Genomic DNA, 52,861 nt, shown 5'->3' on the forward strand with positions numbered 1-52,861 from the left:
CAGGAAATGCATAAAAAACATAATATTAAATAAAATTAAGGATTAGATGAATTCATGGTCTCCCAGTGGCTCTTATCCACAATAATTCAATGGAATCAAATAGATTATAATCCAAAGGGAGGCAACAGCACAATACAGTTATTGAGAACTACCGGTATATATTATTTATCATGGCTAGGAGGAGTAGCTTGACTTCAGTTGTTCATGCTCTCCTCCTTTCTGGCCTACTGTAATGAGCTCCCCTTGAAGATCAGAAATCTGAAGCTAGTGCAGAATTATTATATATTGCATTTATTTATTACATATTTATTCTGCCCTTCATCTGAAGATCTCGGGGCCGTTCACGGCATAAAAGTACAAAACAAAAACACAAAATACAGTATAAAAACAAGAACAAAACAAACCCCTAAGCCGCACCTCCCAAAAACACATTTAAAAGGACATAGAATGTCAATCAGCCAAAGGTCTGGTTGAAGAACGGCGTTTTCTGCCTGGCCCCTAAAAGTATATAATGAAGGTGCCAGTTGAGCTTCCCGGGGGAGAGCATTCCTCAAGTCTCTGGGAACCAAGCCATATGAGGAACGGTTGAAGGAGCTGGGTATGTTTACCCTGGAGGAGACAGAGGAGATATGATAGCCATCTTCAAATAACTAAAAGGCTTTGTACAAATAATAAATTGTTGTTGGGCAGATGGAGCCTAAGTTTCATGAATTCTTTGTTTGCATTGTTTTTGTGTGTGAACTGCCTTGGGTTTTTAACAGAAACGCAAAGTGGACATTCCTTTCTTTTCCACTTCATTTCATTTCTCTTCCCAACCCTCACTTCTGCTTAAGTGCTTAAAGGCCACTTATATCCACGAAAGCTTTAAACTTGAATTAAAAGGAAACCAGGAGAAACATACACACATGCCAGAAGAAGCCAAGAATTTAATATAATGGTTTATTGTAACAAATGGCAACTTAGATTAGAGCATTTAAACAAAACTGAAAGGCTATGTTACTACTGTCTGTAAAGCAGACATTCATCAACCTGGTGCAAAACATGGGTTTTATAGTATAGTTGCCATCGGTACAACTGGTGGTCAAGGATGGTGGGTTTTGTACTCCAAGAAACCTGGAAAGGCTGGCAGAGAGTAATGTGAAGGAAGAGGGTGACAATACTTGCCAGCACGGTCATAGGATCCCCAAACATCCATTCAACTAAGTGCTCCTCAGAGTAGACCCACTGAGAATAATGAACCCAAATTAGTAATCTTCGTTAACTACACAGCCCATTGTTAAGCTATGGACCTCCCTGCCTCAGGAGGCAGTGATGGCCCTAGCTTGGATGGCTTCAAGAGATAGCTAAGAGAGGACAAAGGGGCTATCTCCTTATGGGATAGTTTCCAGGTATATTACTTTTCTAACTTAAGTCTGCTTTCTGGGATCCAATTGTGAACAGAATGTGTGAGTAAACTCTTTTTATACTTTTATAGAAGACTGTGTCATGTCTTATCTTTTTATGAGGGACTAAATGGGGAATTATCAACGAAACTTATTTTAGAGGCTTTAGCGAGCCTGAGCAAACTCATCCGCTGTGCAAGTTTAAAAAGGGGAATGTTACTCTGCTAAACTGTATAAATTGTTAACACAAGTTGGAAAGGATATAATCAAACAATATAGCCTCTCCTGCATCCCTGAACATTCCCACACTTGCTTCCAACACTTCTACATGAAATTCCCGTGCAGATTCTCCGATGTGGTGTTAGGCCTGTTCTGGCCAAAGCTCTTTCCACACCTCGAGCATCCGTGCCGTTTCTCCTGTGTGGCTCCTCTCGTGGGCATGGAGGCTCGAGTTCTGACTGAACCTTTTCCCACATATCAAGCACTTGTAGGGCTTCTCCCCTGTGTGGACCCTCTGGTGCCTAGCAAGGTCCCCATTCCTCCGGAAGCAGTTCCCGCACTCCAAGCACTGAAATGGCTTCTCCCCCGTGTGGCTTCTCTGATGTGAAATGAGGTTCGTGCTGTTGACGTAGTTCTTCCCGCACTCGGCGCATTTAAAGGGCTGCTCCCCTGTGTGCAGTCTCTGATGGTTCCTAAGGTTCCACTTGTGGCGGAAATTTATGCCGCACTCGGAGCAGGTGTAGGGTTTTTCCCCGGTGTGGATCCTTTGGTGCCGTGTGAGGTCCGTGTTCTTGATGAAGCTCTTTCCACACTCGGAGCATTTGAACGGTTTTTCTCCCGTGTGGATTTTCTGATGGGAATGGAGGTTGATTTTCTGAGTGAAGCTTTTTCCGCACTCAGAGCATTGAAACGGCTTCTCCCCTATGTGGATTCTCTGGTGGGTCCTGAGGCTCGAATGCCCACTGAAGTTCTTCCCACACTCCAAGCAGTGAAATGCTTTCCCCTCTAGGAGGACTCTCTTACGGGTCTTGAGTTCTGAACGGTGGCTTAAGCCCTTTCCGTACTCAGAGCACTGAAGTGGTTTCTCCAGTGTTTGCGTTCTCCGTTGAACATTAAAACTTGGTTTCAAACCAAAGGTCTTCTTACACATGGGATGCCTATTCCTTTCTTTTCCTTCCACCATTTTGTCTTGGGTTGGGATTTCCTGGACGTCACAGGGTTGATAAACCACAGAACTTTTCCTTCCCTTCTGTTTTGCTTCCGTTTTCCGCCTCCACTCTTTCCTCTCTCTTCTTCTGTCTCTTTTCAGTGACGCGCCACATGGTTCTTGCTCAGTCTCACTCTTCCACGTGAGTCTATCACATGCTGGAAAAGAGAGGTGGGGCAATGTAGTAAGGCCACAAGAGAGTAAGGGAATTAGTTTGGAGCTTTAAGACAACAGACAGTCCTTTTTATAATCCACTACATTGTGGTGAGGATAATAATAATAATAATAATAATAATAATAATAATAATAATAAAATTATTATTTATTTATACCCCACCAATATTCCCCAGCCACTCTGGGTGGCTCTCAAGGAATATTAAAAAGATGATAAAACATCAAACATTTAAAACTTCCCTAAACAGGGCTGCCATCAAATGTCTTCTAAAAGTCAGATAGTTGTTTATTTCCTTGACATCCAGGGCGTTCTACATGGTAAGTGCCACTACCGAGAAGGCCTTCTGCGTAGTTCCCTGTGACCTCACTTCTTGCAGGGAGGGAACCGCCAGAAGTCCCTTGGAGCTGGACCTCAGTGTCTGGGCTGAACGATGGGGGTGGAGACGCTCCTTCAGGTATACTGGGCTGAGGCCGTTTAGGGCTTTAAAGGTCAGCACCAGCACTTTAAATTGTGCTCGGAAACGTATTATTTGTTTCCTAATGTTTACAGTCTGCTTCTGACCCCGGAGGTGAAAAAGGAGGAAAGCTTACACAGAGAGGACACGTTCCAAAAGTTCTCCTCCATGACTTCCCTGTGCAGGTCTCTCTGATGCGGATCCAGCACTGCCAGCTCCTCCTCATTGAAATACACAGCCACGTCCTCAAAGGTCACCAGGCCCTAGAAGACATAGGGTTCAAACAGGCAACAAGTCATGCTTCTTCCCCTTCTACTTACTGCAAGTAAGGCAGTAAAAGTGGGGCAGCCAAGCAGGCGTTTCTCTGTAGGACGATTTAAGCCGCCAGACCCCAACTTCCATCAGCTCCAGCTAGCATGGCCAATAGTCAGGGATGATGGGATTTGGGAGTCCAGCTGGAGGGCCGCCAGATCCCCCCCTCAGATCAATCCGATTTCCTAAATTTATATCCCAGACTTCTTCCCCAAACAGCCCAGGGCAGGAAGCAGCAAATGATAAAGCAGTAAAAACGTCTTAGAAACTGGGAAGGCTTTCAGCTTGAAAGGCTTGCTGGAAGTCTTGAAATTCTGCCATCATGGAGGAAATTACACGTTGACATAAGATTTAGACAAAGCTCGGAGCCACCGGGTGCTTTTTATCTGATTTGGACTGACTCTCCCCAATCTGGGCCCTGTGATCGCCCTCTGAGGCCCTTCTCCGTGCGCCCCCTCTCCACAAGGGGTCCAGAAGGTGGCAACACAGGAGCGGGCCTTTTCCGTGGTGGCTCCCTCTCTGGACACAACTTGTTTCCTTTCACAGTTTGAGCTTTGATACTTAGCCCAAATACAAATGTATTACAAGCAGCCCTCCCCCCCCCCCCCCCCCGTTTACATGGGGGGTTACATTCTGAGGCACCGTGCATAGTGGCGAAATTTCATTTAATTGAAACCCATTGGAAAAGCCTCAAACACCTCATTCTGCTCTTTCAGTGACATCTTTATGATGTTTATCACTTCCAGGTTGGCGCAATGCACGTATACACAGCCATGCACATACATGCCATTTTATTTTTATTATATGTTTTGCTTTTTTAAAAATTTGTTTAATCATTTTTTCGATACAAACATCAACCGCAAGACACATACAACAAAAACCATAATAACAATAATAACACAATTTGACAATTCAGATTTGAATACACTGATATACCGCCTTTTTAAACATTATTTTCCCACCTCTCTCTCCTCCCCCTACTTCCCACAACTATCCCCCTTATTGTTTAAATATTCGTTCCAGATTTCTTCATATTTATCCATTCTTATTTTGCGTCAACATGCAATTCGTTCGTATATAACTAATCGACCATATTATCAATCCATGTGCTCGATGGAATCTTTTTGCGGCTCTTCCAATTCATCAAAACAAGTTTTTTTGCTTCTAATATATATGTTTATGTTTTGCTCTTTATATGCTGTCAAATGCTGTTTTGCATGTTTCTTGTACAAATAAAAGTGAAGAAAAGTAAATAAAAATTACCAAAAGAGAGAGAGAGAGAGAGAGAGAAAAGAAAGTCTTTAAGGAAGCTGCATTATACTGAGTCTACACTGACCGGCAGAGGCTCTCCAGGGTTTCCGGAGTCTCCCAGCTCTACGTGGAGATGCTGGGAACTGAACCCAAGAACCTGTGCATACAAAACAGATGTTCTGCACCAGAGCTATGGCACTCACAATCTCCTCAGTGAGCAAATTGACAGAAGCAAAGGTGATGGTTCAGGCCCAGGAAGATGAGGATAGAACCTGTTCACACTCCTCACTGAAGCATAAAGGTGGAATGGGCATTGAAGGTCAGTGAAGGATCTGGGATGATCAACGCCTTACCTTGTCTGGTTGCATGGAATCCATTCCCATTCCATCCTGAAGAACAGGCGGCCCCGAACTGATGGCTGCTGTTATTTCACTGCCTGGAATGGCAGGAAGATATTGGATTATTTATACCCTCTGTCTGTTGTTATGTATTTAGATTATTTACATCTGGCTTTTTCTCTGGCCAAGTCACACTAAGTTAGAACTTCAGAAGAGGTTTGCTTCTCAATATCAGCTTCTCTGAAGTAAGAATCACAGAGGGCTTATGCCTTTACACCCTGCTGATGGAAGGATCTGGCTGGCCACTGAAGGAAGCAGGGTGCTAGATGACAGCAGCGAGCCAGCAGTAAATCACCCCAAGCAAGCTAGAGTTACCGTATTTTTCGCTCTATAGGATGCACTTTTCCCCCTCCAAAAATTAAGGGGAAATGTGTGTGCATCCTATGGAGCGAATGCAGGCTCCTTGGCTTCAGCGATAGCAACGCGAAGCCTCCGAAGCGCAGAGGGAGCGCTCCCTCTACGTTCCGGAGGCTACACGTTGCTTTCGCTGAAGCCTGGAGAGCGAGTGGGGTCGGTGCACACTGACCCCTCTCGCTCTCCAGGCTTCAGGGATAGCCGCCTGAAGCCTTTGGAGCACAGCAGGAATTCGCGCTGCGCTCCGAAGGCTTCAGGTTCCTTTTGCTGAAGCCAGGAGAGCAAGACTCTCCTGGCTTCAGCAGAGAGGGAGAGCTGCGCAGCGCTCCTTCAGCCAAGCGGGAGGAGAAATGGAAGGGGCTCCGTTTCTCCTGCCGCTTCGCTGAAGGGGCGCTGAGCAGAGAGGGGGAGAGTTTTTTTTTCTTGTTCTCCCCCTCTAAAACAAGGTGCGTCCTATGGTAGGATGCGTCCTATAGAGTGAAAAATACGGTAACTCTTTATTAGCAAAACGGAAGTGTCAGGCCTAATGAGAACTCAGGTCTTCTCCCCATGAAGCAGTTGCCAAGACTAGAGGTCCCCACCTCCCTACAGCTGGCTGTGTTTCCTCCTCTCCTTCCCAAGCAATCAAAGACTATGCCGGTGTGGCTGTCTTTGCTCCTCCCGCTTCATGCCTCTCTTGGTTCAGGGAGACCAGGAGGGAGGTGAGCTGGTCTCAGCAGGAGGGGGAGACACCCATGCCTCTTCACCAGTCTGTCCCATCTTGGCCTCTTGGCCTCCCTCCTCTCCTGCTTCAGCTTCTGCCTGTGATTCTGGGCTTCTCTCTGTCACATGCTCTCCCCACTCACTAAACCCTGTTACCTCTTCAGCTTCCGACACCTCCTCCTCCCTGTCTTCTCCCTCTGACTACTCATCGTTGTCCTACCACCAATCCCCAAGCTGTGAGCCTTCTTCCCTTGGGGGTTCCCCAGCTGGTTCCGCCATCATTCCTCTGCATCTGACCATTCCCTGACCACACGATGGACCTTTGGCTTGATCAAAACTTATGTTCTGATGCACACATATGAGATTGAAGCCTTAGAGCATCAAACCACTTCCTCCAGAAGCAAGTGGGGAAGGCAGCATCTGGCAGTCCCACCTGACATCATCAACTGGTTTTGGCAAATATCTGCCAGCCCAGGGCTTCCTGGGAAGAGAAGCCAGCTGGACTGGAAGAGGAAGACTCAAGGTGGTGATCTTAGATTTAATGCTTGCATTCTGCTTTTCCAACAACAAATGTTGAGTTGAAAGCATCTCATGATAACAATAGCGTTGAAAATTAACAAACATTATGGTCACTGTAATATTAAAGTCACACCTATATAAAGCACAAACAAGTTTATCAAAACAGTTCAATACAAACTCATCTTAATTCAGAATATCAGAAATAACTACTGAGCCCTCTGCCAGTAGATAAGAATGCAAAAAGAAAACGAAAAAAGGTTCCAATAATTTATTAGAAGTTGGACACTGATTTTTATCAAACATTAAATAGAAGGAACTTTACCTAGAGAGGTCATGATCCCACATTTCTTCATGACGTCCCTGTGCAGGGTCCTTTGGTTTGAATCCAGCAGCGCCCACTTCTCCCCAGTGAAGTAAACAGCCACCTCCTCAAATACCAAAAGATCCTGAAAGAGAAAGAAACATTTCACCCTGCACAGTTATTGCTGCTATTCTCCCCCCTTCAAGTGCAATCAGACAAAACAATTAAGGGTGAGGTTGGCGGGTATCTCCTTATAGAATTTAAACCTTCATGAGGGCCACTGGGAAAACAAGGAGCTAGATCTAAGTTAGGGAACGAGGAAGACTGACAGAGAAGCGTTCTGCCCGTCACATCGGAAACCTCTACTCAAGACACCCCTTATTGTGGGGTACCTTCTATCACTTGAGGCAGAAATTCTGCAGAAACTATTATCAGTGAGGCCGGTGTCACTACACCAGAGTGAGGCCTGACCACAGAACTGGTAAGAACTGTTACAAAGTGCAATGTGTAATATGTAGGGCTGCCTCTGAAAACTTCAGCTAGTGCAGAATTCAGGGGCCATGTTGCTCACTGGAGCAAGATGGTTTGAGCATATTACCCCCATCCTGGTCTGACTGCACTGGCTAGCAATTAGTTTCAAGGTGCTGGTTTTGACCTATAAAGCCTTAAACAGCTCAGGACCTCAATACCTCAAGGACCGCCTCTTTCCATATGCACCTGAGATCATCTTCTGAGGCCCTCCTTCCTGTGCCTCCACCTTGAGATATCCGGAGGGTGGCAACACGAGAACAGGACCTATTCTGTAGTGGCTCCCCATCTGTGAAATGCTCTCCCCAGGGAAGTTCGCCTGGCGCCTTCATTATACACCTTTAGGTGCCAGGCAAAAAGGTTCCTTTTTAACCAGGCCTTTGGCTGACCTGATTGACATCCTATACCCTTTTAAAATGTGGCTCTTTTTGGGGGGTGTGGTGTGGGTTACTGCTTTCATTTTTATTTTATATATTGTGATCTTTCCTGTGAGCCACCCTGAGACCTCAGGGTATAGGGCGGTGTATAAATTAATTAATTAATTAATTAATTAATTAATTAATTAAATTAATAGAAGAAACCCAGCGCTGACTGTTAGTGTGAAAGACAACTCCAGATAAGGCATAAGGAGGGCTCTGAACTGAGAGCAAAAAAATTGGGTTGAGTGTTTTCAAGGACTGCAGTTGGATGAAGAGATGGTGGGGCGCTGAGGTGGCAGAAAGTGGTTGGCTAGAGAAGAAACAGCCTTGATGATGCACATTTGCTAATGGATATGCTCTCACAGACGCTTTCGTCTGGTAATGCATTACTGAATGAAGTCAAACTAATTGGGGGGTTTGGTGTGAAACTTTGAACCCCCATCCTCCACCAAGGGAATTTTCTCCCACAGACTTCTGGGAAGGTCACTGAATGCATATTCGGATGCTGAGCCAGGACCGACTCCACTTCTCTGCAAACCAGCTTCACAGGCTCCAACCCACAAGAAGGCGTGCCCACTTTCTTGCCAATCCTTGGACTTCAGCTGCTGCCCGCCCCGCTCATCAAAAGGAAGACCCACTGGACACGACACCTGCTGGATCAACACCTTAGCTAGTGCAGAAATACCCGTCTTGTACCTGCTATACTTTGCAAGCCACACCTTGCACCAATCTGATTGATGCAGCAAAGGCTTTGCCAGAAACAGAATTGGGAGCTTGAGTTGGTCTGGCAATGAGGGCCAGGATCCTGTCCCCACTTGGCTACCCAGTGATCATAGAATCATAGAATCATAGAGTTGGAAGAGACCACAAGGGCCATTGAGTCCAACCCCCTGCCAAGCAGGAAACACCATCAGAGCACTCCTGACATATGGTTGTCAAGCCTCTGCTTAAAGACCTCCAAAGAAGGAGACTCCACCACACACCTTGGCAGCAAATTCCACTGTCGAACAGCTCTTAGTGTCAGGAAGTTCTTCCTAATGTTTAGGCGGAATCTTCTTTCTTGTAGTTTGGAACCATTGCTCCGTGTCCGCTTCTCTGGAGCAGCAGAAAACAACCTTTCTCCCTCCTCTATGTGACATCCTTTTATATATTTGAACATGGCTATCATATCACCCCTTAACCTCCTCTTCTCCAGGCTAAACATGCCCAGCTCCCTTAGCCGTTCTTCATAAGGCATCGTTTCCAGGCCTTTGACCATTTTGGTTGCCCTCCTCTGGACACGTTCCAGTTTGTCAGTGTCCTTCTTGAACTGTGGTGCCCAGAACTGGACACAGTACTCCAGGTGAGGTTTGACCAGAGCAGAATACAGTGGCACTATTACTTCTCTTGATCTAATAATAATAATAATAATAATAATTTATTATTTATACCCCGCCCATCTGGCTGGGTTTCCCCAGCCACTCTGGGCGGCTTCCAACAGAGATAAAAAATACACTAAAATATCACATATTAAAAACTTCCCTGAACAGGGCTGCCTTCAGATGTTTTCTGAATGTCAGGTAGTTGTCCATCGCCTTGACATCCAATGGGAGGGCATTCCACAGGGCGGGCGCCACCACCGAGAAGGCCCTCTGCCTGGTTCCCTGCAACTTGGCCTCTCGCAGTGAGGGAACCGCCAGAAGGCCCTTGGAGCTGGACCTCAGTGTCCGGGCAGACCGATGGGGGAGGAGACGCTCCTTCAGATATACTGGACCGAGGCCATTTAGGGCTTTAAAGGTCAGCACCAACACTTTGAATTGTGCTCGGAAACGTACTGGGAGCCAATGTAGGTCTTTCAAGACCGGTGTTATATGGTCTCGGCGGCCGCTCCCAGTCACCAGTCTAGCTGCCGCATTCTGGATTAGTTGTAGTTTCCGGGTCACCTTCAAAGGTAGCCCCACGTAGAGCGCATTGCAGTAGTCCAAGCGGGAGATAACCAGAGCATGTACCACTCTGGCGAGACAGTCTGCAGGCTGATAGGGTCTCAGCCTACGTACCAGATGGAGCTGGTAAACAGCTGCCCTGGATACAGATTTGACCTGTGCCTCCATGGACAGCTGTGAGTCCAAAATGACTCCCAGGCTGCGCACCTGGTCCTTCAGGGGCACAGTTACCCCATTCAGGACCAGGGAATCCTCCACACCTGCCCGCCTCCTGTCCCCCAAAAACAGTACTTCTGTCTTGTCAGGATTCAACCTCAATCTGTTAGCCGCCATCCATCCTCCAACCGCTTCCAGACACTCACACAGGACCTTTACCGCCTTCACTGGTTCTGATTTAAAAGAGAGGTAGAGCTGGGTATCATCTGCATACTGATGAACACCCAGCCCAAACCTCCTGATGATCCCTCCCAGCGGCTGCATGTAGATGTTGAAAAGCATGGGGGAGAGGACAGTGTTATTCTAAAGCAGCAATGCAGCAGCAAGCAAAGGCTATAGCAGCCAAGTCTGCTGCTTGTGGCTGGAAAGCCAAACAGGAAGTATGTGACTGTTGCCATGGAAACAAAGGGGCAGTCCATTCTGTACTGAGCACCGGATGTTAGCTCAGTGTGTGTGTCATATGACCTGTACAGGATGTACATGGGTGGAGTTTGGAGTTACTCTCTGTTTGTTGAAGAGAGCGGACATGTTTTCTCTGTACTGAAGTGAAAGACAGGAATAAAAGCAATGTAGATTCATTTCTGTCTGTGTCTGATTCCCCTCCCTGGGGATATGCAGGGAGGAGAAGGAGGAGAAGCAATTGGTGTGTTTTTCTCACAGCCTGAGGAAAATCGCCGGAACGGACCTCGTGTGTTTCGCTGCCGGGAGTCGCCGGAGGGAGGTCAAAAGAATTCAGCCGGTGCCTGGGGAGATAGGCACATACCTCTGACCGACCCTGAATTCTGACATTGGTAGCAGAGGATGGTTGCTACGATCCATGGGAGTCTGCATCAAGGAGACTGTATTCATCCCTCTCCATGGAAGCCTGAGATGGAAGCTGATTCTCTGCAGCTAGAAGCTGACCAGAAGAAGCTGAAAGCCAAGCTACGGAGCCCAGGTATGAGATTTTCGGGCTTAAGAGTGTGAATGCAGATTGATTCATTCTCTGCTTCATGGGAGCAACGTTTGGGAAAAACAGCTCCAAGAGAGAAGAGTCTGCATTCCAAACATTCCTGTGGTTTTTCCTGTCCAAGGAAAGGAATGTGGTTGCTTAGCAACGCAGGCCAGTTTCAAGATAAGGGCTGGAAGTCAGGCTATGCCCAGAGAGGCACAAACAGCTCGTGTTTTGACTAGGTCCTTACAAAGGAACTGTGAAAGGGGACTTTCCAAGCGGCCAGTGTTATTGCTGCCAGGTGCACAGAGTGTAAACAAGCCAGCTATTGGATTTTAGAGGCTTGTGTTTGAGAGTCAATGCAAGGACTCAAAATGAATGCCAAGAAGGGGGAAGGCCTGCCTTCTCCACCCCTTTTGACCAGTGACAATTATGCATCTTGGTCTATTAAGATGAAGGCCTTGCTGCAGAATCAGAGACTGTTTGGGGTGATTGAAAACCCCATCCCTGCAGCACCAACGCGTCCTTGGGAGTCACAGGATGTGAAGGCCAGAACCGCTATAATTCTGTGCGTGTCAGACTCTCAGCTTATTCATATACAAGATTTACCGCACGCGAAAGATGTTTGGGACACGCTGAGAAGGACACATCAGAGAGATGCAGGTTCTTCAGCGTTGCTGTATTTTGAAAAGCTGACTAACCTGAGGCTTGCGCCTGATGGAGATGTTCAAGCGCACCTGACGGAAATGAAATTTCTGCGTCAGCAGATGGTGGAACGCAATTTCCATCTGGATGAGGAAGTGTTTTGCTTCATGGTGATAAACAGCCTGAATCGGACTTACAAAACGGTTGCCAGTCAGCTGGGGTCTCTCCCAGCGCAAGATCTAACGTCGGACAGGGTCTTTGCCGTGGTTCTGAACGAACATGACAGACTTGCCGCCCTGGAAGTCAAGGACAGGGGGAGGGAAGAACGGAGTTCAGACACCCCCACTGCTGTAGCTACTGGAGGAGACGCTGTAGCTTTGAACGTTGTCCGATGCCACAATTGTGGACAGACTGGGCATCTTCAGCGGAACTGCAGGAAGCCACGTCAGAACAAAGGAGCCAAGGGAAGCTCCACGAAGTCTGAGGCGTCAGGCAGAAGTCGTGCCAAGTCACAGGCGAAGCCTGCAAAGGCTTTGATGTCCCTAAAAGCCACACCACAAGTGGGGAATTCCTTCGTTTTAGACACGGGAGCGACGGTTCATATGACCCATCGTAGGGATTTGTTTTCGTCGTTTAAGAAGCAAAGCTTCGTTGTACAACAAGCCAACGGTCAAGAGCTGGAAGCCACCGGAATTGGGACTGTGTATCTTAAGAGTCTGAACTTGACTATAAACGATGTTTATTTGGTTCCAGAGTTGAAGTACAATCTGCTCAGCGTTTCGCAGATTGCCAAGAAGGGACTAAAACTGTCCTATGATGATCAACACTGCGAGATCTACAAAGATGGAGAGTTGTATCTTTCTGCCAAAGAGAAAGATGGACTGTATTTGCTGACTTTTGATCAAAGTGATTACATGGAATGTAATTCTTGTGATTCTAACATGATTTCTTTTGCAGGTGTAGCTGAAAAGAGCGCCAAGCAGGTCACCTCGAGGGTCGACAGGGCATTTCAGCGGGTGTATGCTGATGTGATTGGTCCTCTAGCACCATCTAGAGGCAATGCAAAGTATTACCTAATATGTGTTGATTCTTTTACAGGTTTTGTCTGGATTTATCTTTTGGAGAGACCGAGAGAAGCCTTAGAAAGGTTTAAAGAGTTTAGTGACAAGGTTAAAAATATGCATGATGCTGACATAGATTGTCTTTGCACAGATGAGAAGCCAATTTTTCTCTTACAGGATTTCCAGAGGTTCCTGAAGAAGAAAGGGATAAGACACAAAATTGCAGCTTCCGAAGAAGCTTGGAACAGATGTGTCTGTGTTAGGGTGAACAAAGAATTGCAAAAGGGAATGGAAGCGCAATTGCTTAGTTCACATCTGCCACATGAGTACTGGGCTGAGTCACTAATGTCATATTGTTACACGTGGTTGAGAAAGTTTTCAAAAGAGTTGGGAAGTTCTCCTTTTGAGAAACTGTTCCACAGAAAACCTTCTGTTGCCCATTTCAAGGTTTTTGGGTCTCATGTGAGGACAGAAGCTCCGGGTGGAGTAAAGAATGCCAGAGGCATTTTTGTGGGTTATGAAAAGGGTCTCTACAGAGTAATTTTGTCTGAATCTAGTCAGGTGATTCTCACAAAGTTTCTAGAGAGTGCTCCTGAAAAGGAGAGAGTGATTGTTCACACATTTCCCACAGGAGATGATGATGATTCTGATGATGATGATGATGAGTTTGATCTTATTGAGTTCAGTAGTACTGATGATGACAGCGATAGCTCAGACAGCTCAGTTGTCACAGTCATTGAGAAGAAATCTCACACAATGACTAGACCCTCAGAAGAGGAGGATGAACCACTGATTAAGCTTAGTACTGGTTCTTCAGAGAGTTCAGAGGCTGAACCAGAAAGCAAGGGAGAGCAGCACCTCTTACATAGGTCTGAAAGAGCAACGAAGGGTGTACCACCCAAGAGGTATTCAAAAGAGTTTGCCAACCAAGCTATTGCATGTGTTGCTGTTGTAAACGACCAAGGTCAAATTGAAGCTGTGTCTGAGTCAGAGACAAAGGCACAACAGAGAGTTGCTAACCAAGGTAATGCAGAAGCACTCATTCCTTGGAAGTCACACAACCAGAGAGGTACATTGGTAAAACCAGTGGCGGGTAGTTCCAAGGGTGGAACTGAAACAACAGGGGAGTGTTATAAGTATAACAACTGTTTGTTTTCTTCTCTGGATGACGCTTTGCTCGCAGCACGCATTGATACTTTAGGGGGAGTATGTTATTCTAAAGCAGCAATGCAGCAGCAAGCAAAGGCTATAGCAGCCAAGTCTGCTGCTTGTGGCTGGAAAGCCAAACAGGAAGTATGTGACTGTTGCCATGGAAACAAAGGGGCAGTCCATTCTGTACTGAGCACCGGATGTTAGCTCAGTGTGTGTGTCATATGACCTGTACAGGATGTACATGGGTGGAGTTTGGAGTTACTCTCTGTTTGTTGAAGAGAGCGGACATGTTTTCTCTGTACTGAAGTGAAAGACAGGAATAAAAGCAATGTAGATTCATTTCTGTCTGTGTCTGATTCCCCTCCCTGGGGATATGCAGGGAGGAGAAGGAGGAGAAGCAATTGGTGTGTTTTTCTCACAGCCTGAGGAAAATCGCCGGAACGGACCTCGTGTGTTTCGCTGCCGGGAGTCGCCGGAGGGAGGTCAAAAGAATTCAGCCGGTGCCTGGGGAGATAGGCACATACCTCTGACCGACCCTGAATTCTGACAGACAGAACCCTGAGGCACCCCACAAGTGAGAGCCCAGGGGTCTGAACACTCATCCCCCACCACCATTAAAAATAAAAATCTAGATGCAATACTCCTATTGATGCAGCCCAGAATTGCATTGGCTTTTTTAGCTGCCGCGTCACACTGTTGGCTCATGTCAAGTTTGTGGATCATTCCCCACCGCCTGTTTACCTGATACAGTTTTACTGAGGCGGCGTCCGCCCCACCACAAGGAAGAGAAGGTATTTTCAGCATCCATGGAGTCTCCTCTGCCTCAGGGAGATCAGCGTCTGCTTCCTGCTCATGAAACTAGAATATGCAGGGAGTAAAGAATGAAATGGATGAGAAAAAGGATATACATGGAATACATGTTAGGAGATGCCCTAATGTAACATGTCACTCAATAAAACTTCTTCAGACACAGAATACCTGGGTAAACATAGATAGATGATAGATAGATAGATAGATAGATAGAGATAGAGATATACAGTGGTACCTCAGGTTAAGTACAGTGGTGCCTCGCAAGACGAAATTAATCCATTCCGTGAGGCTCTTCGTATAGCGGTTTCTTCGTCTTGCGAAGCAAGCCCATTGACAGCTTAGCGGATTAGCGCTATTAGCGGTTTAGCGGCTTTTAGCGGATCAGCTGATAAGCGGCTTATCAGCGGATCAGCTGATAAGTGGCTTAGGGTTTAGGAAAAGGGGGGAAAAAGGGGGAAAACCCCGCAGGAACTCCCAAGACATTTTCGTCTTGCGAAGCAAGCCCATAGGGAAATTCGTTTTGCGAAGCGCCTCCAAAACGGAAAACCCTTTCGTCTAGCGGGTTTTCTGTCTTGCAAGGCGTTCGTCTTGCGGGGCACCACTGTACTTAATTCGTTCTGGAGGTCCGTTCTTAACCTGAAACTGTTCTTAACTTAAAGCACCACTTTAGCTAATGGGGCCTCCCGCTGCCGCCGCCACGCAATTTCTGTTCTCATCCTGAAGCAAAGTTCTTAACCCAAGGTACTATTTCTGGGTTATTGGACTCTGTAACCAGAAGCGTATGTAACCTGAAGCGTATGTAACCCGAGGGACCACTGTATATGGGATTTTTAAACATTTATATTCTAAATACCTAAACAATAGAAGAAAAGGGATAATGGATGACCAGCACATCAGTTGTAATATAGCAGTTAAAGTTTAACAAGTAAGTTATTTTTGCCGCAGCCTCTAATATCCAAAACAATAAAAATGTTTTAGTTTATTTTATGAGAATACAGCCATCAGCACAAAACTATGAAAATGAAACTCTCTCACCTGCTGCTCTGCCTGCTTCTTCTCCTCTGCCCGACTCAAGAGGAAACCTTCTGCCAGGGCCACCGCTTGGGAACTGGTTTCCGCTCCACATTCCCTGACCCAGCTCTCCATCTCCGGGGGAAGGACAGCCAGGAATTGCTCCAGGATCACCAGGTCCAGGATCTGAGCCTTGGTGTGTCGCTCTGGCTTCAGCCACTGATGGCAGAGATGGTGGAGTCGGCTGCAAACCTCTCGGGGTCCCTCGGCCTTCTGGTAGCAGAAGCGCCTAAAACGCTGGCTTGGAGCATCTGAACAGAGGATGCTGCTTTCCTGACCCAGGATCTTCTTCACGCTGCCTTTCCAGAATTTCCGACTGCTCTCAGCCTGGGAGGCTTGTGGGCTTCTTCCTGTATCCTCCAACATGGTCTCTGGAATCTGGGAACCAGCGCTGACAGGGTTGCCACCTGTCCTGTATAATGCAGGATTGTCCTGTATTTCAGTGTGAAATGCTACGTATAATTTACAGATACAGTTGAAGGGAAGTTTTTAATGTTTGATGTTTTACTGTGTTTTTAATATTCTGTTGGGAGCCGCCCACAGTGGCTGGGGAAACCCAGCCAGATGGGCGGGGCATAAATAATAAAATTATTATTACTACTATTATTTTGTCCAGAATTTCAGGTCTTCTGCCTGCCTGCTGAGTTAGGGCTCCTCTCCCAAAACACAGATATTTGGAAGGGTGTGCGGAAGGCCGTGTATTGTTGTTACTGTTATTATTGTTATTATTATTATTTGAATTTATATACCACCCAGTGGCGTAGCGTGGGTTGTCAGCACCTGGGGCAAGGCAAGTAATTTGCGCCCCCTAACCCATGGATTTGCGCCCCCTAACCCGTGGATTTGCACCCCCTAACCCTAACCCCCGGGACGCAGGTGGCGCTGTGGGTTAAAGCCTCAGCGCCTAGGACTTGCCGATCGAAAGGTCGGCGGTTCGAATCCCTGCGGCGGGGTGTGCTCCCGCTGCTCGGTCCCAGCGCCTGCCAACCTAGCAGTTCGAAAGCACCTCCGGGTGCAAGTAGATAAATAGGGACCGCTTACTGGCGGGAAGGTAAACGGCGTTTCCGTGTGCGGCTCTGGCTCGCCAGAGCAGCGATGTCACGCTGGCCACGTGACCCGGAAGTGTCTCCGGACAGCGCTGGCCCCTGGCCTCTTAAGTGAGATGGGCGCACAACCCCAGAGTCTGTCAAGACTGGCCCGTACGGGCAGGGGTACCTTTACCTTTTTTAACCCATGGATTTGCGCCCCCTAACCCGTGGATTTGCACCCCCTAACCCTAACCCCCAGATGTTGCGCCCGGTGCGGCCGGCCCCCCCTGCACCCCCAACGCTATGCCACTGATACCACCCTATACCTGGGGGTCTCAGGCCAGTTCACAGACTAAAATCAAGATATAAAACCACAAAATACGTAGTAAAAATAAGCTCTGGGCGGCCAAGCACAGACAGATTTACACATTAATAAGCGTGGGAGAGGCAAATTGCAGAGGGGTCACCCTGGGAGGCTGCAACAGATTGCAATGGGTTGCTGTGATTCAGCACCAGGTGAGAAAATCAATCGCCCCCAGGCAAAGGGGGCCGCCCTAAGCTCTGGCACCTGGGCTCAGGCAATGGAGCGGGGTCTCTGGGGCTCCTTAAGCTCAGGGGAGAAAATGGCCCTGATGAAAAAAAGAATCTTAAGGTTGACGGGCAGGTCCAGATGCCTGAGGGGCCCTTCAAAGCGTCGCAGAGAAATCTCCCCCCGTTGCCATGGTTACCTGCGGGTCCTGGCGGGCCCGGCTTCCTTCCGCCCGGCCTCATCCGGGTCCCTTTCCCCGCCTCACTTCCGCCTCCCCGCGTCGCCTCGGCCGGCTCCGCCCCTTAGCAACCGGGCCTGCTGCCGGCTGCTTAGCAACCGGGCGCCCCCCTAGCAACCGCGACCTGGTTCAGGGACGCTCGGGTTAAATAAATATTCATATGGATTTTTAGCTGCATTCCTTTTCACCTCTTCTTTTATTCCTCACATTGTATTCTATCGCGACCCCAATGCTAATCGTCGTTCTGTTAAAAGTCATGCAGCACCTAGCACACTGTGTTAACAATTGCTACAACGGGCAGTGGGGAGGGGGGGGCGGAATTAATGAAATGGTCTGTCTGTACCACCAGCAGTCTCAAACTACACCTGTGCACCTCTGGTTCTGCTCGCCTCAATATTATTTGTTAGTCTGCTCGCCTCAATATTAATTGTTAGTCTTCTCAATAGAATCCCATAGCAGTGGCACTGTATGTAAGGTTAAAGGTAAAGGACCCCTGGATGGTTAAGTCCAGTCAAATGCAACTATGGGGTGCAGCCCTCATCTCACTTCGGGCTGAGGAAGCCGGCGTTAGTCTGCAGACAGCTTTCCATGTTATGTTGAGGCATCTAATCATAAGCCTGAATTTTTATTAAAGCTTATATGTTTAATCAGGGCTTGTATTTTAAAAATGAGCTTAAAGATCTTCAAATGTTTTATGCCAGGCAGAAGACCAGCTGCCTAAGAACCTTGGCAATGTTTTTCTCCTAGACAAGGGGCCCCCCTGATTTATAGCAGAAAACAATTCTCAAAGTCGTAAAAAGGGAATTACAGGCTGAGAGCCAAGGTTACACTGACCCTACAAATTAAGGGTGGATAAATAGTAAAATGAGCCATATCTTCTTCCTAAGGTTAAAAAGGTCAAGAGCAGTGAAAAAGCAACTGGTCTGGCTGGCAGAAACAGCATTTTTGGGAAGTCTTTTCTAAAGCTGTTTCTTTCTTAAACTAAGATCCTTTTAAGATTTCTTTTCCTTTTAAAAGGTTATTTATGTATTAAATATATTAGTTTAAATATAATTATGCAAAGGATTTAAGAAATGCTAGATTCTTATTTCATATAGTTGGAAGAGATCACAGGGGCCATCAGCCACCAGCCCCCCCTTGCCGGACAGGAGACGCCATCGACCACTCCTGATATATGGTTGTCAGGCCTTTTGTTTAGAAACCTTCAAATGAAGGAGATCTCTCAATGTTGATGTGAACTCAAAATCCTTGACATATGCTTAAGATAAAAATTCAAGATTAACCATCTGTTTTGGAAGGCAATAGGGCAAGGAGGGCAAGAGGTGAGCTGGTAATTAAGATTCCTTGTTGAGACACATGTAAGATATATTACTACTTATTTGTCATTTATAGATAGAAGAATATATAGCTTTTTGATTCCCATAAAAGGGCAAGAAGGAAATGGGTGTATCTTTTGTGATTGGTTCTAGCAAATAGCCAATAGGAATTTCAACCAGGCTGATTGGACAGAGGCAGCCACAGGAGGAGCAAGGGGGCTGGATTAAGGAAATATAAGTGCTGGCCAGAATGGCAGGAGGCCAGGCCAGAGCTTGGTAACCATATACCACTGTGCCTCATATTTATTTGTCTGACAAATAAATTACTATTTTAATTTCTCTATTGCTGCGTTGAATATTTCATTCCAGCTAAGCGTTAACCACAAGCAGGGTGCTACAATGTAGCTAGCATGACTAAACTGCTTCTGGTGCAACGGGACACCATGACGAGTGCCAGAGTGCATGGAAATGCCATTTACCTTCCCATCACAGTGGTACCTGTTTATCTACTCGTACTGCTAGGTTTTTGCACTGCTTCGTTGGCAGAAGCTGGGACAGAACAACAGGAGTTCACCCCTAGCGCGGATTCAAACGTTCAACCTTCCGATTGGCAATCCCAAGAGGCTCAGTGGTTTAGACCTTGTTCAGAAAAAGTGTTGATGCAGAAAAAATGTATGCCGCAGGCAGTGATGAATCTAAAACATGGTCTTCAATTCTCTAAATAGTCATCTTATACACAGATGGCATGCATACATTTGTCATTTTTTCTGGAATTTCTGGTTCTGTTCGCCTCAATATTATTTGTTGTTGTTTAGTCGTTTAGTCGTGTCTGACTCTTCATGACCCCATGGACCAGAGCACGCCAAAGACTCCTGTCTTCCACTGCCTCCCGCAGTTTGGTCAGACTCATGTTTGTGGCTTCGAGAACACTGTCCCACCATCTCGTCCTCTGTCGTCCCCTTCTCCTTGTGCCCTCCATCTTTCCCAACAGCAGGGTCTTTCCCAGGGAGTCTTCTCTTCTCACGAGGTGGCCAAAGTATTGGAGCCTCAGCTTCAGGATCTGCCCTTCCAGTGAGCACTCAGGGCTGATTTCCTTCAGAATGGATCGGTCTGATCTTCTTGCAGTCCATGGGACTCTCAAGAGTCTCCTCCAGCACCATAAATTCAAAAGCATCAATTCTTCGGCGATCAGCCTTCTTGATGGTCCAGCTCTCACTTCCATACATCACTGCTGGGAAAACCATGGCTTTAACTATACGGACCTTTGTTGGCAAGGTGATGTCTCTCTCAATATTATTGCCTTTGTTGGCAAGGTGAATATTGCCTTTGTTGGCAAGGTGATGTCTCTCTCAATATTATAGCATCATAGAATTATAGAGTTGGAAGGGACACCCCCCCCCCAAGAGTAGTTGGAAGGGACCCCCAGAGTCATCTAGACCAACCCCCTGCAATGCAAGAATCTCAGCTGGAGCATCCCTGACCAAGGGCCGTTGAACCTCTACTTATAAACCTCTGTAATAAACGTAAATCTGTCCTTATTCCCTTATGAGGGACACAAGAGCCCTTATAGAGTCGTTTGCAGGTTCTCCGTAGGTCGGAGAAAAGAACAGAGGCCAGCCAGAGAATATTGAGAAGCAACGCAGCTCATAAGCCTGATCTTTATTGAACTGTTGCAACAGGGTGCCCCTTTCACACGCAGGAAAGGACCCAGAACAAAGGTGTGTCCACCCTTATATAGACATTTCAAATTGTCCGCCTTGGAGTCCAAGACAACCCCCAGATACATCATACCTACATCACAGAAAGGGCAGTCTACAACAGAAATCTGAGTGCGTTGTTTACCTCCTGTCTGGCAGGTTACCTGTTAATGCTTACTTGATTGGATACCCTGGGGAGCCTGGCCGGTCTTTTGTAATGACAAATACTTAGTTCCTGAGCTGGGTCACAGGCTCACCCTATTCATACACAGACATACCCTTAAGAGAGGATTTGTGAGCAAAAAGACAATGGGGAGGCTCCTCCACCTCCTCCCTCCTACCTTCTTGCAGAGAAAACATTTGGTGAGTTTGGGAGTGAAAATGGTTTCAGGGCGGTCCTCCTGTGCTGCTCCAGACATGTGGTCCACACATCTATGTATGCGCTTGGTTGGTACATTTATGAACATTTATTATATATAATACCTGCATTGCAGAGGGCTGGACTAGGTGGTCCCTTCCCAACTCTCCCATTCTCTGGTTCCTCCTTCTTGCAGAGCCTTTTCACTGCTCCTTCTTTAAATAGCCAACAGAAGGAACAGCTCACAAGGATGCCAGCTGAAAGAATTCCCTAAGTAAAGCATCTTTGGGGGGGGTGCACGCGATGCACATGGTCTCACTCCTACTGTCAAGAAATTTCAGAGGGCTGAGCTGAGCACGTTTGGCTTGCCAAGGGTTAAAAAGCACTGAGCAGCATCCCTCAGTAAAAGCTAGAGGTGGGGAGGGCAGACCCCCCAACCAGTGGTTCTCAACCTGTGGGTCCCCAGATGTTGTTGGACTACAACTCCCATCATCCCTGGCTAGCAAGGCCAGAGCTCAGGGATGATGGGAGTTGTAGTCCAACAACATCTGGGGACCCACAGGTTGAGAACCGCTGCAAGCACAATCCCTTCCCTTCTCCGTCTGTTTTTGCAAGGGGGGGGGTGACAGCTTCTGCCTCTGCTCTGCACATATTGCCTCTGTGCCATAGGAGTCAACTCACAGGGACAGAGGTCCTTTCACCACCACCCCATAAAATATTTTTAGGGTTTCTGACTACCCCTAAAATATTTTATTGGGGGGGGGCGGAGAAACCAGGAAGAGGAGAACTTTAAGAAAGAATGGGGAAAATCTACAACGTATTTAAGAGAACACTGTAAACAACTAAAAACTTTGGCAGGATTTCAAGTAACGCTTGTATTGTACTAAAAATTATGGTAAAAATGGATTAAGGAAAATACAGAAAATAAGAGAAGCAGTTGAAAAAAGATTGATAATGGTAACCACTGAAGGGCAGAGGGGAGTCAAAGGGTTCAGGGAATCCTTGATGTTGATGTTTAATATTTGAATTTAAATTTGCAATGTAAAACTTAATAAAAAAGATTTGACCAATGAAAATATATTTTAGGGGGCCGGGCTCCCCAAAAGTTGATGGGTATTGGCATTCAAATGGTGTGTGCACACCATGTCATGTGATTTTTTTGATATTTTTATTGGGAAAAAATTCAATTATAAAGAAATAAAGAGGGGAAGAAGGGGGGAAAGCGAACAAAGATATGAATAAGAGAAAAAAGAGGGGGGGAGTGTTCAAAAATGCAATGTACTATCCCATACATTCTTACATAAATAGATATAGTGTTATTATCCCAATAAATTTTTAGATGTGAATAGCCTGCTGCATTCTGCCTAAACTCATTCCAAATGATGTCATATTTATTATGAAGCAGGGCTTACCTCCCCCCCCCCAAAAAAAAAAAATATTCAAGTTGACACCCCTGCTCAATGCCCCTTCTGGGATCTGGCAAGTCTCTCTCTTCCCCATATTGGGAAGAAGGGGGAAAGTCCCAGGCCTGCAGGGGAGGGTGCATAGAGGGTCTGCTCAGCTCATGTGTGGGGAGACCCCCAAGTCAGGGAGCAGAGAGAGTCCTTTTGCCTTCTCTGCAAAGCCAGGAAGAGGGCAAGTGTGCAGGAGGTCTGCAACTCCTTTGCATAAGAGGCTCTCTGTCAGTAGGAGAGCTATTGTTTGAGCCCAGCTCCCCACCAATCCCAGGCTTTGCAGATCAACTTTGGCAGGTGAATGGCAGCACCCGCCTGTCAAATCATATGATGCCATAATTCTGCCAGGTGACATCATCAGACGCACAGTGGGTCCAAACTCTTTTCTTGCAGGGATACAGACAGAACCAGGTCCAGAAACGCCAGTTGATTGACAACCTGTCATGGAGAGGGAGAGAAAGAGAAAGAGAGAGAGGGAGGGAGAGGGGGAGACAGACAGACAGACAGAGAGAGAGAGAGAGAGAGAGAAGTGCATTTCAGGGATTCGTGCCTCTTTGTTCAACAATGGAAAGGACTTTATTTACTTTAATTTATGAATCACTTCCTACGAGGCATCAAGGAGAAAACCATATATGAGTTTCAAATCTAATACAGATGCAGACTGGGATAAAGATCTCTACTTTAAAAGGGCTACGTGGTTGATCCTTGCAAAACAAAAATAAAAAGCATAATGGGGTGGGGTAAGGAATCATCCAATTTAAAGTCCCACAAAATACAAGTCCATTGGAAGATGTCGACCTGGAAATAAACTCCAGGCAGTAATATTCCCAGGTGTGTATAAGAACCTATACCTTTCAATGGCCTTGCTTCTCATTCACCTTGAGTGTGTTTGCTTGGCTGGCAGGATTGCGGCCTCCAACTCTTGATAAATGCCTCTTGTACGCTTGGATTGAGAATATAGGGAGAGATGTGGTCGCCATCAACCTTTTTTTTTTTTTTTTGCCAATGAATACCCTTGGAATTTTGATGAAGATGTCATGGGCGCCAGCCACAAAATGGTTCATTCACAAAAAAGTGAAGCAGTTAACTACCTAACCACAACATTATATCGATGCATGAGATGATGGTCCTAATCATCACTTTTCTCTCTCTCACTAAACATCGCCGCTTGTTTTCACTAGGTAAACTTGAGTTCTCATAAAATGAGAGAGGGAGTCCATTTCTCCCTCTGTGCCTCAATAGTAGCTTTATCAGCCACAATCACTGCCCCCATCTAGTCATCTCCCCGCCACCCCACTGAAGCATCCCAAATTCTCTTTTGAGTCCCCAGCCCCCATGGCTCTAGGTCACTAGGAGTGATAGTTCATTCACAAAAGGCGACGAGGTTAAATGCTTACTCAAAACACTACACTTTGTAAGATTCTGACTCTATTCATTTCCCTAAGTACAATACAGGGTTTGTAGGGATTTGAACAATTATCTACCATCAGTCTCACGTGTGGACTCTCTGTTGGCTGCAAAGGTCCAATTAGTCACTAGAGCTCTATTCCAGGGGTTCCCAGTGGTCCACAAGCTTCGTTCAGGTATTCCATGGCATGTCCGTGTTAAATATTCATACTGATTTTTAGCTGTATTTTCCATTGCTTCTTTTATTTCTTATATTGTCTTTTATTGCGATCCAAATGCAAATTGTCCTTCTATGAAATAGCATTTAAAATACCATTTAAAATCATACAGCACCTAGCACAGTGTGTTACAATTGCTACAACGGGCAAGGGGAGGGGAATACAGTGGTATCTCTGGTTGCGAACAGGATCCGTTCCGGAGCCCCGTTCGCAACATGAGCAGAACGCAACCCGCGTCTGTGCAGGTTGCTATTCGCCGCTTCCGCGCATGCGTGTGACGTCATTTTGCGCGTCTGCGCATGCAGTGAAACCCGGAAGTAACCCTTTCCTGTACTTCCGGGTTGCTGCGGGACACAACCTGAAAATGCTCAACCTGAAGCAAATGTAACAAGAGGTATTAACTGTAATTAAATGGTTTGTCAAGACCATCAAGTGGTCCATGGGGGCGGGGAATTATCTAATCTACTTCATCGACTACTCTAATCTACTTTGTTACATATGCTTCCTTCGGATGTGAATCGCAAAACGACAGATTCATAGAATGGTAGAGCTGGAAGGGACCCAGGGGTCATCTAGTCCAACCCCCTGCAATATAAGAAATCTAAAGAAGATTGGCACTTCCCCCTCATGCTGTGTGCACTTCTAGGATTCCCCCATGGGTGGGTTCTTCAGTGTGACGTGATCCTTATATTCTGGCCGAAGCTCGTCCCACATTCGAAGCATTTGTATGGTTCCTCCCCTGTGGACCGGCGTCGTCATGGGAGCTATTTCCATGTTCCAAGGCAGCTGTTCCAGGTGCAGCCTCTGGTGCTTTTTCAGGCTCTCGTTCCTCCGGAAACTTTTCCCGCACTCCAGACAGCTGTAAGGTTTCTCCCCGGTGTGGGTTCCCTCGTGAGCGGTGAGGTTGCTCTTCTGGCGGAAGCTCTTCCCGCACTCGGGGCACGTGTACGGCTTCTCTCCCGTGTGGATATTCTGGTGCGAGATGAGGGAGTCTCTCCTCATGAAGCTCTTCCCACACTCCTGGCACTGGAAGGGCTTCTCACCCGTGTGGATCCTCTGGTGCGAAACGAGGGACCCTTTCACAATGAAGCTCTTCCCGCACTCCAGGCATTTGAACGGCTTCTCGCCGGTGTGCAGCAGCTGGTGCAAGTTGAGCGTGCCTCTCCGCGTGAAGCTTCTCCCACACTCGAAGCACTGGAACCGCTTCTCGCCCGTGTGGATGCTCTGGTGCGAAACGAGGTTCGAGTTCTTCCGGAAGCACTTCCCGCACTCGGAGCACTTGAAGGGCTTCTCCTCGGTGTGGATGCTTTGATGTGAGATAAGGGCGCCTTTCCGGATGAAGCTCTGCCCGCACTCCAGGCACCGGAACGGCTTCTCGCCGGAGTGGATCCGCTGGTGCAAATTGAGGTTGCCTTTGCTGTTGAAGCTCTGGCCGCACTCAAAGCACTTGAAGGGCTTTTCGCCTGTGTGGGTTCCCTGATGAGCGGTGAGGCTCTTCTTCTCTCTGAAACTCTGTCCGCACTCCAGGCACTGAAACGGCTTCTCGCCGGTGTGGATTCTCCGGTGAGAGATGAGGCTCGAATTCCTGCAGTAGCTCTTGCCGCACTCCGAGCACTTGTAGGGCTTGTCCCTCGCGTGGATTCTCTGGTGGAAAATAAGGCTCCCTTTCCGGTTGAACCTCCTCCCGCACTCCAAACACTTGTAGGGCTTCTCCCCCGTGTGGATCCTCTGGTGGGAGATGAGGGAGTCCCGGCGAATGAAGCTCTTGCCGCAATCGGCGCACTCGTACGGCTTCTCCCCTCTGTGAATCTTCTCGTGCGACGTCACGCTGGAGCTCCGGCTGAAGCCCTTCCCACACTCCAGGCATTTGAACGGCTTCTCCCCAGTGTGGACTTTGGAATGAGCATCGAGGCTCGATTTCCATTTGAACATTTTGCCGCACACCGGACACCTTTCCTTCCTCTTGTCCTGTTTCTCTTCGGCTGGGATTTCGCAGGCGCCGCTGCCTCGACGGGCAGACAACTCCTTGCTTTTCTGTTTAACTTCCGCTTTCCTCCTCGGCTCTCTGCCCTCTTTGCGTCGGGCTCTTGGCAACGATGCCGCGCTGCGTTCCCCTTCGCCCTGACTCCCTGCTCCTGGAACGAAAGGAAGCTTCGTAAGTACTGAAGTGAGAAAGGGAGTATTCACTGCAGATCACAAATGGGAGGGTGACTTTACCAGCTACGAGGAAAAGGGAGCCTTAGCCACAGAAAAAAGGGAGATGCTCACCTATGAGCTTTTGCACAGTCCTTTCCCAGAGTTCCTCACTGCTCCCAGCCTGCACTGCTGCTTCGTGGGCAGCCAAGCCTCGCTGTTCCAGGGAGGTGACCATTTTCCAGTTCTCCTCCATGACCTCCCGGTGCAGGGCCCTTTGGTTCGGATCCAGTGAGCTCCATTCTTCTGCGGTGAAACATACAGCCACATCCTCAAATGTCACCTGAGCAGGGAATAAAAAGAAATGTGATCTCTGTGTGGAGAATGGCAAAGAAGAGGGAGAAGGAAAAGCTTGTTTATGTAGCTGCCTTTCAAGATTTAAATCATCAGAAACAACATTCGCAGCTTCCTTGCTGGGCAGCTAGGATGAGAGCAGATGGGGAAGAATGGTGGAACGCTCTGTCACAAGAGACTAGGGCCCTGCGGGACTTGACGTCTTTCCGCAGGGCCTGCAAGACAGAGCTGTTCTGCCTGGCCTTTGGTTTGGACTCGGTCTGACCCTTATGTTTCCCTCCCCTTATGGTCTTGATTTATCAGCTACTTTAAAATGAGGCTGCATTTTAAATTGCATTCTAACCTGTATTTTAAATTGGTTTTTTTCTTTTCATTTCTCCCCCCCCCCTTTCCCCCCCTATTATGTTTTTACCGTGATTTTATTGGTGTTAGCTGCCCTGAGCCCGGCTCTGGCCAGGGAGGGCGGGGTATAAATAAAAATTACTACTATTATTATTATTATTATTATTATTATTATTATTATCATCATCATCAGACCCTGGAGAGACCTGTCAGGAGTAAGCATGGAGCAATGGTACCAAATAGTACAAGAATTAGCCCTACTAGAAAAATTAACCAATAAACTGAAACTGACACGGGGACAAATAGAAGAAGACACCTTCACGCCGGTATGGCTCCCCTTTATCACACACACAGCACAACAAGACAATGACAAAAAACCACCAACAGCATACAAATCAATATGGCTAACCTGATCCAAAACACCCACCCACCCCACTCACACATGAAAACAAAGACCACCATAGCCAACCACAAATGAACAGCCACACCCTAGGCCAACCCCAACCTCTCTCGCCGCCAAAGGAACACAAGTGAACAGCAAAGAATCTGCACAAGCGACGCTGACATAAAACCCCACATATATTAAATAAAAGAGAAACATTGCCAACCGACCCCACCCCCATCCATCTTTCCCCCACTCCACCTCTTTCCCCCTTTTCTTCCTAATGTCTCAACAAATGAAACCGAGTTGTAAAAAAAAATGTTACATGGGAAAAAATACAAGAGGGAGACATTGCACATACCTTTGTAAATCAAGAAAATCTTTAATAATAACACATTAAAAATAAAAATAAAAATATTATCCTTCCTCACTCACACTAGTGAGTCAGTAGCAGAGTACATTCCTCCGTATATAGCCGTAAGCTAGTTGGTAGATTCGTTTGAATCTCTTTACTTAAGGAATCCAATCTGGCTTTGTCCAGATTGGGTTTTGTTCCTCGTAAATTCCCCTTTAAAGGTAAAGGTAAAGGGACCCCTGACCATTAGGTCCAGTCGTGACCGACTCTGGGGTTGCGGCGCTCATCTCGCTTTATGGGCCAAGGGAGCCAGCGTACAGCTTCCGGGTCATGTGGCCAGCATGACTAAACCGCTTCTGGCGAACCAGAACAGCGCACAGAAACGCCGTTTACCTTCCTGCCGGAGCGGTACCTATTTATCTACTTGCACTTTGACGTGCTTTCGAACTGCTAGGTGGGCAGGAGCAGGGACCGAGCAATGGGAACTCACCCCGTCACGGGGATTCGAACCGCCAACCTTCTGATCAGCAAGTCCTAGGCTCTGTGGTTTAACCCACAGCGCTACCCACGTCCCAAATTCCCCTTTAATCCCTCCTAAAAATAAAGAATAAAGACAAAACAGTCTTCTCTTAAAATATTGATAAGAAGTTTACTGACGTTCAGTAAGCAAACTGAATGCAGACTTTAGCTTATAGTTACAGAACAGAGTTTGAATTCATCCCATATGGGAATGAGCCCATGCTGCTGGCTGAGAGCCGGCAGACAACAAAATACATCAAGATGGAATAAAACAAAGAAGAAGGGGGAATTTACCAGGAACAAAACCCAATCTGCACCACCTAGACTGGACTGCTTAAGTAAAGAGATTCAAACGAATCTACCAACTAGTTTCCTGCAATATATTGGAGAATGTATTCTGCTACTGACTCACTAGCGTGAGTGAGGAAGGATAATATTTCATCAATATATCCTCTCCTGCTATCCAAGACATTCCCACAATTTTTCCAGGCCCAGTGAGTTGTGCAGGACACAGAGGCAGCCAGGCTCACCTGCAGCCTCTTCTCTTACCTGTTCCAGAGGCACAGAAGGTGCTTCCACTCCGCCATTGGGAAGGGGCGAGGGAGGAGACACCACAATAATCCTCAGTCCTTCTCCTGCAAAGATGACAGGAAGACCAGTTTCTTAATTATTTAGATTGGTGGTGTGCAGTTGGCAGACTAAGGGGACTAGGCTAGACCCCGTGTGCCTTCTTCCCCAAGCCCACAAAGTTTCTGCCTGGCTTAGAGAGGTGTGATGCTAAAGCATGGGATATCAGGGCATCAAGATGCTGAAATGGCTAAAATGTCTGGAAGAATCAGATTATTAGATTCTTAGATTCTTAGAGTATTAAAGGAAAAAATAAGGTTAGAATATGTTAAGATAACTATAGGATAGAAAACAGAGGAAGATGGAAAGGAATTGCTGAAACAATTAACAGAAGTGGAATACAAAAAGGGAGGTGCGAGGAGGTCGTTGAAATAAGTGAATGAAAGATAAGATATTGAAATTGGTAGATGTGTTTTAAACTGTTTTTGTTTTGTTTTGTTAGTTAGTTTGTTAGTTTAATGTGTTAGTGTTATGTATTGTTTTTGTATTGTATTGTATTGTTCATTTTTTTGTAGTGTTTAATTTGCTGGAAAAGTAATAAATATTATTTTCAAAAAAAAAAAAGTTTCTGCCGAGCTTAGGGAGGGAGGAGTGATTCTCAAGCATGGGATGTCAGGACGTCAAGATGCTGAAATGGCTAAAATGTCCACAAGAATCAGAAATCAGGAAAACCAAAAGTTTAATAAGGAATGGTGAAATTTATAATTTATCTTAAAAACCACTGTAAACAGCTAAAATCGTTAGCAGGACTGGAATAACACTTGTACAGTGGTACCTTGGTTACCAAACAGCTTAGTTGTCGAACAAATCAGCTCCCAAACGCCACAAACCCGGAAGTGAGTGCTCCGGTTAGCAAACGTTTTTCAGAAGCCGAACGTCCGACACAGCTTCCGCGGCTTCCGACTGAGTGCAGGAAGCTCCTGCAGCCAACCAGAAGCCGCGCCTTGGTTTTCGAACAGTTTCGGGAGTCAAACAGACTCCCGGAATGGATTCAGTTCGAGAACCAAGGTACCACCATAGTTTAATGGTGAATTTTGGATACAATGGAGATGTAAAAGATGTGATTGACATAAAAGATGCAGGAGGAAATGATTAATAGGACCCACAAAGGAGAGGAGGGAAGTCCAGGAGATTCTTTGGAATCTTGTTTTTAAGTTGTATGTTGGATATGTAACTGTAAAATTTTAATCTGAAAAACCTAATTAATTAATTAAAAAAGATGTCACGAATATGACGTCTGTTCCCCCGCCCCCGCAATCTCCCTTGCAAACTGGCGCCTCTAGGACTTATGCTCCCCTATGAAAAATAATCACAGCACACCACTGATTTAGGCTCTGCTTTTAAACCAAGACAGGCTTACGACAGAAACCAAAACAACCAGACAATAGGTTTAGTGGTTCCTCTAAACAAATTAATGGAGGATTAAGAGCACAAGATGAGCCTTCAGAATCAGGCCAAAGGGGGCCCATCTGGTTCAAAATCCAGTTCCAATAGTAAATGAGTCAGAGGCTCCTGAAAATTTGGGTCCCAGGCATCTTAGACCTGTCTATCCATGCACTGAGGTCCAAGGGCCTTCTGGCGGTTCCCTCCCTGCGAGAAGTGAGGTTACAGGGAACCAGGCAGAGGGCCTTCTCGGTGGTGGCACCCACCCTGTGGAACACTCTCCCATCAGATGTCAAGGAAATAAACAACCATCTAACTTTTAAAAGACATCTGAAGGCAGACCTGCTTAGGGAAGTTTTTAATGTTTGGTGTTTTTAATATTCTGTTGGGAGCCGCCCAGAGTGGCTGGAAAAACCCAGCCAGATGGGCGGGATATAAATAATAAAATTATTATTATTTTTACTATCTGAAACCAGGGTGAAATACATTGGCATTATTTTCATCTCTCCTGCCCCACTATTAGTTGCACTGTCAGTTAGCAGTCTTAACAGTTAAAGCAGCAAGTTAGAACTGCAAGCACACTAAGTAAAAGTTTTATGTTATTTGAACTTTAAATGGCAAAACTAACTGGGAAGCTCAGGAATCAAGAAGACAATTTTTAAAAAAAATAATGTGAAATGTTTATAATTTATATACAAAATCATTGTGAACAGGTCAAAACATTAGCAGGATTTTAAACACAGTTGAAATGTAACAGAACGTATAGATAATCTAGGAAGATGAAAAATTGGAGAAGTATTGATATACAGTTGAAAGAGAATCAATAGGATCCGTGGAAAGGATGGGGGGAAGTCAGGCGGTTCAGAGTAATCTCAATCATTAGATTTGGAAGTCATTTTGTTGCATGTTTATATTTTGGAAAATCAAAATATATACCGTATTTTTCGCTCCTTAAGACACACCTGACCATAAGACGCACCTAGTTTTTAGAGGAGGAAAACAAGAAAAAATATTCTGAACGAAACAGTGGATGTATGATTTTTGTGGTTCATGCTATGGCCGCAGATATGTGATCTGATGGTGAATTTGGGGTGACCCAATGCAAAAATCCTGAGGATCCATGTGGATCTGTGCTTTGTAACCACATTTTTGCACCACTGCAGCCCCAGGAAACAGTGGATGCATGATTTTTTTGGTGCAGACTGTAGCCATGGACATGCTATGTGATCTGATGGTGAATTTGGGGTGACCCAATGTAAAAATCCTGAGGATCCATGGGCTTTTACCTCCCTCCTTCCAGGCAGCCTCGGTCCCTTATCTTTCTTCCGATCCCACCGATCAGCTGTTTCCTTCCAACTTCCCTTCCTTCTTTTTTGCCTTAGTGTCTTTTCTTTTCTTAACTGGAGCAGTTTTTTGCTCTTCCTTTTATTCTAATTTCTCTCCTTATTGCTTTAGTCTTCCTGTTTTCTCCCTTTGCAAGTTTGCTGTCTTTACCTCCCCCCTCCCAGGCAGCCTCCTTTATCTCTAGCATTCCTTATCTCTCTCCCGATCAGCGACTTTGTTTCAACACCCACTTCCCTCTTTCAAAAAAAAAAAGCATGATCTGGTTTTTGCCCCAGGGCAATTCGGCTCCAGGGACCACGCATTCGCTCCATAAGACGCACAGATATTTCCCTTAACATTTTAGGAAGAAAAAAGTGTGTCTTGTGGAGCTAAAAATACGGTATATATTTCAACAACAAAAAAACTTTAAAAGAGAGTGTCTTGCGTAGTTTTTATAGGAGGGAAAAGATAAATAGCTAAATGGTCAAATAACCCAGGGCTGTCTTCCACAAAAGTCTGCTACTATGGGAACTAGAGTTTAATTCCCACAAAATCGCCCTTCCAGAAAATACTGTATATATTCCCGAACGACGGAAGCTAAGCATTTGGTGGAGTCAGCTCTTCCCCGACACAGGCTCAAGGGAAAACAAGAGAGACCCACTCAAGAAGGGAAGACCCAAGCCGGGAAATGTCTTGTGAATCCTTACCCAACGAAGGAGCGTCTTCGTCTTCTTCCTCCTGTTTGATCCACCACTTGGGGAGAGGCATCTGCCTGGGATCTGACAGGTCCTCCTCTGCCTCAGGAAAGTTCACGGCTTCTTCTGCAAATAGTCCCTGCAGTTGAAGGAGCAGCAAGGATCAGAAAGAGAAAAGAGGGGACAGAGAGAGAGAGAGAGATTAGGAAAGAAATGAGCGGTCCTCTCCTTGGAGGACTTCCAGAACGGGTGAAAAGTGGACAACCGTTGCACACTTTGGCAACATCCTTAGAAAATATTCTCAGCCCCCTGGAACCACCAAGATGAAGCAAAGACCTGATGAAGAGAGCACAGCAGAGGTTATATTTTCTGAAAAGCCTCCACAAAAACAATCTCTCAAAGGACTTGTTGATGGCATTTTACCATTGTACTACGGAGAATGTCTTAACTTATGGTCTGTGTGTGCAGTTTGGGAGCTGCACGGTCAGGGGAAAAACAATGCTCTCCAGGGTTATAAAGACTGCAGAGAGAATAATTGGATGCACTCTTCCCACCTTAGATCAAATCTATGCTGCCAGGTGCCATAGGAAAGCTGCAGAGATAGTGCAGGATAGTACACACCCCGGAAATGATCTCTTTCAGCTTCTGCCTTCTGGAAGAAGGTACAGGGTTATAAAGACTAGGACTAGCTGCCTGAGAAATAGTTTCTATCCAAATGCGATTTTGGTTTTAAACGCAGTGTAAGGTAGTCTCGCTCACTGGAAGGACAGATCGTGAAGCTGATGCGCCAATACTTTGGCCACCTCATGAGAAGAGAAGACTCCCTGGAAAAGACCCTGATGTTGGGAAAGATGGAGGGCACAAGGAGAAGGGAACGACAGAGGACGAGATGGTTGGACAGTGTTCTCGAAGCTACCAGCATGAGTTTGACCAAACTGCGGGAGGCAGTGGAAGACAGGAGTGCCTGGCGTGCTCTGGTCCATGGGCTCACGAAGAGTCGGACATGACTAAACGACTAAACAACAACAACAAGGTAGTCTCTATGTGAGTATATTGTATTCAATTATGGGGTATCAGAGTTTTTAGGGGGTTAACCAAGCTGGGATAGCAGGCTTGTTGGCTTTTGAATGTCTGATGTAGATTTTTTCAATTTCGTTGTTTTGTATGGGACAATGACAATAAAGATTATCATATCGTACCTGCTGTTCCTCCTCCTGCTTCATGTCTTCTGCTCGGCTCAAGAGGAAACCTTTGGCCAGGGCCACCGCCTGGGAACCGGTCTCTGCTCCATGTTCCCTCACCCAGTTCTCCATCTCTGGGGGGAGGACAGCCAGGAACTGCTCTAGGAGAACCAGATCAGGCTTTTCGTGTCTATCACTCTGGCCGCAGTCCCTCAGGGCAAAGATGGTGGAGTCAGCCACAAACCTTTCGGCAGGCCGTGTTAGAGAAACCCGTCTGAAGTGCTGGAGCTGAGCATCTGAGCTGAGGGCGTCCTCCTCGTTCAGGATCTTCTGCACGGTTCCTTCCCAGAATCCTCTGCTTCTCCCCGTCCAGATGATACGAACAGCTTCTCTAAGCAGAGTCTACTTATTCCATCTGTGCTCCAAGGCAGGGCCACCAAGGTGTTCTGCCAATTTTGCCAATTTTGTTCTGCCAATTTCCCTCTTCTGCCAATTTTGGTCATAAAGCAAAATCGGCCGCCCAAAATGTGGGTCCTGAAAAGCCAACAAGAACAATACATTTCTTCAATGCAGAACCTGCTCAGGGACCTCCACCAGTTGCATGTTGTTACCATAAGGCCTTTAATAATCTGGGACAGTTTTACCCAAATTAATGTTATTAAGGGTGCCCAGCTTTGTCAGGAGAGATCCCAGTTCTCCATCACAGAGCTAGTTTAACTGTCAATCCCACTTCACAGAAAACTCTGGGAATTGTAGCTCTGCAAGGGGAATTTGGGGTGGAGGGTGTCTCTCCCCCAGCTCTCAGCACCCTTATAACAAACTACAGCTCCCAGATTTCTGGGAACAAGAGCTGTTCGAACCGGCACCATGGTGCTTTAAACGTATGACGTGGCCAGAAAAGAGGCTCACATTGCATCATCTTTAGATGGGGATGTTGAGGAAATGAACCTGCTCCAAAGCAGGCATGATCAATCACGGACTATTATAGCTGTTATTTCTTGGTTGTCGGGAGATATTAGCCTGCCATCTTGCTAACGAAAAGAGAAGATGCCGACAGGAGGAAAGAGGGGGAGGGAGTTTGTCCAGTGCGCAACACCAAGGGGTCCTGGTGGCATCAATAATAATAATAATAATAATAATAATAATAATAATAATAATTGTACCCCAGCCACTCTGGGCAGCTCCCAAAATACATAAAAACATAATAAAACATTACATATTAAAAAATCATCCCTAGACAGGGCTTCCCCTTCAGATGTCTTCTCAAGGTTGCTTGGCTACTCATCTCCTTGACATCTGATGGGAGGGAGTTCCACAAGCTGGGTGCCACCACCGAGAAGGCTAAACCCTCAGAATGCCAGATAGCAAAGCTCCTCAGCGTAAAAAGAATATCCTGGATCAGCTGTACATGAACTTGGGAATCTGAGAGGAGCCCTGCTGCAGAATCGCGCCAAAGTGGTAGGACCCGAGCACTTCTGTGCTTTCCTTCGGAAGCATTGGCCGAGCATACGGATAAAGCCTTGCGCTCTGCGGATTTCACAGAATCACCGAACTGTCGTGTCGGGAGGGACCCCCAAAGGCCATCTAGCCCAGCCCCCCCCCCCCACCCTGCAACGCCGACATCACAGCTCAGTAATCCCTGACAGGTGGCACACCCGAGCTGTGCCAAGGATGGAGAGACCACTCGCTTCTCATCCGGGCTGAACTACATACCCAACTCCCTCTTGCCTAACCAGGAAAGGGTGCTGTTTTTTGGGGGGGGGGCTTGCCTCGCTCTCCTGTGCTCCCCAGGCCTTCCCCCACCCCCAAGGCACTGTCTGATCCCCACTTGGGGGGGTAAAAGGAGGGCTTCCAGCCCCTTCATTCCCCAGCCCCACACATTGCACCCAAAGACTGAAAAGGGGGGGGGGAGAGAGAGACACTCACGTGATTGGGAAGGACAAAGGACAGTTTCCCTCTGCAAGAAACCCCTGCAGGGATGTGCGGGGAGGGCTTGGGGTGGGGGTGGGGGAAATGCGACCTCCCGGTTCAAGCAGCAGTGGGGCAGGAGCAGGAACCAGCTGTCAGCTTTGCAGCGAATAAATGCATCCGTGCAATTCAACCTCCGGCTGCAATCCAAGGCTGGCTTTTTTTTTTTTTTGCAAAGCAGGATGGGGGAGCCGCCTTTGCTCCGGAGGACTCCTCCTCCCCTCCACCCCCCCCCCAAAAATATGTCCTTCCTCTCTAGGAATCCGCTCTCTCTTGCATGGGCATCGTTTTCACCCTTGCATGGCTGGAGGAGGAGGAGGAGCAGCAGGAACGCGAAATCCGCGCGCAGCGAATCGATCCTTGCAGACAATTGCGCTTCGGAAGGTCCGCTGCCGGCAGGGTTGGCCGACCGTGGCCTCCTCTGAAAAGGAGAGCTGTCCCGGCCAGCTCGCTGGCTCCGTAGCAAAGCAACAACCCTGCAAGGTTGGCCCGATCGGACCAGTTTCGTCTATGGCAAGGGAGGTCTGGCCCGCGAGGCATTTTTGGGCGGCCCTCGACAGGATTTAAGGGGGGGGGAATAGAATCATTTGTTGTTGTTGTTGTTTAGTCCAGTGTTTCCCAACCTTGTGCCTCCAGCTGTTTTTGGACTACAATTCCCATCATCCCTTGCCACTGGTTTTGCTAGTCAGGGATGATGGGAGTTGTATTTCAAAAACAGCTGGAGGCACAAGGTTGGGAAACACTAGTCATTTAGTCGTGTCCGACTCTTCGTGACCCCATGGACCAGAGAACGCCAGGCACTCCTGTCCTCCACTGCCCCCCGCAGCTTGGTCAGACTCATGCTGGTAACCTCGAAAACACTATCCAACCATCTCGTCCTCTGTCGCCCCCTTCTCCTTGTGCCCTCCATCTTTCCCAACATCAGGGTCTTCTCCAGGGAGTCTTCTCTTCTCATGAGGTGGCCAAAGTATTGGAGCCTCAGCTTCAGGATCTGTCCTTCCAGTGAGCACTCGGGGCTGATTTCCTTAAGAATGGATAGGTTTGATCTTCTTGCAGTCCATGGGACTCTCAAGAGTCTCCTCCAGCACCATAATTCAAAAGCATCAATTCTTCGGCGATCAGCCTTCTTGATGGTCCAGCTCTCACTTCCATACATCACTACTGGGAAAACCATAGCTTGAACTATACGGACCTTTGTTGGCAAGGTGATGTCTCTTCTTCTCAAGATGCCGTCTAGGCCTGTCATTGCCCTTCTCCCAAGAAGCAGGCGTCTTTTAATTTCGTGGCTGCTGTCACCATCTGCAGTGATCATGGAGCCCAAGAAAGTAAAATCTCTCACTGCCTCCATTTCTTCCCCTTCTATTTGCCAGGAGGTGATGGGACCAGTAGCCATGATCTTTGTTTTTTTGATGTTGAGCTTCAGAAATAGAATCATAGGATTGTAAAGTTGGGAAAGGGTCCCACGGGTCATCTAGTCCAACCCCCGGCAATACAGAAATAAAGCCTTAAAAAAATTATTTTTGTGTGTCATGCAATCTTAACAGAAGCCCACCTGTCTTGTTTTAAATTATATTAAATTTGCTAATTTTTTTTATATACATATTTATTAAAGTTTTTTGAATACAAATGCATAAATAATAAACAACATTACTTATATCATAACATAATTTCGTCACTTCTTTGGACTCCCTCATGTCTCCCGCTCGCACTTACATCGTTACAAAAAAAAATTTCCAAGCAAGTTACCCTCTTGTTTGCAATCTTATCTCCGCTCATTTAAATAAAAACCTAGCAATTCTCCAAAAAGTTTATATTTTCCTTAATCTCACTTATCGTCAGATACAGATCTAATTCAGTGGTGGGCAATTATTTATGATCTAGCATCCTTCTTAACATTCAACCAAATTACAATATTTTTGTAAATAAATCTTGAATTTCCTCCAGTCTTCCTCAACCCTCTCCTGTCCCAGGTCTCGGATTCTACCAGTCATCTCGGCCAGTTGCATATAGTCCATCAGCTGCTTCTGCCACTCTTCCAGTGTGGGTAGATCTTGAGTTTTCCAGCTCTTAGCGATGAGTATCCTTGCTGCCGTTGTTGCATACATAAAAAATGTTCGGTTCTCCTTTAACACCTTCTGGCCGACAATACCCAGAAGGAAGGCCTCTGGTTTCTTAGTGAAGGTATACTTAAATACCTTTTTCAACTCATTATATATCATTTCCCAGAAGGCCTTCACTTTAGGGCAGGTCCACCAGAGGTGAAAGAATGTTCCTTCGTGTTCTTTACATTTAAATTTGCTAAATTTAACCCATTATTAGATTAGTGTGCGCACACACACACATAGATTAGCACGCACACACACACATAGATTAGCACGCACACACACACATATATTAGCACGCACGCACACACATATAGATTAACACACATACACACACACACACACAGAGATATATACATTATTATTATAAAGTTTGCAGATGACACCACCATAATGGGTTTAATAACAGGTGGAGATGAATCAGCTTATAGAGGGGAGGGTCCAAAGAATATCTACATGGTGCCTAGGGAACAACTTGCACCTTAATATCAGCAAGACAAAGGAGATGGACTTTCGGAGGAAAAGAGAAGTAGCCCCGCAGTACATCGGGGAGGGGTGTGTGAAGTCTCTTCCTTTAAATTCCTAGGAGTTTATCTCAGTGAAGAGGAGTTTGGATTTTGTTATGTACTGAAGTTCTCACCCTGGGCCAGCAGGGGGATACTGTAGATAGTTATGCAAATGAAGGATCGAAAAGTGACGTTCAGTGATTGGATAGTTTTGTATGCAAATGAAGGATCAAAAAGTGACGTTCAGTGATTGGATAGTTTTAGAAAATGGCAACAGTTGCATTGTTCTGGAGCTCTATATAAGCAGGCTGACTGAGCTCCTCAAACTAGTTCTGTTCTGGCATCTAAATAAAGAAGAGCTCTTTAAAGAATCGCTGTGTCGTCTGACATGTTCGCCCACAACTTAACAGATTTGATATCCCGCTTTATCACTACCCTCCTAAGGAGTCTCAAAGCGGCTAACATTCTCCTTTCCCTTCCTCCCCCACAATAAACACTCTGTGAGGTGAGTGAGGCTGAGAGACTTCAGAGAAGTGTGACTAGCCCAAGGTCACCCAGCAGCTGCATGTGGAGGAGCAGGGAAGCGAACCAGGTTCACCAGATTACGAGTCTACTGCTCTTAACCACTACACTACACTTGGAAAATAAACACAACCCAGGTGGTTAAGAAAGCCCAACAGACTCCATCTCTTCAGAGTATTGTAGAAGAACGATGTCAAACAACATTTGATGATCTCCTTCTACCGGTCAACAACAGAAAGTGTCCTTTCATACTGCATCACAGTGTGGTATGCTGGTTTGACATCATCTGATAGGAAGTGCCTACAGAGGGTGGTGAATACAGCAGAAGATACTATAGGCTGTCCCGTGAATCCGCTGGATGAAATACACACCCTGGCCGGCACTTTCTTGATCTCCTGCCCTCAGCTTCTATCCATGGGCTGTTAGGCTGCTGAATGAAAAGATAACAACAGGGCAACTGACTTTCGGGTTTGGTGTCTGTGTGTGTCAGTAAACGAGGGGAATTAAGACTAAGAGAGCTGAGTGGGGGGTGCTTGTGTAATCTCACTGTATACAGATTTTACAAGTGACAATAAAGTATTTCAAAATTTCAAATTTCAATATATATATATACACACACACACATTACATTTTCTGCTTTACAATTTAAAGTATTCATTCAAACAACCTTAAAATATCAATGACTTCCCTTCTCTTTCCATGTTTCATTTTACATAGCATAAATCCCTGCATATTTTATATAAACTAAACCATTCAGTATTCCAATATTGCATCCACCAAAACCTAGTTACACTGTTGAATTTATCCGAATGCTGCCAACGTTTTCAAGTGTGCACAATTCCCCCCCCAAAAAAATTAAACCCATTCTTGGTTGTGCGTAAGGTCACCTAGTCGCAGCTCCCTACAAAGCAGGAATCTTTCACCCAACGTGGGGCTCTCAAACCCACAACCCAGAGATTAAGAGCTTCATGCTCTCCTGACGAGCTATCTCAGTGGACGAAATTAACCCTTGAACGTCAAAGCATACACACAGCCCCAAAGGTGCAAATTTTCAAAGGTTTATTAAAGGGAAAGGGGGGGGTGACAAAAAGATAGGATGAAAAGAAATAAATCACTTTGCACTAGATCACTGTTTCCCAAAGCGAGTTATACCGCCCCCCCCCCCCGCAGGGGGTGCTGGAACAATCCAGGGCCTCGTGTGTAACCGGGGGGGGGGGCATTTAATAAAAATAAGGGGGCAGTGGAAGCGTAAAGAGAGAAGAAAGTTTTGAAGAACTGTACGTTCCATCTGTTGTGTAACAATGCTTACTGCCAGCAATATGTAGATAGAAATAAAGGTAAAGGTACCCCTGACCATTAGGTCCAGTCACGGACGACTCTGGGATTGCGGCACTCATCTCGCTCTATAGGCCGAGGGAACCGGCGTTTGTCCACAGACAGTTTTCCGGGTCATGTGGCCAGCATGACTAAGCCGCTTCTGGTGAACCAGAGCAGCGCACGGAAACGCTGTTTACCTTCCCACCAGAGAGGTACCTATTTATCTGCTTGCACTTTTGATGTGCTTTCGAACGGCTAGGTTGGCAGGAGCAGGGACCGAGCAACGGGAGCTCACCCCGTTGCGGGAATTCAAACCGCCGACCTTCTGATCAGCAAGCCCTAGGCTCTGTGGTTTAACCCACAGCGCCACCCGCGTCCCATGTAGACAGAAACACAGGTATCTAAAAGAGCAGAAATTTGCCACTGCATCTTTCTGTTTGTTTGCTTAAAGAAGGTAGGTTTCCAGGGGGCACTGAGTAATATATTTCTTTCTGGAAAGGGGGCGGTAGGCCAAATAGGTTTGGGAACATTTGCACCAGACTGACTCAGTGAGAAGTTCCAAAACATGCATGGAATAACCTTGTAGTGCGAGACGGCAGAGGGATGTTGAAAGGGAAGACAAATTTCACAGGGGAAGGGTCCTACTTTTAGCCCTGTAACACAGGGGGCACAGGGGGAAGGAAATCTGCCAAACAGGATGGGATTTGGGGATGCCCTGGGTGGCATGACCCTTTGGCACCAAGGCAAAGAGCAGGTCGGAGGAGCAAGAGATGTTTCCTCCAGGCACCTGGCAAAAAGGACTCTAGGTGGGTGTGGTGGGAGTGATTCCATCTTGCGGCTTTTGTTGCGTAACTGGACATAAAACAACAGAAGAGATTCAAGATCATTGGCACAGAAAAATTGAGACGGACATTTTTTCTTCTCCAGCTTCTTCGCAGCTCATGGAACAATCTGGGTATTGATAGGGCTTCGCCATCTGCAATTGATTTGAGATGTGGCCGGGTTTCTGTTCCGAGTAAAGCTCTCTAGACATTTCGACGGTTTCTCCCGTGTGGATGGTTTGATGACAACTTAGGCTTTTCCTCCAAGCAAATCTCTTTCCGCACTCCAGGCATTCGTACGGCTTCTCCCCGGTGTGGATTCTCTGATGACAGCTAAGGCTAGTGTTCCTGGTGAAGCTCTTTCCGCACTCCAAGCATTTATATGGCGTCTCCCCTCTGTGAGTCAGTTGATGCACGGTGAGGTAATTTTTCTGAGTGAAGCTTTTCCCGCACTCCGGGCATTTAAATGGTTTCTGCCCTCTGTGTTTCATCTGATGTAAACTGAGGTTCTTCTTCTCTGTGAAGTTTTTCCCGCACTCCAAACATTGATACGGCTTCGCCCCGGTGTGACTCCTCTGATGCCTGTTGAGGTCCGTTTTCCGAATAAAGCTCTTCCCGCACTCTAAACACATATACGGTTTCTCCCCGGTGTGAATTCGGAGGTGATTTTTAAGGTGGCCTTCGTACCAAAAGCCCTGGCCGCACGCCAGGCATTTATACGGCTTCTCCCCAAAATGAACCCTTCTGTGTCTGTTGAGATCTTTGAGCTGGCCAAAGCTCTTTCCGCACTCCAAGCACCTATACGGCTTCTCCTCCCTGTGAGTCAGCTGGTGTATCGTGAGGTAATTTTTCTGAGCAAAGTTTTTCCCGCACTCGGGGCATTTAAATGGTTTCTCCCCTCTGTGATTCATCTGATGTGTACTGAGGCTCCTCTTCTGGGTGAAGCTTTTTTCGCACTCGAGACACTTATACGGCTTCTCCACCGTGTGGATCCACTGGTGTCTCTTGAGGTCTGTCCTCTGACTGAAGCTCTTTCCGCACTCGGCGCATTTGTACGGCTTCTGTCCTGTGTGGATACGGAGGTGTTTCCGAAGGTAGGAACTTTTGGAAAAGCTCTTGCTGCAATTGATGCACTCAAAGAGCTTTCCCCCCGCGACGCTTGCCGTGCAGATGAAATTGTCCTCGCACAAAGAGCACTGGCCGCTCTGTTTTCCATCCTCCATTTCCTCTCCCACTGGGATTTCAGCGACGTCGCCCCTTTGGGAGGAAGAAGATTTCTCCCTCCTCCTCTTCGGTTTTCCTTCTGGTTTTCTCCCCTGCTGTTCCTGCTCTTTACACCTGGCTCTTTCCTCTCCTGAGAAGAAGAGAGAAAACATGTAAAGCCTGAAATCCAAGAAGTACGCTAACTAAGAATTGATTGCTGTTGTGGGAAATAGGGGAAAGGAGAAAAATTTGCTATACAAAGCGGGATTAAGATGGTTGCCTCCCCCCCAACCTGAAGCATTTCCCAATATAGAACCCCACTCTTTCAATAATAATAATTATTATTAATTATTATTATTTATACCCCACTCATCTGGTGGGGTTTTCCCAGCCACTCTGGGCGGCTCCCAACAGAATGTAGTAGTAATAATAATAATAATAATAATAATAATAATATGCTATGTTCTGGGTGCAGGGAACACATTTCCTCCTTTTTTTTGAGAGAAATGCAGAGAGGGTGGTCATCCTACTGCTTAGCATTCTAAGGGATAAAACAAACTGGATTCCTAAAGAGGAAGGAAATTTGGATTTGAGAAGAGATGATGATGATTATGATGATGATTTATTTATACCCGGCCCATCTGGCTGGGTTTCCCCAGCCACTCTGGGCGCCTCCCAACAAAATATTAAAAACAAAATAAAACATCAAACATTAAAAACTTCCCTAAGCAGTGCTGCCTTCAGATGTCTTCTAAAAGTCAGATAGTTGTTTATTTCCTTGACATCTGATGGGACGGCATTCTATAGGGTGGGCACCACTATTAAGAAGGCCCTCTGACTGGTATGTATTCAAATAAAGGAATACATTAGATAAGTTGCCAGAAAACATGCCTTGAGACTAATAGGGTTGCCATACGTCCGGGATTCGGCCATCGGAAACAGCTCCCCTTCAGAAAGTGCCTTAATGTCCCGCAACCCGTGTCAAAGGTGTAGACTTTGGCGAATTTCTTTTAAAAATAGCTCAAAATTTTTTTTAAATGGACTTCATGGATTTCCACTAGTTATCGTATCATAGCACTTGCAGAAAATAGGCAGAAAATATCTTATTCTCAGATGAGACCAGCAGGGGGAAAACGCATCTTGATTGTTAGGAAGAAAAGGAACAGCCAACCCTCCCTGCCTTTTAATCTATTAGAAGGAAAAGCTTCACTAGGGTCTTATCAACCCCAAACCAAGGGCAAGTGCAGGGGGCAAGGGACCTTACCCAAAAAGGCCACGATGCCACCATTCTCCTCCATGACTTCCCTGTGCAGGGTTCTTTGGCTCGGATCCAGCAGCTCCCACTCCTCCTCAGTGAAACACACAGCGACCTCCTCGAGCGTCACCAGACCCTGAAAGGAAAGAGACCATTTCCCGCTCACAGTTAATGCAACAGATAATAATAGTAACAATAACAATAATAATTTATTTATACCCCAGCTACTCTGGGCGGCTCTCAAGAGAATATTAAAAACACAATAAAACATCAAACATTAAAAAGTTTCCTAAACAGGGCTGCCTTCAGATGTCTGCTAAAAGTCGGATAGTTCCTTGATATCTGATGGGAGGGTGTATCACAGGGCAGGTGCCACCACCGAGAAGGCCCACTGCCTGGTTCCCTGTAACCTCACTTCTCGCAGTGGGGGAACCGCCAGAAGGCCCTTGGAAGAGACCTCAGTGTCCGGGCTGAACGATGGGGGTGGAGACGCTCCTTCAGGTATACTGGGCTGAGGCCGTTTAGGGCTTTAAAGGTCAGTACCAACACCTTGAATTGTGCTCAGAAACGTACTGGGAGCCAATGTAGGTCTTTCAGGACCGGTGTTATATGGTCTCGGTGGCCACTCCCAGTCACCAGTCTCGCTGCCGCATTCTGGATTAATTACAATTTCTGGGTCACCCTCAAAGGTAGCCCCACGTAGAGCGAATTGCTCTTTCTCATCAGACAGCAAAGAAAAAGAAACAAAGGACAATAGTCCCATTTTCCAGAACACAGTAACACAAAACATCCTGTCTCCGTCAATGAAATGAAAACATACACTGTCATGTGATAGACAACAATCTCATGACTGCAAACACGGAGCAGGAATCCTAACATTAACGTGCTGTAAACCGCTTTGAGATTTTTTTTTCTTTCAAAATATAAAGAGGTATAGAAATGAAATTAATACTACTATACTACTACTAATAATAAAGGAGCCTAGACATTCAGTTGTGGCAACTGTAACTTAGGTTTAAGGTGCCATTTGGCGATTAGCTTATATATCTGAGCTTCTGGCACTGGGCCTTCTCTGTGGTAGCCCCTAACTTGTGCCACTCCCTCCCCCACAGAGATGCATCTGGCACCTTTATTGTAGAGCTCCCAGAAAATGCTGAAGATGCACCTCTGTACCCTGGCTTTTGGCACTTGAAGTGTGTGTTTTTAGGGGACCCACTTCATTTTTTTGGTTGCAAGCTGTTTTAAATTGCTTTTGGCGCTGTTCTTGATGCTGTCACCCACCCTGGGACCTTAGGGTGAAGGGAAGGTGACAAATTTATTATTTCCTTTTAGTTATTTAATTTTTATACCACCCTTCACCCAGTGGTTCACAAGATAAAAATACAAGGTAAAAACACATAATAAAAACAGGAACAAAACAGGAACACCATAAACCAATAACCCACTCACCCCTCACATTTTAAAATTAAATATATGAATTAATTAATTAATTAATACTGTTTCCAGAGACAGAGTTGTGAAGAACCAGGGTAGCTTAGTTGGCTAGAGCATGGCGCTGGTAATGCCAGGGTTGCAGGTTCAATCCCCATATGGGAAGGCTGTATTATTATTATTATTATTATTATTATTATTATTATTATTAATTGAATTTATATACCGTCCTAAACCCAGAGGTCTCAGGCCAGTTCACAGAAAAGATCACAATATATAAAATCAAAATTAAAAACAACCCAATAAGACCCCCCCCCCCAAAAAGAGGCACATTTAAAAAGCTATAGGATGTCCATCAGGTCAACCAAAGGCCTGGTTAAAAAGGGACATTTTTGTCTGGTTCCTAAAGGTGTATAAGGAAGGTGCCAGGCGAACTTCCCTGGGGAGAGCCTTTCACAGACAGTGAGCCACTACCGAGAAGGCATATTGCTGTTGACATTTCCATTCCACCTTAAGGAACAGACATGGGATTGTTACATGTCACATGTCTGTTTACATTCCAGCACAGTATGCTGGGAACTTCCGTTGTGTGTGTAGCTTTTGCTGCTCTCTCTGAGACGACGAGAGAGACAACATGTTTCTTTGTCCTGATTTAGGATTAATAAATCTGTAGTTATAGTATGCTTCCACAAGCCTCACACCTATTCTGTGTGCTCTGTTCAATCTGCTGATAGTGTGCCCTGGCTCAGAAGCCCGGGTCGCTGATTTACGTCAGAGCAGAGGTGATGGTCTTTGCACCGGGCCGCTGGAAGGAGACGGCCCAGCCGGGGCTAGCCAGCTGGCCTACCCGGCCCTCTGCATGTCGACAATTCCTGCATTGCAAGGGGGTTGGACTAGATGACCCTCAGGTCCCCTTCCAACTCTATGATCTTACTTGATCTGTATGCTTAGTAGTAGCTTCAGCACAAAGAGATGATCTTTCCAGCATCAGTGGAGCCTCCTTTGCCTCAGGAACGTCAGCGGCCACTCCTTCAAACAGGCCCTGTAAGGAAAACAGGGATTAAAGACAGAGTGAGAGAGTGAGAGAGAGAGAGAGAGAGAGAGTGAGAGATGGATTAGCAAAAAGAAACGCCCTAGGTTCAGAGTGGGATGTCACCTCTGAAGAGGATTTGTAGGGAAAGTGGGCCAACTGGCAGGGTTTCGCAATATTATTGGAAATCTCTGTGTTATCAGGATGAAACTGTCTCTCACCAGATTCTGGGAGTAAAGAGAGAAATGGATGAGAAAAAGGATATACATGGAATACGTGTTAGGAGATGTCCTAATGTAACATGTCACTCAATAAAACTTCTTCAGACACTGAATACCTGGGTAAACATAGATAGATGATAGATAGATAGATAGATAGATAGATAGATAGATAGATAGATAGATGATAGATAGATGATAGATAGATTAGATAGATAGATGATAGATAGATGATAGATAGATAGATAGATAGATAGATAGATAGATAATAGATAGATAGAGATATATAGGATTTTTAAACATTTATATTCTAAATACCTAAACAATAGAAGAAAAGGGATAATGGATGACCAGCACATCAGCTGTAATATAGCAGTTAAAGTGTAACAAGTAATTTATTTTTGCCGCAGCCTCTAATATCCAAAACAATAAAAATGTTTTTGTTTATTTTATGAAAATACAGCCATCAGCACAAAACTATGAAAATGAAACTCTCTCACCTGCTGCTCTTCCTGCTTCTTCTCCTCTGCCCGGCTCAGGAGGAAACCTTCGGCCAGGGCCACCGCCTGGGAACTGGTCTCTGCTCCGCATTCCCTGACCCAGTTCTCCATCTCCGGGGGGAGGACAGCCAGGAACTGCTCCAAGATCACCAGGTCCAGCATCTGAGCTTTCGTGTATCGCTCCGGCTTCAGCCACTGACGACAAAGATGGTGGAGCCGGCTGCAAACCTTTCTGGGTTCCTCTGCCTCCTGGTAGCGAAAGTGCCTGAAACGCTGGCGCCGAGCATCCGAGCTGAGTGCGTCCTCCTCCCCCAGGACCTTTTGCCGGGTGTTTTCCCAGCATCCTTTGCTGCCTGTGGCTTGAATGGCATGGTAGCCTCTCCCTGCCACTGGGCCAGCGAATTCTGCCTCTTCCACCTTCACCGCATGATCTGATGGAGCCTCCGACATGGCTGAAAAACGTGTCCCTTTCCCTACTCGGTCAGATGCCGTCTTAAGGAAAAAGCTGGCCAACGAAGCGAGGACCCGGAGACCTTCACAGCCGAGAAAGATACCTGTGAATAAGACCATTTTGAATATATTTCATTTTATCGATTGCAAGGAGATAAATAAGAAAAATAAAAAGTAAAGGGGAAATTAAAAAGGATACCTTAAAAAAACATTTTAAAAGGCCAAGGAGAACAGCAATAACAAAATACAGTGGTGCCTCAGGTGCGAGGCACCACTGTACACAAGTGGAAAACAATGATTTTATCTACATATATACTATACAGTGATACCTCTGGCTGCGAATGGGATCCGTTCCGGAGGCCTGTTCGCAACATGAAAAGAGCGCAACCCGCAGTGGCCATCTGTGCGGGTTGCGATTTGCTGCTTCTGTGCATGCATGTGACGTCATTTTGCGCTTCTGCGCATGCGGCGAAACCCAGAAGTAACCCTTTCCGGTACTTCCGGGTCACCGCAGGACGTAACCTGAAAGAGCGTAACATGAAGCGGACATAACATGAGGTATGACTATATAGTAGACCTTTCTGGAGGTCCGTTCTTAACCTGAAACTGTTCTTAACCTGAGGTACCACTTTAGCTAATGGGGCCTCCCGCTGCCACTGTGCAATTTCTGTTCTCATCCTGAGGCAAAGTTCTTAACCCGAGGTACTATTTCTGGGTTAGCGAAGTCTGTAACCTGAAGCATCTGTAACCCGAAGCGTCTGTAACCCAAGGTACCACTGTGTTCTGTTGGAGTGGCAGGGGCAACCCAGCCAGATGAGTGGGGTATAAGAAATATATGGTGGTGATGACGAATGCCTGCTTGTCTTTTCTCCCCAGTCCCTCATAGAATCTTAGCGTTGGAAGGGACGTGAGGGTCATCTAGTCCAACCCCCTGCAATAATAATAATAAATAATAATAATAATAATACTTATTTATATCCCGCCCTCCCCAGCCGAAGCCGGGCTCAGAGTGGCTAACAACAGTAAAAATAACACAGTTTACATAAAATCACAATCAATTAACTGAAAAACATTCTAAAATCAATTCATTCTAAAATCAATTCAGAGTCAAATTCATGGCAGTTCTATGAGGATTACAGAAGGAGGGGGTCAGACTTTGCCTTGGCCAAAGGCCTGGTGGAACAGCTCTGTCTTGCAGGCCCTGCGGAAAGATGTCAAGTCCTGCAGGACCCTAGTCTCTTGGGACAGAGCATTCCACCAGATCGGGGCCACAGCCGAAAAAGCCCTGGCTCTGGTTGAGGCCAGTCTAACCTCCCTGTGGCCCGGGACCTCCAATATGTTTTTATTTAAGACCGTAATGTCATCCCTGACAGATGGGCATCCAACCTCTGCTTTCAAAACCTCCATCACCTCCCGAAGGAGGCCATTCCACTGTCAAACAGCTCTGACTGTCAGAAAGTTTTTCCATATGTTTAGTCAGAATCTCCTTGCTTGTAACTTGAAGCCATGGGTTCGAGTCCTACCCTCTGGAACAGGAGAAAACAAGCTTTCTCCACCTTCCATGTGACAGCCCTTGAGATATTTGAAGATGGCTCTCCTTTCTCCTCCCAGTCTCTTCTTTTCCAGGCTACCCATCTCCCTCCAAAGGCTTGGTTTCCAGACCATCCTGGCCGCCCTCCTCTTCCCCCACCTTCCAGCTTGTCAATATCCATTTTGTCCAGCCCTACTGGGCTTCTCCCCACTTGGGGGCGTTCTTCCCACCCACCCCTTCCGTTTCCCTGCTTGCATTTCCCAGGCTCCCAGTCCCTACTGTGGTGGTACTTTTATTATTATTCAGGGAAGTTTTTAATGTGTGACATTTTAATATATTTTTAATCATTGTTGGAAGCTGCCCAGAGTGGCTGGGGAGACCCAGCCAGATGGGCGGGGTACAAATAATAAATTATTATTATTATTATTATTGCTTTTTCCTAGGGGGGACGCATGCCCCTAAACACATAGCTGTCAACTTTTCCCTTTTCTTGCTAGGAATCCTATTCGGAATATGGGAATTTCTTTTAAAAATAGGGAAACGTTGACAGCTATGCCTAAACATTTTGTGAATTTTTGTACTTTTGTCCATTTACTGCATTTATCCATTTACTGCATTTATACTCCATTTACTGCATTTATTTGAACTATAAAATGGTGGTTTTCTTGCTATCCTTTAAATGTAACAGAATAAACATATTGGTGTGCCATCTTATAACCAACCAATTAGGGCAGAGCTAGCTTCCAAGACTAACCCGAATTACTTTACACCTGCACACAATGCATACAATTTCATGATTAGAAACTTACCAGAAAATTATTTACATGTAAATTAAGTCGCACTAAAGAAGGTGATAGATTTGTGTACAGTCCCACTAGTTTCAGCAAAAGAACTCTCTGCGACTGGAAAACCAACAGAAATTAAAAGTGCTTGACTTCTTGTTGGATGATACTCAGAGTGTTTAGTTCCTTGGCTAAACTGATTCCAAGGAGAATTTAAAATAAAAAAAAATAGTTGAAATAAGCAATCAGTTAAGCAGAGTAGAGAAATTCTAGTCATCCAATGATGTCTGATGCAGGTGCCTAAGAATGTTGACACATACCCATGTCTTCCAATAAACCAGTTGCTTAAAATTTATTCTGATGACTTGGAGTTAAAAATATTTTGCCAGCTCCGAGGATAATAATTTAATAACACTAAGGCAAAAGCTCAATTCTGCAACATGAAAACACAAACATGCATAACAGAATAATAATCATAATAATAATAATAAATAGCAATGACACCCCCAGGCCACCCTTCACCAAATGCAAGAGGAGAGGGGCTCACCAGATTTCCCTGCTACCCCGATTTAAATTGACACCCTGCTTCTTATGCAGGATCAGGACGCAACCTCGCCGCAAAGCACCCTCTGCTCTCCATGGGATCGCCCCTCCAGCTTCCCTAATCCGCAAGGCAGGATGGGGAGGGGCCTTTGCTAGGGAGACTTTTGCCCTCCCCCTCTCCACCCGCCCCCCAGATTTCGCTCCAGTTAACCCTCTGAGGACCGGGGAGCGAGATCGCTGCCTCCTGCAATCCTGTGGCCACCTGCGCGCTGCAGAGCTGCCTTCCCTCTTTTTTTTATCTTTTTTTTTAAAAGATATTTATTAAGGTTTTAAAGGTTACAAAAAGAAAAAAGAGGGAACGCCAAGTTAAACAAAAAACAAGACAATGCATAAAAACAAACAAGAAAAAAAAATGACAAAAAATACAATTAAAAAACAAATCAAACCTTTCCATAACCTTATCTTTCATTTGCTTATTTCCTTGGCCTCCTCACCCCCCCCTTTTTTGTAGATATTTCAGCAAATCCTTTCCATCTTTGTTTTTATCCTAATAATTTATCTTGATATACTATAATTTTACATTCTCTTCTTTCGCTAATTAACAATCCATTTTTACTTAGCCCTTTATAACATTTCTGCTAAAACCACATAACTTCATTCCAGCCTCCTTCTAAGCTTCCTTAATTTTACAATGTTTCTGTAAGTAAACTTTAAATTTCTTACAATCTTCTTCCACCAACTCTTCTCCCTGGTCTCGGATTCTGCCAGTCATTTCCGCCAGTTCCATGTAGTCCATCACCTTCATCTGCCATTCTTCCCAGATGGGTAGATCTTGTGTCTTCCAGTACTTTGCAATAAGTATTCTTGCTGCTGCTGTAGCATACATAAAGAAAGTTCTATCCTTCCTTGGCACCAATTGGCCGACCAAGCCCAGGAGAAAGGCCTCTGGTTTCTTCAGAAAGGTATATTTAAATACCTTTTTCATTTCATTATAGATCATCTCCCAGAAAGTCTTAATCCTTGGGCATGTCCACCAAAGGTGAAAAAATGTACCTTCTGTCTCTTTACATTTCCAACCAGAGCTGCCTTCCCTCGTCCGGAAAGCTTGGAAATTGCGGAGAACTTTGACGCACCGCTGGATCACTTTTTTCTGCTTGTTGCAGCAAGTTGTAACTCGCCGGACTAGCGAGCTGCATGGTTTTTAATTGGATTTTTATTTTTTACGCACGCACACAGGAGACTAGGAATAAATAAGACAATTGATGGGATAGCTCGGTTGGTAAAGCATGAGACTCTTCCAAAAAATAAAAATTATTTTCCAGTTTATACATTTCACCATTCACAATCATCTTAACATTTCGAAACTTGACTTCCTCCCCCACTCTTTCCGCAGTTCCTTAATTTTATTTTTTAATATCTTCTGCATATCCAAATCAACTTAATTTGCTCATTTATTCATCCACTTCAAATATATACTCTTACGAAACTGCAGGTCATTACAATAACCATGCCAGTGTTTACAATTTGTCTGTAAATATTCAACGAACCATTTACATTCTTTTATAAAAATGTTCGTTATCTTGATTTCTTATTCTTCCAGTAAGTTTTGCCATTTCTGCATATTCCGTAAATTTTAGATCCATTCTTCCTTTGCCAGGACTCTGCTACTTTCCATTTGGGGGTAAGGAACATTCTTGCCGCTGTAGTAGCATACATGAATAACTTTCTATATAGTTTACGTAGTTCTATCCCTATAATTCCCAAAAGAATTGCTGCATAGTTTTGAATTGGAAAAAAATAATTTCACACACACACACACACAAACAAGAGACTAGGAATAAATGGGCAATTGATAGGATTGGTAAAGCATGAGACTTCGTCTCAGGGTCTTCGAGTCTCATGTTAGGCAAACGATTCCTGCATTGTAGGGGTCCCTTTCCAATTCTATGATACATTATTTGTGCTCAGTCGGCAGAGCATGAGGCTTTTAATCTCAGCTTCGTGAGTTTGAGCCCCATGTTGGCCAAAAAGATCCCTGTGTTGGACTTGATGACACCAGGGATCCCTTCCCGCTCCACAATTCTACATGATTCTTGAAATATACTTCGAGTCAAGAGTGGATTTCATGCTCTTTATTCAGCTCATAGTGGTGAGGAGGAATGGAAGTTTCCCCAAAGTATCTGCTTTATATACATTATTTACACAATGGGCTGCATGTGATTGGCTAATTCCTGAATTCTCCTGTAAGCCAATCAGGTTGTGGATTCACTTCCATCTGGAGCTGGATTGGGTGGCTCCTGCCGACCAATCATACTGCTGCATTGTTCTAGCACCAATCAGACTGCTGCATTTTGGATCCTATTGTTCTAGGACCAATCAGACTGCTGCATTTTGGATCCTATTCAACTCAGTACATAACAATTCTATGCTTCCAAAACAAAAAGAGGTTGCAAAGAGCTCCGAAAGGACCTCTTCAAACTGGGTGAATGGGTGGTAAAATATGTGCACGTGTGTATGCATATTACACTGATCCTGGTCCAACTGCACTGGCTGCCAGTTAGTTTCCAGTCCCAATTGAAAGTGCTGGTTTTGACCTACAAAGCCTTAAAACAGCTCAGGACCGCAATACCTCAAGGACAGCCTCTCCCAGTACGATCCAGACTCTGTGATCATCACCCGAAGCCCTGCTTCATGTGAAGTCTGGAGGGTAGCAACATGAGAACTGGGCCTTTTCTGCAGTGGCTCCCCATTTGAGTAATGCTCTCCCCAGGGACGCTCACCTGGCGCCTTCATAATATATCTTTAGGCACCAGGCGGAAATGTTCCACTTCTCCCTGGCCTTTGGCTAAGTAAACAATATATGGCCTTTTAAATGTGTTTGGGGGGGGGAGGATTATTGGTTTGTTTTAGTTTTATTATGTATTTTGTGTTCTAGTTTTTGTATTTCTATGTATTTTACTTATGCTTTTCAGGTTTGTACATTTAACTAATTTTACAATCCTTTTAATATTTCAAACCTTGACTTCCTTCCCCCACTTTCTGCAATTCCTTAAAAAAGTTTGTTGTCTTGATTTCTTATTCTTCCGATAAGTTTCGCAATTTCTGCATAGTCCATACATTTTTGTATCCGTTCCTCTTTTGCTGGGATTGTGTGTGGGGTTTTTTTGTTTGTTTTGGTTTTCTTAGGTTGCGAACCTCCCTGTCATCCTCAGATGAAGGGCAGTATACAAATTTGATAAAAACTGATAAATGATAATAATATGTGTGTGTTTAATCTCTCTCTCCCAAAACAAAAAACACACATGCAGCGGTGTAGCGTGGGTTGTCAGCACC

The 52,861-nt window shown here is 45.8% G+C and overlaps 3 protein-coding genes across 3 annotated transcripts; all 3 read right to left on the reverse strand.

The window, feature by feature from the left end:
- Positions 1-925: 925 nt before the first annotated feature.
- On the reverse strand, positions 926-17,596 carry LOC307208502 (uncharacterized protein). Its single transcript, XM_079963132.1, has 7 exons — positions 17,567-17,596; positions 15,775-16,222; positions 14,671-14,787; positions 7,077-7,200; positions 5,135-5,217; positions 3,355-3,481; positions 926-2,747 (listed from the first exon to the last, which is right to left on the reverse strand). Exons 2-7 carry the CDS (start codon positions 16,174-16,176, stop codon positions 1,744-1,746), a joined length of 1,857 nt encoding a protein of 618 aa, XP_079819258.1. The 5' UTR covers positions 16,177-16,222; positions 17,567-17,596; the 3' UTR covers positions 926-1,743.
- A 5,387-nt stretch (positions 17,597-22,983) lies between these two features.
- LOC307208234 (uncharacterized protein) lies at positions 22,984-35,542 on the reverse strand. Its single transcript, XM_079962844.1, has 6 exons — positions 35,276-35,542; positions 33,368-33,883; positions 32,181-32,307; positions 28,690-28,775; positions 26,324-26,531; positions 22,984-26,190 (listed from the first exon to the last, which is right to left on the reverse strand). Exons 2-6 carry the CDS (start codon positions 33,479-33,481, stop codon positions 24,698-24,700), a joined length of 2,028 nt encoding a protein of 675 aa, XP_079818970.1. The 5' UTR covers positions 33,482-33,883; positions 35,276-35,542; the 3' UTR covers positions 22,984-24,697.
- Positions 35,543-39,489: 3,947 nt separating this feature from the next.
- Positions 39,490-49,682, reverse strand: LOC307208456 (uncharacterized protein). The gene is made up of 5 exons (XM_079963036.1): positions 49,533-49,682; positions 46,223-46,776; positions 45,409-45,516; positions 43,053-43,179; positions 39,490-41,939 (listed from the first exon to the last, which is right to left on the reverse strand). Exons 2-5 carry the CDS (start codon positions 46,670-46,672, stop codon positions 40,648-40,650), a joined length of 1,977 nt encoding a protein of 658 aa, XP_079819162.1. The 5' UTR covers positions 46,673-46,776; positions 49,533-49,682; the 3' UTR covers positions 39,490-40,647.
- Positions 49,683-52,861: the final 3,179 nt, after the last annotated feature.

Source organism: Podarcis cretensis (genome assembly GCF_951804945.1).
Source record: "Podarcis cretensis genome assembly, chromosome: 2".
Classification (NCBI taxonomy): domain Eukaryota; kingdom Metazoa; phylum Chordata; class Lepidosauria; order Squamata; family Lacertidae; genus Podarcis; species Podarcis cretensis.

Excerpts from the sequence above, each read along its gene's own strand:
- LOC307208502 (XM_079963132.1), bottom strand. The coding sequence starts at position 16,176 with ATGTTGGAGGATACAGGAAGAAGCCCACAAGCCTCCCAGGCTGAGAGC. Across the intron at positions 7,201-14,670 it reads CCTCAGTAAAACTGTATCAG|GATCTTTTGGTATTTGAGGA; the intron begins GTAAACAGGCGG and ends TTTCTCTTTCAG. Across the intron at positions 5,218-7,076 it reads TGGGATCATGACCTCTCTAG|GCAGTGAAATAACAGCAGCC; the intron begins GTAAAGTTCCTT and ends CTGCCATTCCAG.
- LOC307208234 (XM_079962844.1), bottom strand. The coding sequence starts at position 33,481 with ATGGAGAACTGGGTGAGGGAACATGGAGCAGAGACCGGTTCCCAGGCG. Across the intron at positions 28,776-32,180 it reads CGAAGACGCTCCTTCGTTGG|GAGAAGGACTGAGGATTATT; the intron begins GTAAGGATTCAC and ends TCATCTTTGCAG. Across the intron at positions 26,532-28,689 it reads CTTCTGTGCCTCTGGAACAG|GTGACATTTGAGGATGTGGC; the intron begins GTAAGAGAAGAG and ends TTCCCTGCTCAG.
- LOC307208456 (XM_079963036.1), bottom strand. The coding sequence starts at position 46,672 with ATGTCGGAGGCTCCATCAGATCATGCGGTGAAGGTGGAAGAGGCAGAA. Across the intron at positions 45,517-46,222 it reads AGAAGCAGGAAGAGCAGCAG|GGCCTGTTTGAAGGAGTGGC; the intron begins GTGAGAGAGTTT and ends TTTTCCTTACAG. Across the intron at positions 41,940-43,052 it reads TGGCATCGTGGCCTTTTTGG|GAGAGGAAAGAGCCAGGTGT; the intron begins GTAAGGTCCCTT and ends TCTTCTTCTCAG.